Source organism: Peromyscus maniculatus, chromosome 12, assembly GCF_049852395.1.
Source record: "Peromyscus maniculatus bairdii isolate BWxNUB_F1_BW_parent chromosome 12, HU_Pman_BW_mat_3.1, whole genome shotgun sequence".
Taxonomy (NCBI): Eukaryota; Metazoa; Chordata; class Mammalia; order Rodentia; family Cricetidae; genus Peromyscus; species Peromyscus maniculatus.
The window spans coordinates 66,438,512-66,510,600 of NC_134863.1; positions in this window are offsets into that span (position 1 = coordinate 66,438,512).

Consider the following 72,089-nt stretch of genomic DNA (forward strand, 5'->3'; position numbering starts at 1 on the left):
GACTGTTATTACTGCTAGTCCTTGAAAGTGGCTAAGGAAGATATCTGATTCCAGAGAAAGCCTTTCCTGAGGCTGTTCTCCAGATACCTGGAATGTGTCTGTCCAGAGAGTGATCAGTCCACGCTGTTAGCCCTTCTTAGGGAAAAGTCAATTGGGAAAACTATGAAGGCACACATGATTTTCATAACAGAAGACAGCTGATACATAACAAGCCAAATAACACCAAAAGCTCCTTGGAATTTGGCTTCCTCTGGAGGAATTCCATGATCCCTCCAGGTAGTGACTTTGCCATAACCAGCTGAGCTCTTATGATATATTCCTGCAGCCTGCAACACACACACACACACACACACACACACACACACACACACACACACACACACACACCATACAAACACACCACAACAACAATAATTAATTAAGGAATAAATGATAAAATCCTGTTAGACTGCTTTAGGCTTATTCTCTAGTAATTAGCATGTTTACATTTACATGTGAACATGTGTCTAACATCATGTTAAACAAAGTTAGACTGATAGGCATGTAAAGGAAAGGACCTCAAAACATTCTGCAAATCTAGCACATGGCTCGTGGAGTTAGAAAGTCCTCCCTTAAATGACCAGAAGGTCTTAGGATCCTACAATAGTGTCATCTCTTCATCTCTCCATTTCCCACTGAAATCCACAGTAGGAGGAAGACTTGGACTTAAACATTAAATGCCAAGTGAGCAACAAAGTGTAAAGCACAGAGGAACAGAGGCTGGTGGCCCGCTTCTTTTATTGGTGGTTGCCAAGGAATGGGTTGCCAGGGATAACTGCGCTCTCCTGGAAGAACAAAGAGAAGACACAGGACTGAATGTGAAGTACAAATGGCTTCTGGTGTCTTTCTCTCCTCAAACAATTCAGAATGTGGAAAGGCATAGGCAGTGTTGCAAGATAAACCAGGAGAGAGCTCACACTCTTGAAGTCTAATAGAAAGTCTATATTGCTGACCAGTGGCCGCCTGGGGAACTTACCCAAATCATGCAGCCCTGAGCCTTGCCATTCTCTACCTTTTATGCACAAAAAAAAAAAAAAAAAAAAACAAGCAAACAAACAAACAAACACCTCCTGGATGACACAATTCAGTTAGCAGGAACAGTTAGTGAGAAGAGAAAGTACAGAAGCCAAAAAGCAAGGTCAGTACATGTAGGGATTGTGATAGCTAGTTTCATATCAGCTTGACCCAAGCTAGGGTCACTGGAGAAGACAGAGCCTCAACTGAGAAAATGCCTCCATAAGACTGGGCTGTACACAAGCCTGTAGGACATTTTCTCAATTAGTGATTGAGGTGGAGGGACCCAGCCCTTTGTAGATGGTAACATCCCTGGGTACGTGGTGCTGGGGTATGTAAGAAAGCAGGCTGAGCATGGGGAGCAAGCCAGTAAGAAGCACCCCTTCAGGGCCTCTGTACCAACTCCTGCCTCCAGGTTCCTCCCCTCTTGAGTTCCTGTCCTGATTTCCTTCAATGATAAACAGCAATATGGACTCACAAGCCAAATCAACACTTTCCTCCTCAAGTTGCTTTGGTAGTGGTGCTTCACCCCAGCAATGGTCACCCTAACTAAGACAGGGCCTTTCCTGGATCCTGGAACTATGGACTAGATCCTGGGTGGACTAGGTCTCTGTTCCTATTTTGGCAGGTGTTGGGCCTATGTGCTGGGTTCTCACATCAGAATTGTGCTTCTAACATGGTGTTAGCTGTGCCAAGGTCACACGTTCAATGAGGGTCATAGTTTCGGGAGAAAATGTGGCAGAAAGCAATACCCAAATACACATACACGTTAGAGCCACATTGTAAAGGCAGGGGAAAGACATGTCAGGAGCCAGGAACTTTCTGCTTGCTCTCATTCACCAACAACAGGCTAAGAGAGGAGAAAGCAAAGCATGGGATCAACCAGGCTTTAGAAGAGAGGAAACAAAGCCTGCAGCAGGCTAACCTTTCTGTCCCTGGCTTCTCCCTACCATGCTGAGCCTGCCTGCAGTCTGTGTAACCGGAAACCATCCTTAACCTTATTATCAAAGGAAAAATTACCTTTCAAGAAGAGCTGAAACAGATCTTTCCTAGGCTTCATCCTTTCATGGCTACTAACATCCACATGGACAAGTCTAACAGATAAAGGTTCTAGAAAGACTCGTCACTGTGGGGTCTCCACGGCTCTAAGAATTTTATCTCCTGGAGAGCTACCAGGTCCTTTCAGTGAACACTCCAGAAAATTCCCCTTGTTTATCTGCAGAGGAATAAAAAAAGAATCATTTTGAAACACATACAGCATCACGTTCTGTTTAACATAGTCGACCCTGGAGTACAACTGTTTAACTGCAGCCTAATTCATTGCAGTTTGACCAGAATCTAACTGGCCTATTAAAGGGAATACCTAACTAAGCCCTCCTATGTTCAACAGAGACAAGTAATACCCAAGGCTTAAACCATGTTGCAATACTCAAGTGAAGAGGAAGAAAACAGAAGAATTTGTGATGACTACAGTTAGAAGCCAAGGCTCAATAGTGACTCATCATAAGATGATAGAATTCTTTAATTTTCCACTTCATCCCTTTCACCTTATGTACCAACATCATATTTACAAAAGTTTATTTTTTTGTTCTCCATATAATGCACAATTTATAAAAGAGAGAAAAGATGCACAAGCTAGATTTGATGACAGACACGTGTAGTCCTAACACTTGGTACACTGAGACAAGAGGATCATGATTTCAAGTCAAACTTAGGGCATCAAGGGGAACTCTTACTCTAATAAATTATGTAGCAGGCATGTGCAAAACAAATCAAGAAACACAATTTGAAAAACTAAGTATTAAAGGTAGAGCTAGCAAAAATGTTAAAATTATCAGATAATTTTTTTACTTGTTAGACATAGTAGCTCCTTTTATTTCATATCATCCATATACATATGCAATAAATAAATAAGTACAATAATAAAGTAGTGTGTGTGTGTGTGTGTCTGTGTGTGTGTGTGTGTGTGTGTGTGTGTGTGTGTGTGTGTGTAATTGAAAGGCAGGGAAAGGAAAGATTATGAAAGCACATGAGATGTTCAAGTACACACCTTCAACCAGACCTAGTAATTACAGAGGTCACCTAGAAGAAGGCAGGTGGTAATAACTACTTTCCAGACAAACCTGTTTGCTTCTTAGAGGTCAGCTGGGATACAAGACATGTCAGGAAGCTTGGCAGGTAGAGGAATGGGAAGAAAACCTCATGATGTTTGCTCTTATTTTATCCTCTGGAAAGAATTTTCTCAAATATGAATGTGAATTTGTTTTCTTTTGCTGGAAGATTTTAAAATAGCCTCCAGTCTTTTCCATTCCTGTTCTACCTTGTATTGCTATCAGGCCATTATAAGTTTTGAATAGAATGAATGCCTGGCACCAATAGGCATACAAACATTTATTAAGTAAATGAAGTCATCTCCATCAGGAAGAACACTCCTATGGCTTCTGATTGTCTGTACTGCAGAAACTAAATTTCTTGACATAGTGTCCCAGACATCAAGACTTGACACAACCTCTTCCTCCCTAGGCTCTTCTCTGCTTTACCTCTTTAATTTCTGGATTTTGAGATGCTCTGTTAATTACTACATGGGCTACTTCCCCTTGCATTCTCCCTTTCTTCCTGTTATACCTTAGAAGATATTTTTTCTTCTTCAAACCTGTTCCTTAATGAACCCCTCCCAGATGGTCTACATGATTCCATCCTAAAATCCTCATGAAATTATCAAGCTTGTCCTGGTAACCATATGAAATATAAATAACTGTTCACATATTTATGCCTCTTAAGAGAGCTTCTTGTGCGGGTTGTCTGTGTCAAAGCATGGCACATGTTGAAATCAATGAAAGTAATAGAATTAGGCAACCATAGACTCAGAGCTCTGCCTGTCCAAAGTATAACCTTAGTAAAATTAATTACATCCTCAGACTTCACTCTTCCCCATTAAATGTTTAAAAGATCAAAAAAAAAATTTTTTTAAGTTTCTTTGGCTGACTATGCAACTGGCAGATACAATTTTTATTTCTGAACAAAGTGAAGTGAGACAGAAGCAAATTGATACAAGTAAATAAATGTATATATGTGTACAGCTGTGTGTATGAATGTGAATATGTATGGGTGTATATGTGTGCTTTCCAAGGGATTTTTAATACTTAACGGTTTCTTAGATTTTATTCTTAAAACTATCGTAATCATTCAAAACCTTTTACAAATGCTTTGCTGCAGTTATAGGCATTTGAAAGTACCTGATTCCATGAAAATAAGTGAGATTCAGTTATATGTGGGTGCTTAGGGTTTTTTTCAAGGTAGCATTTCTGAAGACTCTTCCTTTGGTGATGTGAAATAGGCAGTCAGTCCAGTTAGGTTGCTAACCTGGACTGTAACAGGAAGAGTTCCTACTCATGATTACACAGTGCCATCAAAGTAAATGTATAGGGAAGCTAATGACATGGGTACAAATTAACCAGCCAAAACCCAAACAGAAAACTCCACAGATGAGAAGCTAGAGCTGCAGATTGTGGTGCCAGCTAAATATGTCTATGGAGAAGAGGGCAAAGTGTGCGTGTGCCCAGGTTTTTTGCCTGTTCTACATTGACCAGCTACAGTTTTCTAATTTTAGTGGATTCTTTCATTTAAAAGTGAAACGGTGTGGGAGAGAAACCTAAGATAACTGAGCTTTCACATCAAACACTGGAAGCCAAGAATAAGACCACAAAACAGAGGATTCTAATTCTATCCACAAAGGTAGTGTATTTTTCAGCTTGAATTCAGTATGTACTGTTTCTTTGTCATATGATAATCTCAAGTGCTTTCTGAATGATAGATCTTTTAAATATAAATGAGGTCAATTATAAAACTTAGACTTATAAAAAAATCATTTAAAGGGTTGATCTTTTTTTTCTTTACTCTTAAGCATACGGGGGGGGGGGGAAGAAAGACTCAAACGGAAGTTCCCATTTAAAAAAAAAAAAAAAAAAGAAACACCTCCACAGTGTGGAGTTTGGTTGTTCTCAAAGGATAAAATTTCTGCCAACTGCATGACAAGCTGTTGTCAAGGCATAATGGGAGGCTTCTGTGGGAGTGTGCCGTGGGTTAATGCACAGAACTTCTGTCTCACTTAGGGCTTAGCTGCTCTCTGACGCAGGGAGAATCAACATTTCCAAGCCCCGACTCGGCTTGCTCAATAATTCAAAGGCTTGTTCATATGTGTCCAACACAAGCATGTGTTGTTAGCACCACAATAAAAATAGTTTGTTTACTTTTATGTGAGCGCCACGTGTAGCGTTATGTGTGCGGGTAGGCACGCGTGTGCCTCGACACGCAAGTGGACACAGGGGACAATTCCCAGCTGTCAGTGCTCACCTTCTACTCAGTTAGGGGAAGGGTGTCACCTGTCTCTCCCACTGCACTGCGCCATCATGCCAGCTAGGGCTTAGGAACTTCTGGGTGATTGTTCTGTGTCTGCCGCCATTCTTACCAATGGAGTGTTCCGATTACAGGTGCATGCCGCCGTCCCCCAACTTTCTAGGGCTTCCAAACTGAGATAAAAAGGTTTGGATATCAAGTGATTTTTGCCTACTGAGGGATCTTTCTGGTCACTAAAACTAGTATTTTACAAAAACAGTGGAATTATCTTCAGTGTCCTTTTACATTATTTCTGTGAATCTCTAAACATGAAAATGATTCAATGTCAAAATTACTAATCGAAGATAAAAGTGTGTATACACATTATGTAAGACATGAACTTACAAATATTAATAAATTGTAGAAAAATAGGAACCAAGGCATACAGAGTGCCATGACTAATGATTATAGTTCCTTTTCTCAGATTTTTGTTATTGAACCCGGTCAGCAACTGTCAAAGACAGCTTATTACTCTTATTTCACGATTAGAAACTGAAAATTAGAGGGAGTCTGATTCATCATGGATCGAATAATTAGTTAGCTGTGGAGATAGAAAGTGTAGGTTTTTTTAAGTTCTTCTTATCCTTCCATGTCTTTTTTTCTTCCTGTTTTTGTAGTGTTTAAGTGCCTCCCTCCAAAGAGTCATCATGTAAGCCCTTAAACTGAACAGACCATTTCTTGTACATGGGAGATGTCATATAAATAGCTTCCTCTTATAAGACACTCCTCTAAATCTATCTTATCATCAACATAGTTGGGAGAAAAACCATCACCGTTGTTTAAGGGAATTTCTAGAAACAAGCCAAAACAAATCCTTGAAAATAGAATCCCATGAACTTTGCATTCCCTGTCCTCTGGGAGAAGAAAGACTGAAGAGGCCTCCTCCTACACCCACATGCTCCCCACAGGCCAAGCCATCTTTGGGAAGCCACATTCTACATTCCTGGGATGTCTGAGTTCCTTGTGACAGACTGTCTTTATTCCCATCTAGAACCATCATTAAGGAAAACGGTGATTAAATTCATCTGGCTAGTGTTTACAAATTTGTTCTTTTACTATGGATCATCTATCCACTCTTGATTTTATAGAATAGCCTTTCAAATAACTTTATAATAACAGCCTATCACTGTCTTCTAACACACTTAGGACACTTTAAAATTTTTATTATAGATGATGATGAATTAACAACTGTTAACTTTATCATAGTCATATAGGATAATTAAAGATTTAAGAGTGACTTATTTAACCTTCAATCCTAGGGAAAAAGTATGTGTTGGGTATGCAATATTAGCACTGCTAAGGAGAAACACCCATGCAAGTTAGTTTGGCTCAGAGTGCTCTGTTGGTCTTGGCATTTGGGAAGTTAAGAAAGTCATGTGTTCTACTTGTCAGGGATAATAAACGAAAATCACAACCTAGCCATCACCTTGAGCATAGCGTTCCTAGTTTGTATAAAAAGGTACCTGGGAGTGGATTTAAGTCATGCATGATTTTAGAAGGAAAGGTATTAACTTCTAACAGAATGTTCTAATCCAATGATTCATTAGGGTCTAAGAATTGAAAGGCATCTATAAGGCCTAAAACAGATAGGAGATTTAACATAATAAGTGGAAAAAAGTTTGGTTCTCAACACTCATGGTGTACTTTAGGGGAAAAGCTATAGTCCTTTTTTATACCTGCCATTTTTTTTTAAGATTTATGTATTTATTGTGTATACAGTGTTCTGCCTGCACATATGCCTATAGGCCAGAAGAGGACACCAGATGTCATTATAGATGGTTGTGAGCCAACATGTGGTTGTTAGGAATTGAACACAGGACCTCTGGAAGAACAGCCAGTGCTCTGAACCTCTGGGCCATCTTTCCAGCCCCATACCTGCCATTCTTAAATAATTTCAATTAAAATAGTCAACAAGGCAAGGTGCTATATATAGTGATGTCATGATTTAAATATTGCATATTAGTCATCCTTTTTAAAGATTTATTTTATTTTTAGTCACGTATATATAACAGAGAGAGAGAGAGAGAGAGAGAGAGAGAGAGAGAGAGAGAGAGAGAACATGAGTACTGTAGAAACAGGTGCCTTCAGAGGCTAGAAGAGGACATATCCCCTACAGCTGGAGTCACAGACAGTTTGTTATCTGTCTAACATGGGTGTTGGGAACCAAACTCAGGTCTTTTGGAATAGCAATGTATGTTCTTACATATCTCTCCAGCCCAAAAATTTGTTTTGAGTATACATGTGTGCATGTGTGTGTTTGTGCATACATGTGCATGTGTGTACACATTTGCATACTGGTGACACCCACAAAAGTCATAAGAAGGGATCTGATTCCCTGGACCTAAAGGAAAAGATTTTTGAGAGCTATAATGAGTCTTTCTCTGTCCCTCCAGCCAGCTCCCAAACAATGACATGGAGACTTCTTATTAATTATGAAAGCTCAGCCCATAGCTTAGGCTTGTTCCTAGATAGCTTTTATAACTTAAATTAACCCATTTATATGGATCTATATTATAGCACATGGCATTACTTCTTTTTCATCTTGTACCGCCTGTTTCTTCTCAATGTCTCCTGTCATCTCTGCCCTTCTTGTTCCCAGAGTCCTCTCTGTCCTCAGAAGTCCCACTTAACCTCTTTCTAGTTATTGACCATTTAGCATTAATTACACCAATTACATCAATACATTTTCACACAGTGTACAAATATCCCACAACATTTCCCCCTTTTTGTCTAAAAAGGAAAGGTTTTAATTTTAACATAGTACAACTATATATAATAAGAAAATTTTTCAAGTAAAAAAATATATTCACAATGTCCAGTCCATTAGTATTTGGCAAATTCAGAGAAAATATTCCATTATCTATCCTATCTTGGTGAGTCCAAAGTTATGTACCTAATTTTTTTTATCCGAACTTGTATTACCAACTTATAACTATCTTTTTGGACCTCAAAACATTTTCTTAGATAAATAACTTAAGCTTTTATATCTCTCAACCTTATACACTTTATACCACTTTTGTGAGTTTATTTTCTGAATGTGGTAATAAGAAAAAACTGTAACTATAACTACCCAGTCTTCAACCCCATCAAAGACTTGAGAAGGATATAATAATAACTGAATAAACAGGAAGCACAGAGCAAGCAACTTTCAAAACTATAGAAATGACAATAATATCTGGATGCCTGGACAGTCACCCAAGTTTCCTCTGCAGTGTTGGAGCATCCATCATTGGCCTATAGGCCTAGAATATCTGACAGACTTTATGTGAAGCAGAATTTTTGGAGAACTGTTTCACTTTGTCTTAGAAAAATTCATCAGTCTCCTTTTTGTGTGTCCAGTTTGTTCAATATTGAGAGCATACTGTCAGCAGGCAAGGCAAGGGCAGTTTCTTGCCCAGGTGAAATTTGCCACAATAAAATAAAAGCAAATTCCATATGGAGGTTCTTTGATGCTCATCATCCTTTTTTGAAGTAAATTGGTGCTGCCAGGAGCAAACATATCTCACTGTCATGAAAAGTGTTATATTAGTAAAACATTAAATGCCATATTCTATAGGTCTCTGAAGTGTTTATTTACTTAAACCATGTCTCTGATTGACCTTGAAAACATACCTAACATGACTACAAGATTGATTGTTATAGATGACTAACTACTAACCTGTGTTTCTTTATCATCCTAAATAGCTTTCAAGGACTAAAACTTTATACTATTTTTAAATGAACTGCATGGTACAATATCTTAAACAAGAGTAGAAACAAATACACAGTATAATAAAAATAACTTTAAATTTGTATCAATATACAAAAATCTATACCAATGTAAAATATTTGAGACTAGTAGTTGTTCAAAGGTAGATTCAACAATCCTTCCTTTTATTCAATCATTTCTATGCTATATCCCCCCCGGCCACTTTTTCCCTTCAGAAAGAGATCCCTGAATCTAATCTCCTTTGTTCAGTTTTTTTCCTTGTCAGAATGGCTAAGATCAAAACCACAAATGACAGCTCATGCTGGAAGGATATGGAGCAAGGGGAACACTCCATCATTATGGGTGATAGTGCAAACTTGTACAGCCACTTTGGAAATCAATATGACAGTTTTTCAGAAAATTGGGAATCAATCTACCTCAAGATCCAACTATACCAATTTGGGCCATATACCCAAAAAATGATCAATCATTCCACAAGGATACTTTCTCAATTACCTCCATAGTAGTGTTACTCATAACAGCCAGAACCTGGAAACAACCTAGCTGCCCCTCAACCAAAGAATGGATAAAGAAAATATGATACATTTACAGGATGGAGTATTACTCAATTGTTAAAAATGATGAGATCAAAAAAAATTAAGGCAAATGTATGGAACTAGAAAAGATCATCCTGAGTGAGCTAACCCAGACTCAGAAAAACAAACATGGTAAGTTGTCTTAATTAGGGTTTCTATTGCTGTGATGAAACACCATGACCAAAAAGAAGGTTGGAGAGGAAAGCATTTATTTGGCTTATACTTCAGCATCGCCGTTCATCACTGAAGAAAATTAGGATGGGAACTCAAATAGGGCAGGGTCCTAGACCCAGGAGCTGATGCAGAGGCCATAGAGGGGAGCTGCTTATTGACTTGCTTCAACTGGCCTGCTTAGCCCACCTTTTTATAAAACCCAGGACCACCTGCCCAGGGATGGTACCATTGAGGGAGGGCCCTCCCTCAATGATCACTAAATGGGAGGCATTTCCTCAACTGAGGCTCCTTCTTCTCTGACGACTTTAGCTTGTGTCAAGTTGAGATACAAAACCAGCCAGTATATATGTGCTCACTCATAAGTGGATATTAGCTGTAAAATAAAGGATAACCACACTGCAGTCCACAAACCCTGAGAAGCTAAGTGACAAGGAGGGCCCAAAGAGGGATGCATGAATTTCCCTGGGAAGAAGAAATGGAAGAGATCTCCTGGGTAAACTAAAAGCAGGTGGGGATGGGAACATGAGGTATCAGATTGGGGATGGGATAGAGTGGGTGAGTAACGAAAGAGGTGACTTGACAGGGGGCGTTTTAGGGTCAGATATAAACCTGGTGCAAGGGAAACTCCCACAAAACTACAAGGATGTCCCCAGCCAAGACTTCTAGTAACGGTGGATAGGTAGCCTGAACTGGCCTTCTCCTATAATCAGATTGGCGACTACTCTGTCATCAGAGAGCCTTCATCCAGTAACTGTTGGAAACAGATGCAGAGATCCACAGCCAAACACTGGGCAGAAATCTGGGAATCCTGTAAAAGAGAGGGAGGAAGGATTGTACAAGCCCAGGGAGTGTGTGTGGGGGAGAGGGTTCAAGGTCATCAAAGTGGAACCCACAGAGACAGCTAATCTGGGCTCCTAGGAGCTCACAGACACTGAACCAACAGCTGAAAAACCAGCATGAGCTCAACCTAGGCCCTCTACAGACAGTTGTGTGGCTTGGTCTATTTGTGGGACTCCCAGCAGTGGGAGCAGGGACTGTCTCTAATGCTCTGGCAGGCTTTTGGGAACTTGTTACTCATACTTGCCTTGCCTGGCCTTAATATGAGGGGAGGGGCTTAGTCCTACCGCAACTTGATATGCCATGCTTTGTTGATAGCCCTGGGAGGCCTGCCTCTTTCTGAACAGAAACATAGGTGGAGTGAATTGGGGATGGGGACAGAAGAGAGGTAGGAAAAAGGAATGGGAGGACAGGAAGGAGGGGAAACTGTTGTCAGGATGTAAAATAAATGAATAAATTTAATTTAAAAATAAAATTATTGAGTTTATCTGGTTCTAAGATATTATTGAGTGAAAATTTTGGTGAACTTCAAAAAAATTATTTTCACATCATGGTGACCTTTAGAAAAGCAAAGATATTCCCATTTCTTGTACCTTAACTTTTTCCACTTTATTAGAAATCTAACATATACAAAATATGAATAAACGTTTACAATGCAATTTTTTCTGTGCCTGTAGGCTTTCAATTAACCCTTTAAGAACTGGTCGATATAAAGAAACATCCATGTGACATTCAGAGCCAGCATTGGGCTGCAGCTAATCATCTGTCAGCCGACTGGAGGCTGTCTATCAGTGAGCCAGCATGTCTGTTACCATGAGAGCAGACATCAATCAACTTCTAAATCAAGCAGCTATGTTGACTCTAGGAAGTAATCTTCATATTAATGTGTAATAAGCCATCCACAGGGGGTAATTTTGAACAGAAATTTGAACTCCTTGGCCTAACTGGGTTTATTACAGATTCTGCAGGGTGATTTAAATAAAATCAAGTATGCCTGTGACTTTGTCTTAGGGCTTTGAAGCTCATCTCTTCAGTTCCTGGTGCTTCTCTGCTTTGTTGCTTTTTTTTTTTTTTTTTTTTTTTTTGGCTAGAGATTTACATAAATTAGCCAATCTACAGATATAGACACCCCAAGTAATTGCTAGATCACTATGTACTAAACTTTATATTAACAAAGGCTATGTCCCAATACTTTTGAAAAATGTTCTCCTAAATATAGATAAATCTCCGGGGGATACATGCTCTAAGTTTTCTCAGACGTCTCATTTCTCTGGAGCATTATGGCATTTCTGTTTCACAATTTTTATCTTCCACTCCAATTTTAAGTTCTTTTTGCTGGTATCACTACACTTCCATCACAGTTTCCTACCTAGATATTCAAGGGCTATTTGCCCTTTATCCTATGCAGCATCCAATGGTTGTAAGAAAAGGGACCACAAGGTGAGATGAAGAGAGATGCATCAATACAGGGGATGCTTCATATGTGGGCATCATTAAACTCTAGCTTCTTTTGAAATGTGACTGCCAGGGTCAGACTTATTTCAGTAGAAGATGATTCTTTCAGCTGTGTGAAGGATGGTTAGAAAAGTAAGGAGAGCGAGAGTCAGGAGGCCAGAGAGACAGCTGGTCTAAGGACTCCAGAGCAGCAAGGTGGGGAGGAGTAGGTAGAATATACTTAAGACACTTCCAAGGCCTAGTCTCCTCAGTAAAATTACTAATTCTATGGCCTTGGACAATCCTTTATCCCTACTTTATCTATTAAGAGAGAATCGTAGGCCTTCTTCCAGATACCACTGTAAGAATAGCAGAAACTATTTCATAAGTGTAGAACCCCACAACCCCCAAGGTTTTAGGATTACTAAAATTTTTTTGTATTACTAGTATAAATATGAGTATTAATCATCACAGTCACACAATCCCAATAAGGCTTATATTTTATAAACATAACCAAGGCAGGAAAAGAAAATGCATCAGGATTTCTATTTAGAAGAATAAATTTCTAAGAACCATATATGAAACACTAGTTATACGGATATATTTCATAACACAAGACTTTAGGACTTGTCATAAATCATATATGATAATTAATAGCTCTCATTTGAAAATACTTTAAAAAATAAATCACCTTCAATTACTCATGCTTATGTTATTAGAAAATCACCAAATAAAATGTTTATTAAAAAAAATACATGCCTTCTTCTGGTTAACACAATGTTGATACATTTTGACTGGTTGGACTATTTCCATCTATTCTGAAGACTTAAGCTTTTTTTTATAAAGATGGAATTTCTTCTTAGTTATATAATAAACTAAAAGAGAATAAGAATACTTTCCCTTTATCAGGTTTTTCTCAACATTTAGACCCAAATGAAAGAAAAATTAGATTTAAATCCTTTAGATATAATAGTAAATATAAAGCTTTAAAATTTTAAAGGTATTGCATATGTACAGCCGCAAAACTAATTGAACCTTCATGTTAAACACAACCAAACCAAAAAGTGTGTAAAATTTCAAATTAATGATTAAATGTGAGTGATGGCATGGAGTTTGATGAGAGAAAGATATCGCTTTAGATTTGGTTCTATATTTGATCTGATTCTGTTCTTTTACAAAATCTCACTAGTATGAGAATTATTTGCTCATATTTGTATATTGTACAAAGCAAAGCAAGCCTAAAACTGCTAGTTGAGAAAATCACAATTTATTCAATGAGCAATCTCCCAATATCACTCTAAACTGAAAAAAAAAAAAAAAAAAAAAGATCAAACCTATTTTGTTTATGTAGAGTTCAGGTTAGTGTCTTTGCTTTGTTAAAATCAACCCTGATTTTTCTCCGAAATGTTTCTTTGTGTGCTAATGTTCATGTTGTTGAATTATTGTAGATCAGCATTGGGCATAAAGCAAACATTTGCCGTGTGAAAATGGTAAAAACAGGCCAGCCAGCTGGATGCTTCTCCATCTCAACCTTCATTGAACCTCCACTGTCTAGTCATTAAACATTCCTTTTACAACCACACTCTCACCCCTCAGCCCAGCATGGTCACTGGTGTGAGTGAAGGCGACATTAAAAGGCAGGCATGGAAATGATACAGATATGGCACACATTTGTGGCCCCTCAACATACTATGTGTAGACCTCCATCTGCCAATCACATTGTCTGAAGTAAATGTGTGTTTATGTGTGTGAGAGAAAGAATCTCAAATTATAGATACTGACTAAGGGACCTGTACAATTAAAATTCTGACAGAAACTGTAGACAAACAGGATGATTGAGACTGATTTCCTTGTGAAAGCATACACAGTTAATTAACCTAGACTTCACTGCAAGAAATAATCCGCAATTTAGAGAAACTGGCATGCTGATCTCATGTGAACACAGAAGCCTCTGTTGGTCTAAGGCAAGAAAGAAGCTGCGGCAAGGTTAACGTTTAATGTGGAGGTTAGAAGTGTGTACACACATGTATTTCGGTAGCTGTCATTGCTTCCCCCCCCCCTCCAGAAATAGGTTATTGAGGAGAAAGCTACAGCAAAAGGAAAACTAAAAAACAAAACAAAAAATACCTCACTTTCAACAAAAAAGAATAATCTTATTATTTTATTCCAAGCATAATCTTGCAGTGCACACAGACACAGGGAGACATGTTACCTGTAGTTACCCCGACGTCTTTGAGAAAACTCTGTTTTTCCAGTAAAATGATAGTAGTCATGCAAACTGATCATTTATTGTTGATCAGTTCAGTCCCAATGGGTTTTGGGAAGTATCTGCTGTGAGCATGAACTGTCTTAAGGGCAGCCTCTGATAGTGTCCATACAAGATCATATTTTAGCACAATGATTCGGAATCATGGTTTATCCCCCACAATTAAATAACTCAGTCAGGTGGAAGTAGATGACATTTACTTTTCTGTGAACTTTTTTCAGAAGAATTTAACATTTGTTATTTTTAAGATATCATGGCTTAGGTTCCTATTGAAGGGAGCACATCTCCATATGTCTGCCTGACTCCGTAAGATAACTCTCAGGTAACAGATCTTTCTAAAAATCAAGCTTAGAAGACATCAATTATTTCTGTGAAAGTGGGATTCTCAAAGACAAGTTGGATACGACTTCTTCACCTAACTTGAAAACACTTATATGGGATGTTGGTCTCTTAAGGGCCAGGAATTAAAACAATCATGAAGATAATAAAGAATTTTTATCAAGAGAAGGACATAGTCCAGTTAATGAAACTTACTTCTTAGAGACTGGCTGAAGACACAGCATGTCATCTTGCTGTCATGTTGATGGCTTTCATGGTGTCACTGCTGCCTAAGCCCACACTGGTCTTCATTTGTGTAGAGAGTTATGGCTACCATAGAGAGAAGGCAATACTACTGGAAACATTCACTACGTTCCACGTGAATAAGTCTGAATTCCTTTAAAATATACTTATTTGAGTGCTTCGTGTGCATGTGAGTGCAGGCACATTCCTGTTTGTGAATGAAGGCGCACAAATAACAAGGCTTCCGTGCAGAAGTCAGAGGGCAGTCACGGGTGTGAGTCCTCATCTCCCACTTTGTTCGAGCCAGGGTCTCTGTAATTTTTTTGTTATTTGGTTTTTGCTTTTGTGTTTTGTGGATTCTCCTGTCCAGGCTTTCATCTCTCCACTGAAGCACTGGGATTACAGATGTTTGTTCCACATGTAGGGCTTTAATGTAGGTTCTGGAGATCCAAACACATGTAGTTCTCAAACTCATGTGGAAGCATTTTTAGCTTGTGAGTCATCTTTCAAACCCCTATTTTAATATTTGCAATAAATCCATTTTTTTGCAACATGTGCTGGTATCAGTAAGTACATCACCAAAGACACTAGTGACAATCACTACACCCACGCTGGTTTTCCAGGTACAGGATGTCTTACGTAAATTCAACATTGTAAAGTTGTTTAAAAGTCATTGAGCCTCATTTTATACTCCTTATAGAATTCACTCTTTTACAGAGTCACGTATGTCTCCATGGATTTAGTATGTTCACAAATTTGGTGCAGCCATCTCGCAAATTAATTTTAGGACATTTCCATCACCCCAAAATGAATGTTTTTTTTTTTGTTATTGTTGTTGTTGTTGTTTTAGTTCTTTCTTATTGTTTTGCTTGAGGAATTATTTCTGAATAAACACTGAGATAGTTCATTAGTTTGGCTATAACTTTGTTAAATATAAGAGGGAGAAAATGTAGATAATGGGCATCAAGGATTAAGAAATGAATTTGCTTGTCTTTAGAAATATAAATACTTATGGGGAAGTATTTTTTTAATCTTAATTTTCAGTAAAGTGAGTTCTGGAAGGTAATAGATACCTAACACATCAAACGTCATTAAAAATAATTTTCAAGGTGAATTTCTACCTGAGATTGCAAAAGCTTTGCTTATAGGTCCCCGCTGATGTTGACCATTCTAAGACTAAAACAAAGTTATTTAGATTTAATCCTAGCCTTTGTCTCTGTCAATTCATAAGACAATTTGTCACAGTGATGGGGTTCTTTTATTTACCTGTGCATATTAGAATATACTCTTTGTAATCTTACACAAACTGTGAAAGGCAAAGTAAACGCTGTGTTACAGTATCTCTGGTTTTGAAACATTCATATTCCCAATTCCTAGTAGTTTTTCATAGTCTGTATGACTCATTTCTTTGTAATTTGTATTACATGAGATGGAGAAAGGTTAAATTATAACACAATGTGGGGGTTAGTTATATTCTGTGTCATGGCCATTACTGCACAGGGTAGGATGCCTGTGACTTTTTTGTACTTACTGAATCAACAATGCCAATTCTTTTTAAATATGTAGTCATGTAATTTGCTAGGCCAGGTCTTCAGTGATTTTTAAAATGTTTTTCCTTCACATAACATTCTAAATTTTTACTCCTGAACTTAAATTCCTGAGTCAATCCTGTCTACTACAACCAGCTCTCTGAGCTTAATAGGCTGAGAACTCAAATGTTAGTAAATGTGCTAAGTGATTTTTTTTTTCATAAAAGCATCTTCTCCCTTTCTGAGAGAGCAAATAGGAAACAGCATAAAAATGCAGCGCAAAAAGACCTGAAGAATGGATCATTCAGAATACGGCGCTATCGCGTTTCAGCTCAAAAATCCTTAGCTGGGTGTGGTGGCCCAAGCCTAGGCCCGGGCATGCTGAACGGGAAGGTGGGGGGCTCCAGGATCGGCTGGGCTGCAAGCCATACCCTGCCTCAGTCCAGACAGACACAAATGATCGGCAAGGAAGCATCATTAATGCGCGGGCCCGGTGTCCGCGGTTCTCATCAGCCTGTCCCGGGCACTCGCTTCCACACAGAACACACACAAGCATCTTGCTAAATGACGGAATCTGATGCCACATTCAACTTGATGTTACTTCACAGAACAGTAGGCGTGCGAGCACAAGAAACTAGGAAAAAAAATATTTCATAAAACTATTATAATAAAGACCAGTAGTTATCGAGTCGAGAACTTTCTAGACATTTGGGTGAAAGCTACAACTTGAGTATTTTTGATGGAAAATACAAATGCAGACTGATGATGATGATGATCATGGTGACGACGATGATGATGATTTCCACTAAACTAAAAGAAAACAGACTAGGGTGTATGCAAAGGCCTATGAGACACTCTAAAACACCAGGCAAACATTTCTGAGATGTTTAATAGAGGGTGAGCCCAGCCTTCCTTCTGCCTCTGGACTCACAGACTGTTTTCAGGGAACACCGTGCCGGCAAACCTGTTGACTCTTGTAATCTGGGGCACAGCTTTCCTCTGCCTGGAGGAGCTAAATGGCCTGGATCCTCTGGCATCCAGCGGGACTGGAATTCTTTCTCACCTTTGCGCTCACATAGAAATGTTATCTTAATCTCAACTGACAAGTGCATTCTTAACCAACCCTCAGAGGTAGAGGGCCAGAGGAATGCTTCAGGGAGAACCACAGAGAACAAAAGGGCAGGATCTGCACAGCAATTGCATTTAGAAACTGGGGCTTGTTGCCTACAATTTAGACACTAGATGGAAAAGACAAATTGTCCCCTTCTATTTTTCCCGGGAAGATTATAATGGATCATAATAGTGGCTTTTCACACCAAGTGCTGTTTTTCCATTTCCGCTCGCGCACTTGCGTGCGCGACACACACACACACACACACACACACACACACACACACACACACACCAAGTCTGATGCTGAAAAGAAGGAAGATTACTCATTTCTCAGTCACACTGGTGGAAAATGTAAATCACACTGTTGGGGACAATTCATTTATTCCTCCACACAGAACTTACTGAACGTCTGTCGGGTGCCCGGTTTTGTTTTTAGGCAAAATACCGGGGTTTGGGGGGGAGGGAGATAATTGTCAGAAAGAGCCTACTAGAAGGAGTCTCAAAGTGTCCTGAAAAATTGAACTCTGAGAGCATCCCGCTAAGGGATAAGCAAGGACTTTAAGAGAGTGTTTGTAGATAGATAATACAGAGGAATTATTACAGAGGGAACTTTATAATACTCTGAAGCAATGCAGTAAAATGCCAGTGTAACCTGATCTGCTTTTCTTGTAATCTCAGCATCCTAAACTCACATGAGTGCCTGAAGGAAAAGAACATCTGAGCAGTTCATGAAGGGCAGGAATCAGATTTCAATTATTTCTGGTCGTGTATTCATCATTAAACACACTATTGGTCTTCATGGCGTTCAGACACTATCCTGAAAGTTACTGTAAGGGAAATAGAGTTTTTCCAGGTGTTTTGGAGGCAAGCAGGCTCAAAACCCAAATCCTTGTTTGGTTTAAGTTTCAGTCATCAAAATTATGGGGGAATATTTTTTATGTTATTCTCTAAGAACATGTTTTTCTTCTTCTTTCTTTCTTCTTCCATTTTCTTTTTCTGTTTTACAGTGTCAGACCTCTAAAGAAGAGATGCTGTCATAAATAGTAGAGATCACAGTGTTATATCTGTCCCCCAGGTCTCAGGACATTGCAAAGGAAATATAAAGTCACTTAGGCATTTCTGAAATGCCCAAAGACATGTGGAAATAAGGACTAACAGTCAGGGGTTATTTGTGCTTACCATTGGAGGAAACCCAAGGCATGGGAGCAGAGAGGGAGGAAGACATGTTTTCAACATCATTACTACTGTATTTTTTCTTATAAAATACTGATCTTAAAAATAATAATTCAGGCCAGGCAGTGACAAGGCATGCTTTTAATCCCAGTACTCAAGAGGCAGAGGCAAGTATATCTCTGTGAGTTTAAGGCCAGCCTGGTCTACAGAGCGAGTTCCAGGAAAGGCTCCAAAGCTGCACAGAGAAATCCTGTCTTGAAAACAAAAACAACAACAATAATAATAATAATTCATAGGAATGTTTTTCAACCCTTGTAATAGAGTCTGCAGTCTTGTGCATTCTAGATAAGACCACTACCACTGAACTATATCATATATCATATATAAATATATGAGTAATATATTTAAGTCTTTTAAACCTCATTTTCTATTACAGTCTTTAGGAGTATTCCACTGGTGTGAGGATTCCAGGTCATACAGTGAGAGGAACAGAATGATCAATGAAAACCAACTAGATGGCTGAGGAGTTTAAGACTCTTGCCATTAAGACCTGAGTTCCATCCCAAGATCCCACATGGTGGAAGGGAAGAACCACGCTCTAAAAGTTGTCCACATGAATGTCCACATAACCATGCCCAACAATATACACACATACACATAAGTAAGTAAATAAATAAATAATGTGTGACCCAAAATAATTTTTTAAATGACTGGTGAGAAGTCTAAATGTAGGGAGAAAGTAAATGCTGTGTTCTTTAATACAAAGATGAGGACACATGGTTGCCCCAGCTTGGGGTGGGGAGGGATAATTAGAAGAGGATGCTGCAGCTTGCCCAGCTTCCCCCCTTCCATGTGCTCAGCTCAGGGCTTACAGAGTGGGAATCTGCTTGCTGCAAATGCAGAACACTGAACTCCGTAAGTTTTGTGGTAGTGGATCTCTGGGAATCAGCAGCTCAGAGAGGAAACTCATTCTTGAAATAGAGTGCAATGTTTCCTGGGAAATGGAAAGAAGCCAAGGTAACCATGTCATACTCAGCAGGTCCTTCTGCCAAATGCTGAGAACTGAGATGTAGGCGTTAGCTAACGATTTCTTCCCACACAACCATGCCACTCTCTGTCAGGTTAACAATGAAAACACGTTCTCAGTAGAGGACTGGATACCATTTACTAACAAACAAGTATAGTCGAACCAACTACTGTTGGAAACAAAGTTGTTTAAGGCACTCTGATATTAGTCATTCCTGAAATGAAGATGCCTGGGCTCCATGAGGTTGGAATCTAATGAGATGCTCCAAAGCCATGAGATGCTGTCACAGGACTAGTCTTGTCTTCATCCCTACACAGCATCGGTACCTATTCATGCTTATGTCCTATCATGCAACTCAAGCACAACAGATTTAGTGATTACATAATTCTCATGTGGGCTCTCGGATGGATATTTGAAGTTTTATGAATACTTGCTTAGGATCCTTCCAATGTCCAGTACTCACTTAGAAGAATGAATGGAGGACACTAAGATGCCAGCGATTGCTCTGTCGTGTGATCAGCACGATCGTCATCTTCATTTTGTTAATATATGTCGCATTCAGTTACTTCTCTCCAGGTCCAATTTATTGCCACTTTAAAACATACCAGTGGGTGACAAAATATGGTGATATTTTATTTGTGCTGAAATGTGATTTTATTTGTATGTTAATAAATAAAATTGCCTGGAGATCAGAGGTCAAAGTGAGCCATAAGCAGAATCAGGCAGTGGTAGCACATGCCCTTAATCCGATCACATGGCAAGGGCAAGCAGAGTCTCTGTGTGGTCAAGGACACAGCCAAGCATGGTGACAAGAGCCTTTAATCCCAGTACCAACCATAGAGACCTGGAGGTCTGTATAGACAGGCAGTGACAAGGAAGTCATGTGCCTGGGCTTAGAGTCAATGAGAAGGCAGAACATGAAAGCAATAAAAGCACAGGTGAGGCAGGAAGAGGTCTCTCACTCTGGGGAAGCAACTTCTGGTGGTAAACTAAAGTTAGTCATGGCTATTGCTCTGATCTCTTTGGCTATTTCCTCTGTATTTAGCTCTGTGTTTCTTATTTAATAAGACTGTTTAGAATTTCATCTACAATAAAAATCAACTCAGCAGTTCTACATAACATTTTTAAATGAAGTAGACCAGGAGAGACTACAAAATATCAAAGTGTACCAAGTTAGTCATCCAGTATTAGGTAGGTATATATCCGTTGAGTTATAATGTAAAATATATTTTCTGCTCTGGGCCATACTCTAAGATTCAAACATGACTCTAAGATAGAACCAGATGATATTTAAACCTTTTGCACAATCTGAAACAGAATGTGCGTTAGCATTTGTAATTAGTATTTGCAGGCCACAGAGTACAAGTGTTCTCAGCTGGTGCTTAGAAGAGAACTGTAATTATTGATTATCTTTCCTGGAAGTCTTTATGTTTCACTTTTCCCTTATCTCCTGATACTGGTTTTATAAATCAGAAAGTACTTACTGCTATGGCATGTATTCCTGTGCCCTGCATGTTAGTTTTTTTTTTTTTTTTTATCATTTCCAGTACACATTACCATAAATTTGGCAGTATTTTAGACCAAAAATTATTGTTGTATTGTCTTTAAGGTCTCTAGAGTAGATGTCTGGCATAAGCTTGTTGGCCTAAAATCAACATTTCTGGAGATCTGCTTTCTCCACTTTTCAGCTTTTAGGGGCCCCTGGCGTCTACCAGCTCAAGGTTATTTATCTCCATACTTACCACTGTAGGATTCTACTCTCTACTTTAGTGGTCAGCCTCTCTGATTCCAGGACCCCCATCTCTCGCTTAAAGTAACTGTATGATTAAATTGGGCCTGTGAAGATATCCAGCATAATCTCCCAATCTGAAAGTCCTATTGAATTTTATCTGAGAGTTTCTTTGGACTACTTAATAGTAGCAGGTTACAAGGGGAAAGCTTGACCATCTTTGGGGGAAAAAAAATCTCTCTGCCTACTGTACCCATCAATTCTATTGTGTATGAACTGGCTTACCCAGAGAGAATGTTCACAGCATTTGGATAATCTTTTTTTGTTACTTCCCTTTTAGAGGTAGTTATCCAGTTAATATCCCATAAACCTATTTTCTGATTTCATGTGATTTTGTCTACATAGACCAGTAAAGTCATACCTCACCACCTGTAATTTTTACAACCTTGCTTTGGAGAATTTGGTGAAATTTGTATAACATCTCTAATTCTCACATTAAAATTTTAGAATGGTCTAATTTCAATATCTATGCTGTTTGTATATCACATGCTAGGTAAGGACTCGGATGAGTTAGCATTAAAGGAGAGGCGTGGAGGAAGAAGAGCAGCTGGGAAGCACCGAGTTCCCAGTCCTCACGTCTAGATATAAGTTTGCTAAAGGCATTTGGGAAAGAGCATGTCAAAGTCACTGTGAAGAAAAGTCATCCATAAGAAGGGCTCAGTGTTACACAATGTTCTACACGATCGAGTCTGTTTTAGTATAAAAGCCATCACTTCTAACACTCTTGATTCACTGACTGGCATTTTTACTGTTTCTGTTCACCTTTCTATTTTCTATGGGACTTTCATGCTGCCAATCATATTTTTGTAGATGATGGAATTTATCAGCAACATAGGTCCTTGGAATTATGGTCTATTACTTAAAAATTTTTATGGTCTCCTTAAAAAGAAAGTGTACTCTGCATAATAAAATTAAAAATCAAGGATTTATCATGGAAGTACCATGTCTTATGACTTCAAATATGTTAAATTTCTCTTGCTAGCTGACTTCTTTACCCTTCTCTAGTCTAGTTCTCATTTTAATGGTTTTAATGTAAAATAACTGGTTGTATTTGATATATTGCATACCTTAAATTTAACCTCAACACCTTAAATGGGCTTTTAAATTTACTTCTTTTGAATCATTTCATTTATGTGTTCATATTTTCTCTTCAAAACATAATTCATTTTTCATTAGCAATGTGACAGGATTTGGTTGTTAACTTGTCTATTTATTTCAGTTTGAATATATGTTTTTACTGGTAGCAATCACTATTTATTGAGGCAAGATTCAGAAGCATTCACTACAACAGTCACAGGCAAGAACACAAGAGCCCATGAAATTGTCTGCCAATTAAGAATGGAAAATATTGTTTTGCAGTAACCTGCGTGTTATTCTTTCAAACACTGTTACAGGTAAAAGCCTCTTTTTTATCCTTTAAAATGTAATGTATCTTAGTCTAATAAAACTTATAAAAATTCTTCACTGTCTAATTTACAAATAACCAAAAGTTGCTGATTACATTTATAGACCCAAGGCCAAGGTGTCTGCAGAGCCTGGGTTTTAGGAGAAACTTCCTTCCTGCAAGGGGCTATTTTCTTGTAGACTCCTCTATTGTGCAGCTATTTCTTTCACATTGAAACACACTCTTGGAGGGAAGGAGGAGGTTTGTAAAACTCAGAAAACTCATGAAGCATAAGGATTCAAGGAGCTCAGAAACTGATCAGATTTACATGGCCCTCCACCTAGGTTATAACAGCAGCCAACAATTGCTGTGGAGAAAAATTGCTTTTCAGTGGAGCTGACTGTGTGCAGAGTGGGTAGCTTCAGGGAGACCTTTTGCAAGTTGTCACTCATGATAGAGTTGGTTTTTTTTTTTTCACATGCATGTTAATGATACACAATGAAGTGATGGGTATAAATATGAATATTGCATATTTAATTTATTTTTATCACATTCACCCTCCATTCTCAGCTCTCTGACTTCTACTCCCATTAATCTCTCCCTCCTCCTCCCAACTCGTCCCTTCCTTGTATTTTCATGAGCTTTTTCTGATGACGCAGAATTTCGTTAGATTTACTTATTTATTTAAATGAGATTGGGTGCGGAGCTATTTACTGGATCGTGTGCAACTGACCAATAGTTATACCACTGAGGAACATGTCTTGCTCTCCTCCTGCAACCATTAAGTGCCAACATCCCCTCAGGGATAGTGGAGCCTCCCTGAACCCCTCCTTCAGTCTTGATAGAACGTTGATAAATCCAATCTTGTACCAAGCTTACGAAGGTAATCACAGCTACTGTGGGTTCAGGAGTTACTGTGGGTTCAGGAGCGTCACAGCTACGCAATCTCCGGAAGACAGTGTTTTACCGACTCTATCCCTTTTGGTCCTTCTTATATTCTTTCCACCTTCTCTTCTGCAATACCAGCTGGTAGGGAGAGAAACACAAAGTATCAACAGTCTTATTCAGCGGTGAACCCTTTGTAACACCCTACCAACCTTCCAGGCAAGATGTAGCCACTGTGTCATAATGGTATGACTGTTATGGGGTGACCAACTGCTTTCTGATTGGATGAGAACAAGAGACAGAAAGTGGCTGTGTAGGACAGACCCCCAAACGGCAGGTCTCAGTCACTGTTTTATTGCTTTGAAGAGACACCGTGACAAGGCAACTATTATAAGAGAAAGCATTTATTGGGTGCTGGCTTACAGTTTCAGAGGTTTAGTCCATTATCATCATCATGGGGAACATGGTGGTATTCGGGAAGATGCTAGAGCGGCAGCTCAGAGCTACATCCTGATCTATAGGCAGAGAGACTCGGCTTGGTATGAACTTTTGAAACCTCAGAGCCCACCCTCAGTGACTCCAACAAAGTCACACCTCTTAATCCTCCTCATCCACATAATGCCATTCCCTGATGACTAAAGACTCAAATATATGTGCCTATGCAGGCTATTCTTATTCAAGCCATCCCTCAGCAGTTCTGAGAATGTCCTGCTGGAGGGCAAAGGAGAATTCTGGTTTCTGTTTTTGCTATCTCCTAAATTAGCACTTCTGCCTAAGGGCTATACCTGACTATGTGACAGAAAGTGAGAGGAGGCACCCGGGACACATGACTCAGCCAACTGGACTGACCAATTTACCTCCTGACACCTACCTCAGGTTATTCTCAGCCAGTCATTCATTCAGAAACCCCCAGACTCACAGCTCAGGAATATCTGACTCCTCCTGCTATGAAGGAGCTTTGCCTTCTCCTCTCTCTTAGCACCCTGTAAAAAAAAAAATCTTTCTAAACTCACCTTTTGTCACCCATGCATTTCATTATTTGAGTTTGGGAGATAAGAATCTGAAAGCCTTTGTCAGGGAAGACTTTGATATCCATTATGTTTCCTAGACTCTAGCTCACAGAGCTTAGGTCATCCAAGAGCCAAGAAATGCTCTGTTGGTCTGAAAAACACCCTACATTCCTGTATTAATAAAGAAGGAATCGAGAAAGCTTTTACTATCCTTTTGTTAAATAAATGTGTTGTGCTCATTAAATGTCCTTCTAAATATTTGTTTACAGATTAGTGCTACTTTAAGCTTTGGTCAGAAAAGTTTGCTTTTCCTTAGCCAGCAGTTACTGCAGAGACATAGACCTGGACAGAGTGCTAAGTATAAGTGACGTCTGAACGCTCAACCCTAAGGAGGAGATCTTTATCAACCTCACTTCCATCCCCATGTGCCGGGGATATTCTGGCACAAGAATTTTTAATAATACAGCTGCTTCTGAGTCTCCATGCTCCTATAAGTAACCTTCGCTTATTCTCCTGCAAGTGACCCCAATGAACTTACAGTTTCCTCAAGCTAGATTGGGTTGCGATCATTTATTCAGCCTATTATTGGTAACCCATCCATAGTAAGTAGACATTTGTCCAAAGCTCCTTAAGAAAAGTCATGCAACAGTATTTCACATCAGTTAAAATATTTTCAGAGCACACACGTACCTTTTGAAAGCAAATGTTGAAGTAGCAGGTAGTAATTTTGAAGGTTTATTATTGATCAAAACATTTAAAAGTTGTAAATGTCTCCATTAGACTTATCTGTAAAAGGCTGAGTCCCTAGAAGGAAGCACTATTTCGGAGGAAGTTCTCAAGACTTTAAGATATGAGAATATACTACCCAAAAAAAAGTAGATCACTGTGTACATGTACATATTTCTGGCCTCTTCCTGTCTTTCTTCTTCTTAACCATAACATGGAGAAGAAATTCCTCTACTGCTACCCTCAGCCACCATGCTGTTCTTCAGGAGCACCTAGTACCAAACACCCATGGACTCACTCGCTGACCCCAGAAGTCAAACTAAGTCCTTCCTCCTTTAAGTTCTTCATGTCGGGTGCTTTGGTTACTGCAAGGAAATATAATGATCCATTTTCACCCACTTAACATGTACTGAAAGAAGAAGGGAAAAGATAAATGACAAAAGGCAGAGGATGAGAGGCAGAGGAGAGGGCTTAGAGTGGTGTAGCACTTCCTGTAGCAGTCACACCCATGCATGCCACTTGCTGAGTCCAATGTACAATGAGAATGAAGTTCATTAGTCCAGAAGACTTCACTGCCTCTTTTGACTAATATCTAGCATACGAATATCTAGTTAAGTTAGCCGGGCCCAAGTACAGACCTGACTACCCATTCTCTGGCTTAGCTTGATGCAGGTGTTCTATGCTTGCCCCCATGTCTGTGTTATCAGAGCCAAGATTCCCTTCTGTCCCAACCCCCATCTACAGCAGAGACTCGGGGCTGTACTGAGTCACTTTCCCAAGGTCATGCCCAGTGCCAAGGTTGCTTCTTCCTCCACCCTAGGACTTCCTTCCTTTTGGCTTTGTTCAAGGCCATCAGCACAGTAGGAAATGGAAAAACGTGGATCTGAATGACCATTACCTGAATACTTGTTTTCTCTGTTCATGTTCAAGGCTATTAGCACAAGTAAAAGTGGCCTGGGACAGATGCAAACTGTTCTCAAATTAAGGTTCCATGCTAGACCTGATGGGAAGACCTTATTTATTTTGGATGCCAGAGGGAAACTTCAGCAGGGAAATGACTAGAGTGGGTCAGATGCGGGAAGATGGCCTGAACCAAGGCCGTGGGCACAACAGAATTAGGAATGAGAGCTAGTGCAGATTTGAGAAAGATTTGCCTGAAGCCTTGTTCATTATTAAACAAGAAGCTGTTGGGAAGGAAGCAGGTAAAAGTGAGGCATCCATTCCAGAAAACAACAGTGAGTGGCCACATTCCAGAAGTTAAAACCCCGAATAGAATATATTTACAAGCATACTAAAAACCAAGTACAAGTGAAAGCTAAAATAATTGGAGCAAAATTGTTCACTGAGAAGCGAGCCCTGCTATTCCCCTCAGGCAGTCACAGAGAGAACAGTACTGCTTGTAACTCAAGGAAACTATGAGAAATCAATGACTAATCTTGCTCATGACTCGTGGTAATTATCAGCGTGAAGCATGGGTTGGGGTAACTTTTAATATTTATTATACATGGATCAGTCCTGTCCGTCCAACATTTTCAACTACTGACGTGTTTCCATCTTGTCACATAGCTAACAAAGTAAACAGTATATTATAAAACATGGATATGGTTCATTTTTGGGGGTTAATAATTTATTCTTTTAATCATACTTAAAAGGACTTTCTGAGAAATCGTAAAAGAGACTTTTTAATTAAATATGATAAAAACGTTGAAAAGGATATGTCCTGCTTTCGTCAATGACTAATACTTTTCTGAGTTCTAAAACAGCAACAACAAAAATGAATTCTGGCTTTTAAGAACAGTCCAGCTACATTATCTTCGTCAAGGAGACCAAGACAGTGTTTGAAACACAGTAGACAGAAACCAAGTAAACATCTGTAAGACCCAGAGCTCATGATTTAGAAATACACCTTCAATGAAGACAATACATTTTGCTTTTCTGCCATCATAGCTTTATTACATTTATTTATTTATTGTGTGCATGTGTGTATGTGTATATTTGTGTGTGTGTGTGTGCGCACACGTGCCCGTGTTTGTACATGTGTGTGCCAGCAACAGCATGAATATACAGTCTGAGACCTCCTTGTTTCATGTGATAGAACTGAGGAACAGCTTTTCTGTCAGGTACATTTATTTACCCACAGAACCATCTTTCTGGCCCAGATAAATGTATTTTTATAATAATTTGATACATTTTATAACAGAGGGAAAATACATTTTAAAGGAGGCAGAGGCAGGTAGATCTCTATGAGTCTGAGGCCAGTCGGGTGTACAGAGTTCTAGGAGAGCCAAGGCTATACAGAGCAACTCTGCCTCGAAAAATCAAAATAATCTATCTATCTATCTATCTATCTATCTATCTATCTATCTATCTATCTATCTATCTATTGGCATGGCACTGATAATTCTACAAGTAAATTTTTCTATAGGAAAAAATGATCCAAATGTCATTCACGTAGAATTCAAAATAAGTGTTGGTTTTTTTGTGTTTTTCCCCCCAAAACAGGATTTCTCTGTGTAGCAACACTAGTTGTCCTAGAACTCACTTTGTTGACCGGGCTGTCCTTGAACTCATGGAGATCCATCTGCCTCTGCCTCTCAAGTGCTAGGATTAAAGTCACCCACCACCACCACCACCCAGCCTGGGGTTATTTTTCTTTTTTACTCCTGTATATATAAAGGTTAATGAGTTCTGTAAAACAGATTAAAGAATAAATATTTTCTGATGAAAATTTGTTCCTTACATGTTTGGACTGAGCCCCGTGACAAATCTTTCAAAAGTTCTCTCATTACACTGTACACTTATTGATAGCTGTTTTTCGCCCTTAGAAGAGTAGCTCATAGAAGACCCAAACAGCCATTTTTAGCGGCTCTCTTTAGTTCTTTACATGGTACATGATCATGACAGATACTCAGTATATTATGAATTGATTTGTAATTGTAAAATGACCATTTCCAGGATATTTAACTTAATTAAAAATCATCAACTCTATGAAGTATCATCTAATACTCTCATCTTTATAAATGCCTGTTTGGAATTTATGTGTTTGAGACTCTGATTCATTTGTCTTAAGTGCTATGAGAGTCTATAAACCAAAGAATACCCCCTAAAGAACCTTTTCTCTGCGAAGTACATTACAAATCAATGGCTTTCCTATATAATGGAGATATTATCTCAACCACATAATGCTATGGGAAGTCCTGGATTTTAACAGTGCCACAACAAAGCATAGAGAAGTGTGGATCTTTTCTTTTTCTTAGGCATGCATATTCTACTTGGTGGGTTGCTAAGATACACCAAACTTAAAAGTACAGAAATGTAATTTGACTCTTTAAAAATAGGCAAGGCAGCTTTCTTGCATCTGACAGAATTAGTCCCCAGGGATGCATACAGTTGCAGCACAATCATTTATATTAGTTACTTTCTGTTCTTAATCAAATAGTATTTTGTAAAGGTTTTAATATTACATTTTGATACTGAAATAAGCAAATTTACTTGCAAAGCTTAAATGCTCACCTCTGGATTTTGACCCCCTCACCCTTCACTTAGGTCATCTGTAGAGAGAAGCCCAGATGAGCTCCCGTGAAAACCACAGTGGCTGATTTGTGGTCTCTTCCATTCCTTTCCAGCCCAACCCCCAGCACCAGACCAAGTAACATGACACCCCCAAGCTAAAATCAATTTTATTTTCAATTGAAGTTGTGATGAAATTGTGTGAGACCTACCATACAGAACCCTCAAGTTACAAAAATGTCTTTGACAATTGTTTCTACTCTAGTTGACCAAAATAACAGGCATAGATGTATGTTAAAGGTTAAAATATTCCTCTTGTGGAAGCTGACCTCAGAACCTATTACCTGTTTGGTAATTTTCAATGTTTCAATGCTGTATAGAATTTCTATACATCATGAGGCTGGCCATCAGTCTCACATTTTTCCTTGGTGAGAACCAATAGATAGTTGTTTGCTTGCTTTTAGGGATTCCTGGTCTTGTGGGGTGCCCCAAAGCAGCTTGACCACACAGTTGCTATGACAAGCCTGGAGGAGGCCCAGCCACAGCTTCTGGCAGACCCTGCCCAGCGGGGCCTGCATCTAAGGGCAAATACCTGAGGCCCAGACACAGCTTCTGGCAGGCAACACCTGGACCCAGGAAGATCCCTGAGCTGACCCCACCCAGCGGGCCTTCATCTAAGAGGAAATACCTGACATTCCAAACGTTCCTTATACCCCTAGACAAACGTCAGCCAATCAGGGTCCTGAACCCTGGAAATCCCCTCACCTCAACCTCTGTTATGTTAAAAACCCCACCCCACCTGAGCTCAGGGCTCTCTGCTCTCACCACTACCTTGGACAGACAGAGATACCAAGCCCAGGAGCTTGAAGATAATAAAAGCTCTTTGCTTTTACATACGGGATTCAGTCTCCATGGTGGTCTTTTTGGGTTCCCTTCAATCTGGGCATAACAATCTATGTAGAAGGCATGAAAAGATATAATTAGGAAAAATTATCTCTATAAATTAGAAATAAATGTCTATAGATAGATGATAGATAATCCATGATAGATAGATGACTGATAGATAGATTAGTAAATGATAGATTGGTTGACTTCTTTAAGATCACTTTTTACCTGAAAATGATGTATCAACCTCTTCTAACTCTCTCCTACTCCCTAAATCTGTTCCTATTTTTGTTCTCACAATGTTGCATACTCTCTTTCATTCCTCTTACATCACTACTTAATCCTTCATAGGTTTTTATTTCTCTTTCACAGAGCCTTTCGTTTTATCAATTGCAGAATTCCACTTTTTCCTCTTTCTTCTTCGCTACCCTACTCAGTCTATGCAAATTTATTCATCACCTCAATTACCACCTTCAAAACATTTCTCATGCCTTTATGAATTCAAATCTCTGAAGGTATTTTCAAAGGTGACATTCAGAAAGCACGTCATTTTCTAGTGCTCCCGATCTGCCCTCTGCTTCTGCTTCATAGCTGCAATTCTGACAGCAACAGAAGCTGAGAGAAGTGGAATCTTAGGAGAGTAAAGTCTCCACGCTCCACATGAAGGAATAGATCCTACTCTAGACTATGATAATGTGAAAGGCACAGGCTGTGAGCACTGAGTGCTTTGCAACCGCAAGGATGCTGCAAAAAAAATAGCATGTCTTCAGACATTGCAGGAGTTTTGCAGCAGCCTGAGTGAGCCCCATCATTTGGTACAAGCAAGAAGCTTTTAGTATTGAGGAACTAGGTTTATCTGACTCTGCAATGAATAAAAAGGATGACACATAATAAGAATGAGTACAAATGATAATGGTAGAGACTGTGAACTTCGTGGAGTGGGGGCTACTTTCTCAAGACTAAGGAAAACTTCTGGTTTTATTCACTTTCCTTCTTTTCTTACATTTATTCAAACTGTCTCTCTGTCTAAGTCTCTCTGTCTCTCTATGCCTTCTCCATCTCTGTGTCTTTGTCTCTGTGTGTGTGTATGTATGTATGTGTGTGTGTGTGTGTGTGTGTGTGTGTGTGTGTGCCAGCCAAGAGGCAGAAGTTGGTTCTCTCCTGAGATTCTTACTCAGGTCTTTAGGATTGGCTACAGTGTCTTTATGTACTGAGTCAGCTTGCTGGCCCTTCTTTGTTGAGGTGGGTCTTAGCTTCTCAGGCAGGCTATCCTTAATCTCCTTGACCAAAGTGATCCTCTTTCCTCAGCTTCCCGAGTAGCTAGAATGGGAGACATAACCACTCTGTCCAACTGTGAGATTTAATTTAGAATGGTTATTACCTTTGTTCCCTTTCTTAAACCAACTAGATTTTTTTTTTATAAGATGTATCTTTATTTCTGGCTCTAGTCTTTTGCCATGTACAAATATTCACTGCCCCTAGCTATTCTTCTATATGCATATCACACTAAATGTAGGCTAAATGATATTATTACTCACTAAACTGATACATCTCTTGATATTTCCTTTTTTTTTTTTTTTTTTTTTTTTTTTTTGGTTTTTCGAGACAGGGTTTCTCTGTATAGTTTTGCGCCTATCCTGGAACTCGCTTTGTAGACCAGGCTGGCCTTGAACACACAAAGATCTGCCTGCCTCTGCCTCCCTCGAGTGCTGGGATTAAAAGCATGTGCCACCACCGCCCGGCTAATATTTCCTTTCTTTCTCCTTTCTCTCTCTCTCCCTCCCTCCCTCCCTCCCTCCCTCCTTTCCTTCCTTCTTTCCTCTCTCTCTTGACTTTTTGAGACAGGATCTCTTCTAAGCCAGGGTCTCAGTATGGCCTTGAACTCCCTGTTTACAAGGCTGATTTGAACTCTTTCCCCTCCTGCCCCCACCGTCCTTCTGTCTGCCTTTGGTTTTTGACAAAAGGTCTCTGGCTGGCCTGGAACTTGCTAAATGTGCTCATCTAGGCTGGCTGGACATAGAACCCTAGGGATCTCTCTGAGTCTTCCACCTCAGCACTGGTATTACAAGTGTGCATCACCATTCTTGGCTCTGTCATGTAGGTTATAGGGAGGGACTTCAGGACCTCATGGTTACATGCTAGCACTTTGCCAACTAAGTTATCTTTCTAGATTTAGCTTTTGAAATATCATCATCATCATCATCATCATCCTCATCATCATTGTCCTTCTCATCATCCTGTGTATCGGATGTGGGCTCGGACATGTGAATGGAAATCAGAGGGCAATATATGTGGGTTCACATTCCCTGGAGGACTCAGGTCACCAGGTTTACCCATCAAGTTTTTTTCTGCCTGACCTTCTTCATAGCAGTATTTTTTTTCTTTTAATATTTATTGATAGTGAGTGGCTTCAGAAAGGAGAAACAAGGGAGAAATAGTCTTAGCTGTTTTAAATCTTCAAGGGCCGTTCCCGCCCCCCCCCCCCCAGGATTATTACTATACAAATATTCAAGAGGCTATAGCAAGAATGGCATTTATTCACAACTCTTGTGCTTTACTGCATTCCGAGTACTGCTGGAAGCACATAGCCCTTCAAGACATATTTTAATGCAATCTTTCCAGGTATCTGGAAATCGACAATTTTGTACATTGTAGATGCCGCTGTCTTGGTTTTTCTTCAATCATCAATCAATCTTTTTCATTTTACTCTGGGCAAAATAACTATTGTCAAAATTAATTTCACAATTTTAAATGTGGATCTTCTGGAATGTAACAGAAATAAAACATGACGTTTTTGGAGCAGAAATCTCAGGACACACTCGTACAGACCTTCTTGGATTGATAATGTCCTAGGTTTCCATTACAGGTTTTTAGAGACATCAACTGACTGTTTTGACACATTCATAGAATATATATAACGTAGTTTTGTTCCGACTGAATTAGAAAGCTCAAACATCTAGCCAAGGACAATTATACATGGATTCTTGGGTGTATCACTTATTTTCTTCTTCTAAGTTGTCCAGAATTTTCTCACCAGTGGTCAGTTTTTTTAGTTAGCTGTCCTCAGTGACATTTTCTGGCCAGAAGCCGCTGTGGGATGCTGGTCACACAGCTGCTACTCCATTTTGAGAACTTCATTTCCTCTGTGAGGTAGTTTGCTGTTATTTGCCTGTGTGGTATGAGCTTTGCTAATCATCCTAGTGGAGGCAAACTGCTCTTTCCCCTCATTATTATATCCTGCTCTTGGGTCATGTGAAAGCATGGACTCTTTGCCATAGTTCCCTTAGAAAGCCTGGTGATCCATCTTCCATTTGACTTACACATTTTCATAGCATTTTATCTCCTGAAGACTTAAGCAGTATTCTAGAGAACAAATCACAAAACAAACGGAGTATTATTACCTCAGCATGTACTAGTTATGGATATAAATATGGGGATTATTACTGTTTTTTTTAAGCCTAAAGCAGTGGTTCTCAAACTGTAGATTGTAACCCCTTTGGGGTCAAATTACCCTTTTACCAGGGTGGCATATCAGATATCCCAAATGTCAGATATTTACATTATGGTTCATGACAGTAGCAAAATTACAGCTAGAAAATAGCAATGAAAATAATGTTATGCTTGAGGGTCACCACAACATGAGGAACTGTATTAAAGGGTCGCAGCATTAGGAAGGTTGAGAATCACTGTTCTAAAGGAAGGCATTGGGTAAAGTCACTCTCCAATAATCTATACATGAATAGCCTACAGTTTAGGATCAACTACATTGATGTATATGTCTTTACATCTGAGACAAAGTTGTTTTCCCCTACTCTTTATGATGCAGTGATTAGTCACATATGATTATTCTTTATGACATTTGAGTAGAGCAGAGGACATGTTGAGAAAGTTCTTCCTCTGTGTGATCACACTGCTAAAAAGTACACTCATGCAATTCATGCTTGTAAGTAAATTGGTTGTAACAACTCTAGGTTTGGTCCTGGGTTTTGGCACCAACAATCTAAGTAAATTGTTGCAACAACTCTGGGGAGAGGTGTCCTGACTACCCGGGGAGGATTCTCTCTATGCCAGTGAATGAAGATCTTCACACCCAAAACTCTTTTGAGAAAAAGATTTATTTGGGAAGGAGGAGTCCAACAGAAAAGATACCTCTATCAGTGTGTAGAGAACAGCCTTTTTTTAACTGACCAGGCAGGGTGGTTTACACAGGATGTCTTGGGGGTGGAGTCAACCAGGGGTTGACTTGGGGCCCAGGGTTCTACTGTCCTGCTCTGTGATTGGTTGGCTTCACAAGTCAGTTGGCTATGGGCAGAGATGGCTCTGATCTGACTGAGACAAACTGTTTCTTTCTGCCCTGATCTGAGCCATCTTTCCCTAGTTCTGGGCTCCAGGGTCAGGGTGGGTTTCTTTAGCCATCCCCTTTTCCCTACAGTGCAGCCCTTGCAAACATCCAAAAAGGTGAATATTATTGCTAACCGACTTTGTAGGTGTATAAATGCAAGCAAAAGGAGCCTAAATAACTTTCCCACACAGCGTCAACTTGGAGATCCAGAATGAAAACAAAGTTTTGCAACTGAACCTGCACCCTGCACTCTTAACTGGTGTTAGGTGGCTCCTCATAATAAACCCTATACAGTCAATAACATCTAACCCCAAACAAAGCTGAGAAAATGTTAGAGTATGTCGTGAAGTAAACAGACTATATGCACCAAGCTGTTTTTACATCTTCATACATGTTTTATCTCTTCTCCTACATTAAATTGATGCAATTAATGAAGAACTGGGACCGAAAAACCTTTTAATGAAATAGTCAATAGCAGGCATACGTATGTCCTAGCATTCCTAATATATAAGGGAAAATGAGGTTATCTTGCTAATGCATCTTTGCCTGATTTTACCTGATATTTTCAGACTTGGGATAGAGTGCTACTTGATTCTTCTGTTGGCTGGAGATCAGAGATATTAATTAGAGTCTATGCATGTAAAAACCTGTTTTCCATATACAACTTGAAGAGTGCTAGAACACAGGAAACATGGGTTTTCATGCCATGCTGATCATTGGTGTAGTCCGTACGCATCGTATATGGGAGGACTGCTGCTTGCTTCTCTCCTTCAGAAAGCTATCTCTGGGGAGGAGGCTTTAAGGTCAGTTCCTAGCTCAGAGGCCAACTGCATACATGATGTCTTCAACAACAGGGACTTACTTCTACCTCTGTAGGGCAACAAAGGGTGCTAACAATAGCTTCTACATTTTCTGAGTCTCTTGAACAGCTCTGACCAACGCTCAAAAGAAAGCGTATCATTCCTAGTTTGGGGGGCTTTGCTTTGTGTTTTTGGCTCTGGGAAGAGGAGCATGGTCAGCCCACGTGGGAAATTTTTATTTGGATTGTATAGGTATATTTATATACCAACTTATGTGTATTTTAAGTATTTTTAGATCGGGAATAGGATGATTTATTTTTATGTAGGATGATGTATAACTTTTTAAGACATGCTTATTATTTTTTGACCCTCTTCCCTTCTTGACTGCTCAACAAGAAGGGAAACATCACTAGTACTAGAAACCTTGCCAGTCACCCAGGGCTAATATAGCCATGGGTCTTAGAGGAAAACCTATAACAGCCTCTTTACTAAACCAGTATAACCCTTAGCTACGTTCTCAATATCTGTCCTTATACCCACAGATTAGTGTAGTCCTCACCCTTCATCAAAGAATTTTCTCTTGTAACAGAGATTATTACAGAAACACACACACACACACACACACACACACACACACACACACACACACACGCACAAATGTACAAACACAGCTAACGACTTACCTACACCAGTTTGAACTTTAAATGCATTGCTACTGAAGGCTGACAATTCATGTTCTGTCCCAGGTCTCAAGAGGGGTGTGAGCAAGAAGTGTGAACACCACACAGGCTCGCTCAGACTTAATGCTTGTTTACACCCTGTTTAGAATGCAGACTTCCCAGAGTTCCAAAGAGCTTTCCATTTGAACAGCTTGGGAATTGCATTTCTCCTGGAAATCTCTGGTCTTCTCTGTGTAGAATCTGCCCAAAGGGAGAGTGAAACTGTATGCTTTTTATACAGAGAATGGTAGGATCAGTTAACCCACTTAAAAGCATAATTAACTGGCAGGGGGAAATGCCATGATCACAGAGGTGGTTTTTCCTATGTGACATTTAACCATTACACTTTGGGATTTCCCCAAAGGCAGGAAACTCCACCCATAATTTGTGGTGATGGAGGAGTGCATTTATGACCTCCTCTGGCAATTTTGTTTCAAGAGTTAGATTTGAGGCCTTTGTATGGAATTATGTCCCCTTATTTGTACCAGAAAAGATATGTGGATGGTTTTTACACTTCCTATAAGGCTACTGAGCTGGGGTTACAACTCAGTGTAACAGTGTTTGCCTAACATGTGAAAGGCCTTGGGTTCCATTCCCAGCACATCTAGACAAAAGACATAAATAAAAGGAAAAAAAATGTCTTATGGGAATTATTTGGTTATTTCCAAAATGTTTTCAAGATCTTGCTCAAAATACAATTCAGTAGTATTTACAAAGATTGACAGACTTATAAAGTTCACAGACCCTTACTCCTGATCAGGAATGAAAAATAAGCTCTTCCTCAATATCTTCACAAAAATTCATTATTCATGCCCACACTGATCCTTTCCCTTAGGTATAAGCTCTTTGTGAGATACGTAGGTACATCCTAAATTGTCATCCATGACAGATGTGATGACCATAATTTCAATATACTCTCCGCTACTGTCTCTCCATCCCTCCCAGTTCCCACTCCCCAGATGCTTCTCAGCAGTTTCCTTCAGCACTCAGACAACAGCACTTCATTTTGTTCCTAAGTACTGGCACACATTTACCATTTCTGATGATATCATAAGCTCCAAAAAGAAAAGATCGTGTTGTATAACCAGCTATATTTACCAAGGAAGTGGATTCGAGAAGAGGTAAAACAGGGTCCCAGCTGTCAGGAAATCAGGGAATCTAGCCTTTTAGTTTTTCACAGAGCTCCTTCCAGATCTGTAAAATTTTAGAGGTTTTTTTTTGGGGGGGGGAGTTTTTTCTGTGTTTTGATGTGGGGTGTGTGTGTGTGTGTGTGTGTGTGTGTGTGTGTGTGTGTGTGTGTGTGTGTGATTCATTTGTGTGCTCATGCCTGCCCATTCAGAGGCCCGAGGAAGTCTGGCCTTAATCCCTTGAGACAAAGTCTCTCACTGAATCTGGAGCTTGCTGGTTTTCTCAGCTAGGCTGGCATCCAGCAAATCCCAGCCATCCTCCTGTCTCTGATTCAACCACCCCCAGCAAGGCTGTGATGACGCTGGTGCTGGGGCACTCAACGCCAGTGTGCTGGCATGGCTCGTGTCTTACCCACTGAGCCACGGCCTTCCTCTAGAGTTGGGGCTTTGTTTGTTTGTTTGTTTTAAAGATTGGTTGTTTTGCTCATGAAAATCTCCAGTAAGAAATGTAGAGAAGAAAATTTGTCTCATTGCAGTTCATATGACCATGACAATTACAAAAATATATAAATTATAATATCAGAAGGAGATGAGATAACAAATTAACACATTTACTTGTACCTTAATATATATTTTAAACAAAGGAGGCCTGTAATGGGTTGCGATATTGTTCTTTCTGTTTTCTTAATTTATTCCCTAGTTAAAAAATTAATTAAAGGAATACATTTAATGTTTAAGCTTCATTACTCAGATTTAGGAAAATATTTCATGAAAACTAAAGTAGGCACTCACCAAAGAGATATATATTACATCTGCATTTCTTATTTTTCCACTGGTGTAAGTTTTAAATACCAGTAAAACCACAAAATAGTCACATACGGTGCTAGAATTGAGGTAAATCAAGTTCGGCTGTATTTTTGTAGTGGGCTGGCAATATGTGTTTTCACCTACTGTTTAAATAAGTGACGTGTGTGTGTGTGTGTGTGTGTGTGTGTGTGTGTGTGTGTGTGTGTTACTAGCAAAGAGACAAAACTTCACCAAAGCAAAGTCAAAAGGAATGAGATGCTTGCCCCGCCCCCCAGGGTATGTGTGTGAGTAGAAGTAATTCTATGCAAAACTTTCCAGAGTAACGTCTGTATATTATATAGTATGCAATATTCACTAAAAGATAGTAATTAAAAAATGTCAATTTGAAGCTTGTATCCACATTATTAAAAACATACTAATTGGTCATAGCAACTGTTCAGAATATAAACCAGAAAAAAAAAAAAAAAAAAAAAAAAAAAAAAAACACCGAAATCAAACCTTTTCTGTCAGGAGTGCTTGACCTTGGCATTGTTCAGAGGTGCTGGTGTGAGGGAGAATAAAATGCAGACTGTCTTCAGGAAGTTTTCTTGCTGTCTAGTGCTCTCCCTGCAATGCCCCGCACCCTCGCCTTGTCCTGTCTCCCGCAGCTGAGGCTGGTATGGTAGTTCATAATGGAGATCATGAGACCCAGACGCATGTCTCAACGGTTCTGTTTGGTGTTGATACCTAGCAGAATGGTCCTTTCCCACATACACAGAAGCTGCTTTCTTCTCTACTTTACATCAAATTCAGAGCTTTTGTTTGCATTAAGGTGATAGATTTATACTGTTTTGCCAATGATACTAGGGACTTTCTTTTTAGGATTCTGCATATCAAAATAACAAAATACAAGTCTCTTCTTCTCCCTTCTCGTTTGCTCTCTCGGCAGCATGAGGAAGAGAGGAGGAAAGCCCCGACCCCAGGAACAATAGTTCCTCCAAGTGCTCAGCCAAAATGTGGCCTCTCCCATCAGCTCCATGGGCTGTGGGCATCTGGACTTTGGGAAGCCTTTGTGGTACCTATAAGCCTAAGTAGCTTTCTCCTGTATGGTTGCTTAAAGGACAGAATTAGACAATTCAAGTCGAGAGGAGGTCTTCCTCTCTCGGAGAGACTGACAAAGGCGTCAAGTTTTCCAGGTACCCATTATTAAAATCATAATAATTAGAGAAATCTCACAGAAGTCACCTGTGATCACACCCACCCCTTTCTGCCACACTTAGAACATTTTCTGCCATCACCACATCAGACGATGAGGCGCCCCCATTCGTTGCTATCTTATTTTTTTTAATTTGTTATTTAATCTCTCATTTATTTTCTCTTCATTGCACACTAGCATATTTTCAGATAGTTTGGAAGACACACACTAGGTTTGCAATTCTAGTTTGCAGTGTAGTAGGATAAAAATACCAACCATTTGCAAGTAAAGTGTTACTAGTTCCAGATTTTAAAACCTGACATGTAAGACATTTAAGTGTTGGAGACTCAGCTCAAGTGAAAGACACAATATATTTATTAATAGTAATTCTTTAGAAAGCAGACCATAAGCCACCTGTGTGGTCTCATAGATCAATGTCAGTAGCTCTCAGCATAAACGTGGTGAGTAAGGCCCTGGACTGATTGTGGAAAGAGACTGAAAACATCTGTGAGCTGAAGAGAATCTTCCTACTCTTTCTCCAACTAGCTTCAAGTCAGGAAAAAATTAATTAGGAACTGGAAAATTTCCCACAAGGATATTGCTTATGACTTAACAATGATACAAGTGATTCCAATGCATTGGAAAATCAACAACATTTCAATGTTTAGTGTAGCAGTACTTTCTCTAGTTTTATATAATGCAGGCTTTGTCCTTAATTAAAAATATACTGTTATTAATTGAAACTGTTAATCATTTATATTGGAATAGCTATAGGTACTGATTCCATTGCTAGTGAATTTAGCTTATGCCTTAGAGTACTATTATAAATGTTTTGTTTTGCCGGGCGGTGGTGGCGCACGCCTTTAATCCCAGCACTCGGGAGGCAGAGCCAGGCGGATCTCTGTGAGTTCGAGGCCAGCCTGGGCTACCAAGTGAGCTCCAGGAAAGGCGCAAAGCTACGCAGAGAAACCCTGTCTCGAAAAACCAAAAAAAAAAAAAATAAAAAAATAAAAAAAAATAAATGTTTTGTTTTTACAGATCTGTGCAGAAAATGTATTCCATTCATAACCCTTAGGCTTTACCTGGTGAATTCAAATGGTTCTTAAGGAAAAAATGTTAATAAATGTCAATATTCCAGTCTTCCTCTTCTTCTCAGTCAAGACTGCAGATGCTGCAATTCCTGTGTGTATGTTGTACCTGCTTCCTCTGCAAAATAAGAAAATATTTAAAATCTGTTTCCAGCTCATCTTCAAATTCCACTGAACTCGTTCAACTTCTGCTTGAGTGGGAAACATGCCAGGTCCAAATACAATGATCTGCTGCATTTCTCCTCTGCATTATAATTTTTCTCTGCTTTAGTGAACTGTGTTCTATAAATTTCAGCACATTTCACACACAGATCATCTAGGCAGATTTAGACAGTCCTTCTCATTCACACATCCCTGCACACAAAATTTCATCAAATGTTTTGCTATCTTTTTTTATTTTGCAAATGAAAATATGTTCTGAAATATTCTTGCTGAAAGAAACAAGAAGGGATTCCATGGGATGTTTTTGATGTCACCTTGAAGAAATTGTCACACACCATCTGCTAGTTTATTGAGCATACAGAATGTCAATGCTGATGAATTCTCCTTGAATAAGTGACACAAATTGACAGCCACCAACCATGTCCTAATGATCAGATTCATGCCAAGATGCCTTGAAATACACCTGGCTTAAATTACACATGTGCCTTTCATATTTATGTAGTGACTAATGGCCTTAGCCATCTATTTTGGTTTGTACTACTAGGTGTGGCTTTCCATGCAGCTCACAAACAAGAAGGCTGTTTTTTCTGTCTTCATGGTCCTTGTGTCCCCTAAGGATTCTTCCTCTGTGGAGGATATGCCGGCTAACAAGGCATCATTTTAGTCACACATCAAAGATAATTTAGCAGAGACAGGAGGATTCTTGGGCCTTGTAGGCCAGTGAGTCTAGGCAAGTCAATAAGGTCAGAGTTCAGTGAGAGATTGTCTCAAAAGATAAGCTGCAGGGTCTGGAGAGAGATGACTCAGCAGGTAAGAGCCCTGGCTGCTCTTCCAGAAGACCTGGATTTGGTTCCTAACACTCACATGGAAGATTACAACCCTTTGTAGTTCCAGTTTCAGAATATCTGCTAGAGCCCGCTGGCCTCTATGGCAACCTAGCACACATGTGGGGCACATTCATCCATTCATCAATCCATCCATCCATCCATCCATCTATCCATCCATCCATCCATCTATTCATCCATCCACCCATCCATCCATCCAAGCAAATACTTAATACAGATAAAATAAAAATAAATAAATCTTTTCAAAAGATAAAGAGTGAAGTTATAGAGGAAAACATCGGATATCAGCCTCTGGCCTACACATACACACACACACACACACACACACACACACACACACATACACAAACACATATGCATACACACACACGCAAACACACATACACACACTCACTCATACATACACAAACACGCACAAATAATAAAAATAAATCTATTTAAAAATTCATATTTATAAACCCCAACCACCTGATGATTAACTAAACTAAAGGTTTTGATAAGATTCTCCCTCAGTATCACTTATCTTAACTGACTTATTCTTACTTCCTCAATATATTTTTGTATAGTTTTTCAAACATTTCTTGCTTTATTTACTATTTTGTCGTTTTGACACAGCATTGTCCGAAAGGAATTTCACCTTTTCTGTTAATTGCTACTTTAACAAGTTCATGAGTACCATGTAAATTTTGCAGCACATTTGAAGAAAAGGTACTACTTAAAGGAAAAAAGAAAATGACACTTTAGTCATATCAAGCCATCCACTTAGAACAAAATAGTATTAGAACAGGACACGTGGAGGCTGCACCCACAGCCTCTTATTTAAGTTTCCAGTAAGTAATGTAGTCTAAAATAGAACATATAGAGTTGAGATCTCACCAACGTGAGAACAAGGGTGTGATTATAAGCTTGTAGTTTTAAATAGAAAAAAAAAGTATTCCAAAGACAAGTTTAAGAAAGGACAGTAATCTATATTTTTCATCTAACAGGATAAGAAAACAATTTCAAATTGTTCTTTTTTTTTTCTACATATTTTTACCTGAGCATGGTGGTTAGTTTTGATTGACAACTTGATGAAATCCAGAATCATCTGGACCACACCTGTAGAGGTTTTCTGGACTGTGTAGACTGAAGAGGAAGGATGGCCTCCCCAAATGTGATGGTACCCTGGACCCCAGCTCCAAGAAGAGCAAAAGGTGGGCTGAGGAGCATGCATTCGTCTTCTGTTTTCCTCTGCAGGAGGACATTAGTCCACCACATGCTCCTCATGTCTTCGCTTCCCTGCCATCATGGATTGTCACCTGGGACTGTGACCTAAAATAATCCCTTTGCCACCAAGTTGTTTGGGTCAGGGTATCCTGTCACAGAAACTGGAAGAGAAACTCAGACACTGAATAATTTGTAACATATTTGGTAGGGCTGAGAGGAATGGGATTCAGTTTGTCTTTAGTGCCTCCAAACCATTGAAGTTTCATCCCTCCAAGACCTTAAAAATCTGAGCAAGTGATCAATTGTGTTTCACCGAGAAATTATTGATCATGTTTGGCTAGTGACTGAGATTTTTTTATGTTAATTGCCTGAATTTTGGTTTCTCTTTCTGGATGAGATCATGTAATGAGGCAAATAAAACTTGTAAATTTTTATGATAATTAAAATCCCTTTGTACAGCAAGCTGTTTCTAATTTTTTATTTAATGGTAAAATATATTCAAAGATTTATCACCAACAAAGATTTCTTTGCCTATGTTTCAACTTCTTTCCTTCTTCCATTCATTTATTTTATTTTTGAAGCAGAATTGGAGTTTATTAAACATGTTTCTAACAGATTGCACAGAGGGTAACAGAAAGAGAGATGATTAAGACTAAAATGTACCCATGAGTGGGGCATGTGTTTCTCAAATTTAATTTAATTGTTTAGTATCCAAAAAAACCACATAATCGTATAAAGGTCTGAAGGGTACTTAGAAATTATTGTTGAATTGGTAAGCTCATAGAGTTCCAGACATTCTAATTTATGAGTAATAGTTAAGCTCAAAGTCTGCAGAATATTTTCAGTAGCCTTTTTCTTATAGCTTCAAGGAGTAGTTTGAAATAAAATTTGAATTCTAAATACTAAATTTTATTTTAGATGAAAGTCTAGTAATATATATTTGAAACTCAGAAGTTTATATTGAATATTTAGATATAATAACATATGTATAAATAGTTCTGGGTCAGATAAAAATTTTAAAGTATAGCAGCTTGCCATGAATTATGCCTGAAGGTATAATTAAGAAATTATTTATTTTTTGAGTGTCCTGGAAATTAGCAATGTTACTTGTCAAGTGACCTTGCAGACATTACCTCTGGGAGACAGCCCATCATTCTATATATTATATCATTGGTACCCTTGTACTGTACTGAGCTCCAATTTCAGGAGTTAATTATCTTGGAGACATCTATAAATCCTGTACATGTATATGATTCTGAATAACTGCAGATAATTTATAGCCTCCTACGTCAAATGTTGAGGAAAGCACTTGAGAATAGACTGTGAATTAATCAGAGATGAAATTTCATGTGGATTAGCTGCTACTGTTTTAGAATCTCGGGCCTATGGAATATGAGCCTACTAGATCAGTCATTAACTATTCTCCCTCAACAGGTTTCAGAGCTGTCTGTCCACCCTTTTCCGTAGTTTCTGGTTGTTGCGCCCAGTATCCTATCTCTCTTGGTGCCTCCATCTCTTTCCCAACAGCTTCATGGCCCTGACCCCCTAGAATATGTTTTATTCTGCTCCCTTTCATAGGCAAGTCTATGCTCTTCTAGGCTCAGCATTTCCTCTGAGTTCTCCATTCAGAAATGGACATTAGCCCAGACATTCTCAGTAAATGAACATCCATTGCTATTAGTGACAGCTTTGAAAACCTAGATGTGTGGGCAAGGTATTTCTATGGTTACCATTCTACTCTCAGCCATCCATTATTATTCATGTAGCTTATTCATTGTGCTTAACTGTTCATTGTACTTAAATATCCTCTATCTTTTTTTAACCTACCACACTCCTCCACAGCCCACATCCTAAATGTATGAACCATTTGTATTTGTATGCTCTTCTTGTATATTGAGAATGCAAGTAGATTTGATTATCTGATCAACAAGTTATCATAATGTTAATCAGTGATAAAAAAAATAAAACCATGCAATGATCAACCCAGACAATATGGGAATTCGTTTATTCACTGTTTTCATGAAACCTACCCTTGCTTTGGATTATGGAGCTTTTCAAATTGAGAAGGAAAACTGCTCCAAAGTGGCCGTTTCTAAGAGATGTCAGTTATCAAAAGAATGGAACTCAGGGATGTAAACGTGAATTTAAGTGAGCTCCTGGGCACGGATCAGTTTATGCTAGAGTGTTCAATCTTAGTGATAGGTAAATCGTACCATATACCCTCCAGAGAGCTCACCGCATTTGTGTTCCCTAATCACAGTTTCCACCGTATTCATTGAGCATGCTTTGTCTTCAAAACCTGCAGCGGCATGGTTGGGGGTTGATAGGGAGGGGCAGTCTGGGGTAAAGATGCTGGAGTGGGACAGGATTACGTGGAAGGGCAGGTGGAAATACTGAAGTGCTTACTGTCACTGGTGAAGTCAACAGGAATAGCAAGAGTTCTGTTTGGAGGCAAGAAGCTGGTGAGTCATCTCAAAGGCACCCATGACCGAACCCTTTCCAACCTGGGAATTAGGAACTGTTTATACAACAGGCAGAATTGCCCAACTGCAGTCTGGCAGGAGTTACTTTACCTGTTTAAGAGATAAATGTCAAAATGTTTGGCGATACCTCCTACTATTTCTGATGACAGGGAACTATTTCAGTTAGCAGTTAAAGGACCGGGTGGGGGGAAGGGTTGGGTTGAGGGAAAATGCTTCATATCACCTCCTCACAACAGAAAAACATATCAGCTAGCATGAACCTGAAGTTGCAGGATTAGTCACTTATCAACACTGTGAAACATTCATTAAGGAAATTAGCATCCGGCATACATACATGCCCCAAATGCTACGAAGAATGTTAATCTAGGGATGGTATAGAAATAGTTACCAAATGTGCGTTGTGACTAATAATCAGCAAGAGAGGACATGTTGGGAAACGTGGGGGCCTAGAAAGTCCAGAGGTATCGATCAGGGAATATGATAACCAAAAGCTTAACATATATTAACAACTTGTGCACACAAAAACATTTTTGCACTATTGTAGTTTCAGCCTTGTTCTTAAGTAATTCAGCTGTTGATAACTCTACTACTCATGGTTCCTAGCAGCCTGATGTTTTCCCTCACAACTGAAGGGACCTTGCTCATTCACAATGGCACATAATTTTGCATATATATGTATATGTATTTATGTATATATTTCTCTTAGTGCTTTAACTTTGGCTCATGGTTCATCTGAAACTTTCACTCTTATGAAAATGTTAAAACAAATTCTGTTGCTTTATACAAAAGTTATGTTTGGCTGCTATAATTACAAAGGATATTTGTGTGTGAAATCACGGAACATTTTATCTAATGTTTAGTCAATATACAGATAATATCATTGCTAATAAGAGCACAAAATTTCATGTTAGGCGTCTACCCTAAGGTACCAATAAAGGACCTGTAGAAAGTCAAAATAACCTTTAATTTCTAAAGAATATTAATGTTAAAACTTTACAATCTTTGATTACCTGATATGTATGCTTTTGTCTATAATTACAGAGTTTACATATGTTTTTCACATGTTTAATAATGTACTTTATGTAATTACTTTAGTATACTGTTAAATATAGTCATCATGGCAAAAATATATGTATTAATTTATCAAACTAATAGCATCATATGGTAGGTCGATACTCAAATAAGTTTATTTTAATGCTTAATGAATCTTTTAAATTAAGATTATAGTTTTGTATATTGCTATACTAAATATTTCTGATGATTTTAAACTTGAGCAAGGATCTAAAATTGTTTCTGTGAGATTTATACCACCAAAGGCACTTTTACAGTTAATTAAATAAATACATATATAATGCTGAGTGGCTTTGAAAGATGAAATCTAACTAAATTAGTAAAAAAGAAGTCAAATGACTGAAACATGAGGACAAGCCCTTCTGACCTCTAAGTTGGAAATGGCATCTACACAGTGCTCTGAGGGAGCAGAGAATGAGTAGGAAGAAGCTCAGGTTGCCTTAGTGGTCATTCGGGAGGAGAGAGCTCCAGACGTAGTCCACTGCCTATGAGAGCTACTGTATTTTGCTAGAAAAGGGAAACACAAACAAAAATGGTTTAAAACACTCATGCTGTATTGACCCACATAACTATGAACAAAAGCAAACTGAGCCCTGTTCATGCAGCATTTGAGCCCCCTTTACAAGTACAGTTAAAGACCCAGGGCAGAGATCTACTGCCTTGTGGGGTGTTTACCCACCACCCCCACAGCTTCCCAGAGTTTTCTTGAGTGCGAGCAGCAGGAAATATTAGATAGAAGGATTTATAGCGGAGAATCTTGTGGGAGATAAACAGATAGAAAATAAAGGATAGCCTCGAGAGGGCCTGGAACCTATTCCAACGGGCCCGGACTGTCTCTGGCCCAGGGTTTTTATAGAGACGCCAAGGGGTGGAGCAAAAGACCTCCTCCCCCAGCACAGCCAAGTGCAGGCCATCTCAGACACTTGCACTCAGGCCCGTGGTCCTAATCATCCTCTATTCGGACCTGCTGGGTAAAGCCACGAGGAACCCCAGAATGGGCTCCCACACTGCCTTTTCAGCCTGAGTTCTGTAACACAAGTTTCCTTCTGGCGACAGCAAGAAGCTGAAAGCAGATCCCTGGAGCCCATGCTTCTGAGAGCACCTTCACACTCAGGCGAATGTGTTTATCTCAGCATTCACAGGAAATGTCTCGAAAATAACCCTCCCATGACCGTCATTTTTAAAACAATACTTTTATTAATTTTTGAGCACTTTAAGACATTTGGATCATATTCACTCCTTCCTTCCCCAACTTCTCACAGATCTGTCCCACCTCTCTACCCATTATGTTTTAGCCACTGACTGATGTTAAATGTCCACTTCCTTGTCAATACACTGTATGCACAGAAATGGAACAACCTGATTGGAGCAGAGCACCTGGAAGCTTTAGGTAGCTTCCAGGGAATGACATAGATCCACCAGCATCAACTGTTAGAGTCTGACACTGCTGGGAAGAGGTGGGAGTGGTTTGAAAGCAAGGCTCCCTTTCAGAGCAGAGAAATACAAGCGTATTAGGAAGAAAACAGGCAGGTTAGATGACGACCATCACTGTCACAGTGAGAAGCTATCGTCCACCATGTCCTTCCTATTCCAATGTTACTACAAAAGCATTTTAGGGTGGACACATAGGAAACAAAATTAACAGAGGACATTGACCATACAATTCAACAATCTCATGTAGACCATCTGCTGCTAAGGTAAACTAGATGACTGTTGCTTTGAGTTACAGATAACTTGCCAGGGTTTTATATATAGGTTTTAAACATTAAATATGGTTATGATGAGCACATTGCATCTACAATGGCAGGTGAGTAAATATAAAGGAAAGCTAATATTTAATTAATAATTAGTCTTCTTGACTAATGTGTTGCACTGATCATAGCAGCTAATGTAAATGAGCACTATTTCCTCAGAACCATTGTTATATCAACAAAAATAAGATACACATTTGGTAATTATTTCTATACCATCCAAAGATTAACATTCTTCAAAGCATTTGGGGCATGTATGTATGCTGAATGCTAATTTCTTTAATAAACGTTTCACAGTGTTGATAAGTGACTAATGCTACAACTTTAGGTCATGCTAGCTGATTTGTTTTTCTTTTCTTTTTTTCCCCCTACATTGCTGATATAAAAAGACAGCTAAGGACTTCAACTGGATAAAAGTTCTAGGAAACAACTTTTAATTGGAATGCATTTGGAATTAAAATTTTAGAAGAAATACGATTTGGTGGTAAACATTTTGAGAATAGCACATTTTAAATATAGTAAAGAACACAACATCTATCTTGTTGAGTTAAACTTCCTCTGGGGAAACTTGAATAAATATGTATTTACCCCAGATAGGGCACCAAGAGCAGAATAAAATATGATTCCACCGAAGTTCAGTGAGTTTATTGGGCTTATGTAACAAAGATGAGCAAAAGTACATGCAAAATAAATAAGCAAACCACAGGAAAAATCCTGCATATTACACGAAACTTCTGCAAGTCAGATGAACTGATCTAAATTTCTATGATTGGAGAGAGATTGGGATGTTACAGGTCCAGGCCTGATTATGATTGATCTTTGAGCCATCTTGAGAGCCCTTAAAACTCAATCCTTGCCCATTATTGTGTTTGATGTCACATCCTTGTGATGCAAACAGACAGCTAGCTTCCACTAACTAAAAGACTATGAATGCCATCACATAGCCCCTGAGACCTATGGCTGAGATTTCTCTTGTCTACAATCTACCTAACACATTTTTCCACCGATGTATTAGAAAAGTGTCTTCATTCATGATTTTCATTGTCCTGTTACCATACTGCCTTCAAGAAACTGCTATCATATTGGAACGTGGGACCTGGGATTACCTTAATCTGTGCTTCTAGGCCATGATCACTCATATTTGTCTCCAGAATAGACTGTCTTTTATTCTCTATAAAGTTGAGAGTTGTGTTTTTCTGTTCACATTTCTGGCAGCCTAATGTGGGGCCCAGAAATAACAATCATTGCACTGGAAAAATTAAACAGTTAAGAACCAGGTATATACATAGGTCCTTTGTGTCCAAACAGTTCACCAGTCCTGATAAATTGGTAGTGTAGGATGCAGGGCACACAGCCATGTAGGACTGCTGGTGATAATTCACTCCCAGAAGCTTGCATAGTATCTTCCAGTAACACAGAGGCCAGCCAATGGGGAACCAGCATACAGTACAAACTCAGCCTGATTCCTCCACGTTCTGCAGCCGAAGTATGTGGTAGTATCTTCAGTAATAAGAGCTTACCACGTAGTCCTGGCATGCCACCAACAGCAGTGGCATATACTTTACCATTTGTGGGCCTCTCTGGCCTCTCTGACGTCTCTGTCCCACAATTCAAAGGACCAGCCTACTTGAGGCACTGGAGTTTTCACACTCTGTGGCTTAGGAAATGTCTCTTCTTCGCCATTTAAGATACAAAAACAAAACAAAAACAAAAAAAAACCAACAAAAACCTCTTTCTTCTATTGTAACTGCTCTTTCAGATGTTTCTCCAACATGTAAAATTCTTAGAGGCTATTGCTCAAATACTCATACAATGCAATCTTCTTTATAGAGAATTGGCATTATCCATCGCAAGCAAGTGCCAGTTGCTCTCAGGCATCAGCTTCTAAGGAGAAACTAAAGCAGAACATTAATAAGTTTCAATGTACCATGAAAAGATTCCACCATTTATATCAAGCGTTTCCCAAAAGAGAAAAATATTAAGGGCCAGTCATAGCTTAGTGGGAAAATGTACTTGCTGTCCAGTCTGATGTCCTACGTTCAGCCTCCAAGAACCACTCAGTGGAATGAGAAAGCCAACTAGTACAAGTCCTCTGACTTCCTCATGTGTGTCAGGGCACAGATGTGCCCCCACAGAAAAATAAGTAAATAAATTAACAAACAAATAAGTGAATAAATGAAATGTGTATTTACCTAAAGAGCAATTTTGAGTAGATGATGTAGTTGGGAGTCGCTACCTTAATTAGCTCTCCAGCATCCGCAGACAATTTCCATTGGCAGTCTCCACACCCTATGGTACTCTCATGGGGCAATCACACATCCAGCCACCCCTGCTCAAGCTGCTTAGTCCAGCCCAGGGCCGAGGTTGACAAGGACAAAGACAATGTAATCATGTGCACACAACATCTATGACTACCTGCACACATTAAAAAATAAGTAAATACAACAAGAAAGTAGAAGGGGGACATGCTGGGGAGAAGAAGGGGGCTGTAGGAATAGGAGGGTATATATTAAAGTAACAAGTTGGATGTGTTCACAATGCACTGCATACAAGGTGTGCTGGGATTTGAACTCATGTCTTCAGATGAGTGCTCTTATTGGGCCAGCTCTCCAGTCCCACCCTCCCCTCCTTTTTGTTTTTGCTTTTTACTGATAATTGTGTGTGTGTGTGTGTGTGTGTGTGTGTGTGTGTGTGTGTGTATGTGTGTGTGTGATAAGCAATGCATATGAGAAGAAGGGAGGGAGAGGGGGAGGGAGAGAGAGGGGGAGGGAGAGGGGGAGGGAGAGATAAAGGGATGGAGGAAGGAAGAGAAAGTTCTTTGAAAATTTAAATCCTTGAATTAAGTTTTCCTCAGAGTTTAAAAAAAAGGCTGCTATCTTCAATGTAGTTCAAAAGTACTAGAAATCCAAAAGAACAAACCTTTTTTTTGTCCTTCTTGTCGTATACTGCAACAGTAAGCCTAGAAGGAGACTAGGAAAAAGCAACATCAAGATTAACAGGCTTTTTTGTTGTTTTGTCCTATTCTGTTTTATTTCTTTTTTTTTTTATCTTACTTTTTTTAGTATCATTATTTAAATACATGTCTGCTCTCTAATGAGAGAAAGAAAGGGTATGGATTTGGTTGGAAGGGAAGAGGGGGAGGATCAGGGAAGATTTGGGGGAGGGAAAAATGTAATCAGAATATAGTGCATAAAAGCTCCCTATTTTAATACTAGAAAAGAATTAACACCAATCAAATTATAAAATTATAGCTATCACATCAAAAAAGATTAACACATGAAAGAAATCAGTTGGCAAACTGACTGGGACCCTTCTCCACTGCCCTACTTATAACAAATAGAGCATGTACAAGAAAGACCCTCAGTAGTCCACCATCCCATGCAGAAGCATGAGTCTCTTGGGCCAGCCCTTTTTTCTTAATAAACTATCTGTATTTCTCTTTGAAACTTTGTGTACCTTGTGCAATCCTTTTTGTTCCAGGACACAAAAACCTGGAAGCATAGAAGGTGCCCTCCAAACTCAGACCTATGCCTAAAACAGTAGAACCAGGACAATGGTGCTTTCTCATGGGTTTTTACTACAAATCTGACATTTTGCTGTGCCTTTGGAGAAGAGCTTGTAACCAGAATGCTTATGACAAGGCTGTTTGTTTTACCTTCTCAATATGTACAAAATGTTCAACTCAGATGTCCACTTTGGAAATACAACTCATGAATATGCTGGTTGTCAACTACATTTGAGTCCAAATATAAAAGGGATGTATTTACTAAGCTATTGTGCTTAGCAATGTTGCAGAATGACAAATTAAGTTAAATTTAGACCTTGTTTATTTATCCTGTCTGTATATTTAGCTGATAAATGTCTCACACATGGTAGCTGCTTTAATGTCTTCACATGATATTTTGGAAATATCATTATATTTTCTATGTCTGAATAAAGATTTTCTTCCCCTTTGTAGTATCCATTGATGCTTTCATCTGTCCTGAAGTCCATCATTCTACTTCAAAAACTCTCATATATGCAAAGAGGAATGCTTAAACCTTTGTTACAGGCCCCTCTGAAAAGTCCAAAATGAAGAAGTAAGACCTATTGTGGTTCCTGTTTTTAGTAAGTGATGCTGTGTTACATTTGCTCATGATTGCTTTTGTTTTCTTCTCATAGATGATAATTCAGTAAAACAACCAAGCTTCCAGCAAGCACACACTGATATCCTTTCTTGAGTACAGGAATCATTTTTTTTTCTTCTGCATAGATCTGCAGTTAGACACAGGTACTGATGTAAGACTATGTACTGTATATGCTGGATAGACTCATTACAGAAACCAAATCTTTTAGTGCTTATGTGCTTTCAGTATGATTAAGAAGATAAATTGGTTTCTCAACAAGACGTACCTAACAGCCAGGAATGGTGGTGTGCACCTGTAATTCCAGCACTCCTGGGATAAGATGATTCCAAAGGTTCAAGGTCAGCATGAGCTACACCATGGATTTCAGGAGAGTCTGGGCTGTACCAAAAATGCATCTAATGATCCAAAATTATAAACTAACATACAAACTATGTATCAAGTATCTCACTGAAGGAAAATAGCACATCTTAAAAAGAAAACTCTGAGATACATAATGTATACTCAAGAGATTGACAGTTCCAAGTGTGCAATATCCATTCAGATGAAGGAAAGGGCTTTGATTACCAAAACAGTTACTGAATCCAGATATTTTCCCAGCGATTAATTGAAATCCTTGAGGGTCTCTTTTGAAATATCGCCTCTATGCTTTAGCCCAGATTTGGGAAATTAAACTTTCAAGCAGTTTCATTACCAACAAGTAAATGACAGCTTCCAAGGATTATTTTTAACCAAGTTATGGAAAGAGAAAATAGAAAATACAGCACAAGATTATTCTTTTGAAGTCTTGTGGTTGTTGATGAGTTATGGGGCTAAGCCTTTTCATCTTCCCCATCCTACTTCATATTAATCTACTATGCAATATTTGGAGGTCAGTCCTTTGAGGAACGATTTGATCCTGGGTGTTAAGATCCCATGAATAGTATGAATGACCTTTTAAAAGAGGCTTCAGGAGCTTTAAGACAGTTCAATGGTAAAGTGTGCACTTGACATGTATGAGGTCTTGAGTTTGATCCCCAATACCATCCAAAAGCACTTCAACTTTTTCCAGGTGCAGGCCGAGTATGAGGTAGCACTCTATAAATCAAGAAGGGGCCTTGAGCATACACCAACACACTCACGTCAGCATTATGAAAAATAAGTTTCTACTGATAGCAAACCACCGAGCTTATATTATACTGTCATGATATCCTAAGACAGAAAGTGTCTTCCTTCTAATAGTTGCTATAACAATGTAACAATAAGTTAAGTAGTTTAAAACAACAGAAATGTGTTCTCTAGTACATCTTCAGAGAACACCTGAGACAAAGACATTGATGAAAACATGGTCCTCCTGAAATTCTCTGAAGAGAATTCCCGGTCACTTTCAAGACCTGGTAGGCCCAGGCATTTGTTGGGACATGCCAACACTACTCCCAGGCATTTGTTGGGACATGCCAACACTACTCCAATGTCTACCTCTGTCGTCACCTGTCATCTCTGTTTGTCTCTTCTCCTTATCAGGACACATAATGGATCAAAAATCTCATAAAACACCATTCATGCCATCTGCTGTGATCTTTATTGAGACCTACAAATCTAGCACTCGCCCCCCCCCATTAGTTCTGATCCAATGGAGAAAGAAGTGCTTTTCATGTTTTTTAGCCATTTGCACCTCTTCTTTTGAGAAGTGCTTGTTTGGTCCATTTGTACATGTGTTGCTGGACTTTTCAGTTCTTGGCATGTTCCAGATACTAATCCTCTTTCAGATTCATGGTTGGCAAAGGTTTTCTATTGTCCTTCTGGCTGCCTTTTCAGCCTCTCAATTATCTTTATGGTGCAGATTTTTAAGTTGATGTAATCCCACTTTTCAACCTTGCTATTCATTCTTGGACCATTAGAGTCCTAGTCAGGAAAGCGTTGACTATGCCTAGACCTTTAGGTGATATTCCTATTTTCTCCAGGAATTTCAAAGCTCTGGTATTATTTTAAGGCCTTTGATACATTTTCATATATGTACAGAGTTCACATAGAGTATATTTTCATATATGAGTGACAGATCTGGATTCATTATTCTCCGTGTGGAATCCAGTTTTTCCAGCACCATTTGTTGAAGAGGCTGTCATTTCTCCGATGTATGTTTATTGGCACCTTTGTTGAGAAGCAGATGGTACACAGGTTTATTTCTGGGTCCTCTATTCTATTTTGGGCTACATGTCTGAAGGGTGTTTTTGCCAGCATCATACTGTTTTTGTTATTATGAGTGTATGGCGTACTGAAATCAGATATTGTGATGCCTAAAGTTCATTTATAAATATTTGTATTTCAAATGTTTGTATTCATAAGCTCTAGTGTATCTAGAAGATAGCTGAATTACTTTATTTTACACTAATGTATAGTTGCCTCCAATACTTTGTGTAAATAAAGCTTTTAGATTATTATGAATCAGGATCAGGAAATAGCTCAGTGGTAAGGTGTTTGCCAGCTAGGCATGAGGTCGTGAGTTTGATCCCTAGCACAAACGTATTCCCTAAACCTCTTTCTCTACTGCGGAAGTTAGAAGTAGTAGCAGATGAGACTACCAGGATGGGCATTTGCCCAGAAAGGGACGTTCATGAATGGTTTCAAGCACTTACATTTCATTTATTTATTGCGGTTTCTTTGTAATAGGCTCGCATTATGTATCCTAGGCTGCCTTAGAATGCATGATGTAGCCCAAGCAGGCCTTGAATCTTGGGAATCCTTTTGGCCTCAGCCAAGTGCTGGGATTACAGGTGTGGTCTCTGAAACTTAACTTTCTATTTACACTTCAGAAGTCAGAATAATATAAAATCATAAAAACTGAAAGAAAATGTTTTATAACTTTAAAGTATATCTTTTGTACTAGACCATACTATCTGATAGCTTTTGTGAATTCTGGAGTTAATTCTGAAAATCTTAAAAGTCATCTTTTTGTCTTGAAAGGGCTAATTTGTTCAAGGTCAATAAGTGAGGTAAAGTACACTATCATTCATTCCATTTTGATACATTATACTCGTTAATGGTTAGGAATGTTTAAAACATTACATGGCTCATGCTTCTCAAAATATCTATAAAACTCATAAAGTTAGATTTTTCTGTTTCTATTTTGGGGAGGTCATGGCAGCTTACCACAGAGCCTGTTCTGTGAGCATGGATTAGACTTAACTTACTTTAAATAAAGATGATATGATAACAGCGATAGACTGTTACCCCCCAAATTAAAACTTTAAGTTATATTTGTATTAAGTATTTGAGATACTCACAGTTCCTCCTCCAGTTCCTTCCAGATCCATCCCACCTCCCTTCTCACCCAAATTCATGTCGGTTTGATTTTAGTCCATGCATTCCAATTTGTGTTGCTCAGATACTCTTGGGTGTGGGGAATACTCTGGGTGCGGTTGTCCAGTCAGGGGTCACACCCTTTAAGAAAACTGATTCTACCTTTCCCAGCAACTCTCAAATGCCCAGAGGAACCATTTTCTTTCAAGCCACCAGACTGTGTTAATTAATATCTATTACAAGAAGAAGCGTCACTGGTAAAGGGTAAGAGATTCACCAATCTGTGAGTATAGTAATATGGCATTAGCAGTTGTTTTTAATACAATGTGTGCTTAGCAAAATAATAGCAGTAGATTCTCCCCTAGGACCTATGACCTATCTAGCTAAAGATTCTTGTCCTCAATGATGGTGCCACTTGTGGGTTTCATCTCGTGAAAGAGGCCTTAAATACAATCATGAAGGGTTTGGTCACTCCTATAACATCCATTCCACGATTACACCAGGGGTCATGTATTTCCAGTTTAATATCCAATGTTTTCAATAATTTCTTATTTTAAAAAGTAAAATAAGCAGGGTGGTGGTGGCACACACCTTTAATCCCAGCACTTGGGAGGCAGAGGCAGGCAGATCTTTGTGAGTTCGAGGCCAACCTGGTCTGCAGAACAGGCTCCAGAACACCAGGACAGGTTCTAAAGCTATACAGAGAAATCCTGTCTCAATTTAAAAAAAAAAGGTAAAGCATTTTTGTTTTATATATTTTTAAATTTTAAAGATGGGTAGCTGATACTCTTTTAAAACCTGTGTCTATGGTTCCAGATAGAAATGTAATTTCTTACATATAAAATATTCCAGGAAAGATTATGTTTCTGGAGAAAATGCAACTTGAAAATTACAACTCTTTATACATCATTTACTCTTCCTGGATTTTCTTGGAGGTTATTTTATAGTCTGATGAAGTCAATCTCATTTTATACTATAGTAATATAAAATCTTACCTATGCACGTCAACTCTCATTTATGAAATCATGGTGATTAACAACCTCAGTTCTTTTCTCCACCTAAGTAATCAACGCTGACCAGGAAGGGGTTAACTATGTCTTCCATGTGATTTTCACCTCCTGATACATTAATTTCTCTAATGTAAGAAAGTGTGATTGTCTACAACTATTTTGACAACTGGTTGGAGGGTGCATGAACTGACAAGTATTATATGATAGCCCATATATTCCAAGAGTCTTTTCAGAATACAAAGATACTTAAGATATTACCTTTAATTATACTTTTATTTTACAGTTGTTAGTTAATAGGCAATTTCATGGCAATGTGCAATTGCCATTTCTTCTATAAGAGTAAGTGCTTGGAAGCATTATCATTGTTGCATTTTCCTTGTAATCAGAAAGTTCTGACAATTTTTCCCTGTTACTGTTTACCTGCCACAGAGGCAAGATGATTAACTGAGACCAAAGCACTGGACTCTCTGTGCATTGAACCTAGGTATGGAACAAAATTATTACTTTAGCCAGAATCGTTTCCTGCTTTCTGAGCATGGCCAATGGAGAATAGCAGTCGCCTCATGGAATACTTTCTTGTACGAGTTGATTGCTCATCTAGAGTTTCAGGATTTATACTTAGGGCTGCATTTGGAACGGAAACCTTCTCAACATCCAGGACTACTGCTGAGATTTGCTTCGATTCACACAAGTGGCACCTCTTCCTTGAACTAAGGCAAGTTATATACTAGCTAATGTCCTTTCTTCTCTTTTTGCTCAGTGATGGTTTATTTTTCGCATAGCAGCAGGAGGAATTTCTTGAACCTTACATCACTGCTATTCTAATATTCCTTGGGTTTTGAGTTGAACTCAAGGATAAAACTTATATGATCTGCTACAGCCTTTCTCAACAGCTTTGGTCTCAAAGGGTCTTTCTGTGCTATGGTATACCAGCATCAATTCTGCCTTAAATCCTTGGTCTCATGCTCATACCCTTTTCTATGTTCCACTCTCTTTCCCATTATTCAGGACTAATCCTAAACATCTGTTTCCTAAGTAAGTATCAGTACATCTCTGCCTTCATATTTGGTAGAAACTCTTACTTTTTGGTGAAATACTGAACTTTCATAAAGTGCTTCTTGAGTGTAGACTACAGAATTTCAATTTAATAATGATATGTAAGTCATAAGTTTTTAGTTTAGTTAATGCTTGTTCTTATTTTTTTTTTAACTTAAAAAATTGTCAAAATTGTATTTTGTAAGTTTAGGGAGAACACCCTTGTGTTTAAGGTCAAATGCATCTAAAGTATTATTACTCTCATACTATTAAGCTTACAGATAAATATAAATACTGATCATTGTTGAATTGTGGACAACTCTTATCTAAGAGAGGAGGTGGAAGTATGTTACACCTTGTTTCATGGCAACGGAATTGAATTTACTCATAACATTGATTGAAACATTGAGCAGGCAGAGCACACAGGTCTTCCTGGAAATGACATAAGTCAAATTCTAACCATGCCCTGATTGCATGCTCTCCACTGATCACAGGTCCTGACACAAATAAAAACAGCACATAACTCTCTCAGGCCACCTGTTCGATGCAAAGTCAACATGAGCAATTCATTAATGGGCTAAATTTCCCAAAGGGAGGATCCGGCTCTACTCCCAACACCTGTTACATGTTACATATTGATGAATGAAAAACAAATGACAGAACACAGTTGAGAATTGACCAGCCTACATATTACCTGCCAGAAATAAATAAAAAGATTTGCTATGAAGTTTTATTTTTCTATGAGAAAACACACCTCTGTTCTCATGTCAGCTGTCAAAACCAGCCCATCCTAAAATAAATTTCACATTCATGTTTTTCATCAATATTTATCAAAACACCATTTCCTGTGCTCAGCAATTTAGATATAGCTGTGAGAAAAAAAAACACTTTTTTCCTGGAACATATGTTCAACAAGGTAGAAAAATGTCATCAGAAAATGACTCATATGTGTCAATTACAAACTCTGACAACAGCACTTAAAGGAACTATGATAGAGTATGACAAGCGAATGAGATTTAATCTTAGGAGATAAAGAAGACATTGATGAGAACATGACTTTTGAGGTGGGAATAGGAAAATGATTACAAATGAAATAAAGTGAGTAGTTTGCTCCATAGAGATTTCTATTTGTAGGAAGAAAGAAGCTTGGATGATGTTCTTGGCTAAGATTCAGATTGGTACCCTGAAAAAAACTAAAGGATGGGTAATGTGGCAGGAAATGCAGGAACAAATGACAGATCCGCACAGGTAGGAGCCGTGTAGGAGAGCGTGGGATAGAAGACCATGAATACGTGTGGAAGGGTTGTTTATATTTCTAAAGACCAAAGAACGGGACCAAATTTAGCATACTTGTCGCTGCTGCATGTTGGATGTAAAGGCTGGCTAAATGCAAGCCCTCTGCCCGGGTTTGCCTACATCAAGGGTGGAGCTAGCAAATGGCTTCTGACCTCTTGGTCCTACCACTTCTCGGTACGTAGGTGGATTTTATTAGACTGGATTGCAGGAGGAGGTCTGGGTAGTCTAGCAATAGCTGCTTCATGATGAAAAGGCTAAGACTTTGGTAGTGCTCACTTCACAAGGCTAGATGTCTCAACAGTCCCAATCGGGAGCCCTGGAGGATTCCTGGAGAACTAGCAATCTTCAGTTTACGTTGGAATCCCATGGAAGTTGGCTCTAACATCAGTGAAGAAATACTGCAGCGACAGGATTGATGAACTTGCCAGGAAGAGTAAGGATAAGCACGTTTCCTTCTTCTATGTCCTTTTATCTGTGCCGCTACCAGGCATGGCTCAGATTTACACTGGGTCTTCCCGGGTCACATAATGTGAGGAGCAGCTTCTACACATTTTCAAAGTTCGTTATTTTACCTGTGACAGTCCCTCTGGGGAGCACTCTATGTCCAGAATGGAGAGAAAAATATAAAAGCAGGCTAGGGGAGATATTAGCAGTGATGGCGCATGGCAAAGGTGAATGGCTGTGTTTTTATGAGGCAAACACAGTGAATTGCTTTGTAGTAGGGACTGATTATCAATTGTGTTTTTTAATCACAGTCTTACAATGTTTCATTTTAGAGTGATTCATGTTCTACACATTTTTGTATTTCGCCCCCATAAGCTTTAATATTCGGTAAAAAAAATTTTTTGCAGGATGACATTTAGGAAGGAAGAGGGTGAGTGGTGCTTGTTGAGCCTGGATGAAAACCAAGTTCAGAAAGAAAGAAAAAAAAAAACAAAAAAGAGCTATAAGACAAATATGACTAAAAGGTATGGGGCCAAGCCAGGAGCTGAATGTCATAGCAAGAAAAGACGCTGAGATGAACTCCATCCTCATTTCCCACGCTTCACAGTTCAAATGAGGTTTATTAGTTAACTTTCTCATTGATGTGGGGGAAAAAAACTAACGAAAGTGACTTGAGGCAGGAGGGGTTTATTTTGGGTCACAGTTTGAATGTGTGGTTCATGGTGGGGAGGTCATAAGGGCAGGAGTATGAGACCGCTGATTCCATAGCATCTATAATCACGAAGCAGAAAGAGGTGAGTGCTGGTGTTCCACTCAGTTTCTCATTTTTGTTCCATCTAGTCACAGCCCACGGAATGGTGCTATCCACTTTCAGGGCAGATCTTTCCTCCTGGGTTCAGTCTTTCTAGACACACCCTTGTAGACACACCCAAGTGGGTTTCCCGGGTGAATCTTGGTCCCAAATTGGCAATCAAGATTAACCAGCACTGAAGCTTTGCCCACGCTAATCCATCTTGGCTGAAAAGTGATTCTGTAAACGTTTTATTTATCAGATCAACATGGGACTGTTTGCATGGACTGGCCTTTCTGATGCAAGAACAAGGAAGATATACTCCAATGTTCGAAGTGCTTGCAATTCATAGGTGGGATGACCAGCAAATGTCACACCTTCATGGCATGAGGTGTGACCGAGCAATAGGAGAGCATGCAGGGAATCTTGAAAAGCAGGTGGCACAGGCTTCCGAAGGCTCCAGAAGTGGTTCTTCGGCTTCATAAGGAAAGTTGGACAATAGTCCTTGACTACGAGGTGAAGGCAGGCATTTCACAATAGAAAATAACAGTGTTTTCGAATGTGCAGCCCTGATGTAGATACTGGGGACCCCCCCCCCAGAACTTTGTCACTCAGTAATACTGTCTCAATTTAGCTATTCCCTCCATTTAGTTTGGGGTCTTTCTCCTGCATGCATGGTCCTGCTTTCCGCTGGAGTTGGTGATCTTTTCCTCTCTCTTATTTCCTATTATATATTTATGCAAGCTCTCTAATATTACTGCTTCCATCATGTTCATATACCCATTTTAATGTTGCTTCCTCTCTGTTTCCTTGAAAAAAAAATCTAAACAAGCCCTTTCTACTTTCTAGCACTATGTATATAGGTTGCTTTTCTGTTACTATGAGAAAATAACATGACCAAGGCAATATATAGTGGGGAAAGTTTATTCTGGCTTATGGTTCCAAGGGAATAAGCAAGGCATCAGGCCAGCATGGTGTCCTGAGCAGGATCGTGAAGCTTTGCATCTTCTAATGTAAATACAAAGAAGACAGAGAATTGTATTTACATTAGAGAGACAGAGAGAGAACTGGAAGTCGGTCAAGGTTATATAACCTCGAAGGCCACTCATAGTGAAGTAACCCTCCAGAGAGGCTGTACTACCTCCTCCAAACAGCAAGAGCAGTTGGGACCAAGTGTTCAAGCACCCAGCCTCTGGAAGCCATTTCTCCTTGAAACCATGGTAGTCTGTGTCTTTCTCTCAACTCTTTGTTTTCAAATCATGCAACTGAAAAGTGACCCTAATAGTCTTATCAGTTAAAAACCTGGAGTCAGATATAGAAGGTGAAAGCTGAAAGGTCAGAAAAGCAGAGCAGCCAGCCACCAGAGACTTCTTACCTCTACAAAATCTCAGACCGAATGTGGGTGAGATCCTGTCTCCACTCACCTTATATTCCTTTGTCCACCTCCCCAGTGCTGGGATCAAAGGCATGAGCCTCCCAGGTGCTGGGCTTAAAGGTGTGCACCCCCACCGCCCAGCTCTGTTTCTCTTTTAGACTGGTTCAGTCTTTTATAGCCCAGGGTGGCCTTGAACTCCTGATCTTCCTGTTTCTTCCTCCCAAGTGCTAGGATTAAAGGTGTGTGCCACCACTGTCTGGCCTCTATGGTTAACTAATGGCTAACTCTGCCCTCTGATCTCCAAGCAAGTTTTGTGTGTGTCCAGACACAAACAAAATATCATACAACACGCAACTGTAAACCTATCTACAGCTATTTTTACCAAGGAGCCAGTCAACTTCTTTTTTGAAACCAAATGGACATTTCCAGACTTCTGTGGTACAGCTGTTAGTTCCTTCTTAGAAATGCCCTTTAAGCTCTCTTCAGGATATCAAACTGCAAGCTTCTCCTTCGGAAGTCCACATCTCTTCTTTAGCCTCCTCCTTTTCTTCCGTCCCCAAATTAGCATCAGTTTTTATAATATTCACATGTAGACTTTTGTCACATCTAAACGCTGTGCCTTCCAAAAGTTCATGATTTGAAACCTAATAGTCAGCCCAACTGGATTAAAGAGTGGCGACCCAGAGAGACAATTCATTTAGAAATCTTTGTCCTCATGAGTGAACATAAAGCCCTTATAAAAGAGAACCCAGGGAGCTTGCTCACTCCTCTGCCATATGAAGATGTGGCAAGAAGATAGCATGTATGAAGAATATTTATCCCACTCACTGAATATGCTGGCATCTTAAATATTTACTTGTAACTACCATGGCTATGTGAAATATGGGTTTGTTGTTTATAAATTACCCAATGTATGTTATTTTGTTACAACAGCTTGGATGGACAAAGAGGTTTGTTTTTCTTTTTTTTTTTTTTTAATTCAAGAAGTTATTGAATGAAATGGGTAGCATTTTTAAGACACACTTTAAGCCTGGGAATGAAGAGCAGTATATTTAGCATACATGGAATCCTGGGCCAAAAACACACTAAAAAATAAAACTTCATCTAATAGAATTCAACTTATACTAGATAGGAATATTGCTCTAAAGGGCTCCCATTGTCATACAAAAATAAACTCTGTGGAGACTGGAAACAGATTTTTAAGGAATGTAGTGTGAGAAATGTCATGGCTGTGTTTGTCCTTACCCACAGTTCCTCTTAAGACATGTCCTTTGCTGCTGTCTTGTGAAAAACAGAAACATCCAGTTGAACTTGAGAAATGTTGTAAATAACAGTGTGGGACCAGGACAGTGCAACAGAAAATGGGGAGGCAAGAATGCAATTATGGCTGTGAAATTCACTTTGAAGCACCCAACAAAATTAATCAAAAGCAACGGGCTGTTTAAAACAACCTCTTTTTATGCTTCTCTTTGCAGTTGGTGGCAATTTTTCAGAAGAAAAGAAATGCTACCAACGTCAAATAAACTGCTACTTCTATTTCCTCTCAAATGACCGAAAATAATTGTTTTTATAAATTAAAAAAAAATTCTTCTGAAAAGTCTGGAGTGCTTTCCTGTTGTTGAGAAATATTTTGCTCTTTACATGGCTCTACAAACAGCCCTCTGCCCACACAGAGAGTGGCTTTGAAATTATACTTCATCTTCCTAAGAAAAATAATTACTTACATAGAGTGAGCCAAATATTTTATCTCCAGATTGAATAGGTTATATGGTCATGGCCCCTGGCAGTCCAGAGTTATTTGTATGGAGAAGGAGGGCATTGTGATTGAATGAGTCCCGTGGGAATCAATATGCCGAAATTCTCTCTGCTGATCAGTGTTTCCCTGGTTGCTTTTGAAACTTAATTTTGTAGTCAAATCCTTATGTGTGGAGAGAAATTAGTCAAGAGAGAGTTCTGAGGACACAGCTCAGTGGGTAAGAGCACTTCCTGTACAAGCATGAAAACGTAGGCTCAAGTCCCTAGGACCCAGGGGTGCTTGTGTGTGCATCTGTAACACCAGCAACGTGGAGAGCAGAGACAGAGGGATGACTGGGGCTTGCTGGCTGCTATCCAAGCTTGGGGGTCAATTAGAAACCATCTCAAAAGAATAAGGAGAAGAGTGATAGAACAAAACACTGATATCCTTCTTGTGCATCTATGTAACACACACACACACACACACACACACACACAGAATAGTCAAAAGTACACATCACCATTTGCATTTTGACTTAAAATTTATAGAAATGAGGAACCATTCGAAAGACGAAGCAATGTACCTAATTAATACATTCTAACAAAATGTGTGTAAGTTACATTTGGAATAACAAAGTCATCATGTTTTAATGCAGTATGTGGTGACACACACCTTTAATCCCAGAACTCAAGAAGTAGAAGCAGGTGGATCTCTGTGAGTTTACGGCCAGCCTGGTCTAAAAAGCCAGTTCTAAGACTAGCCAGGGTTACATAGAAACATCCTGTACCAAAAAAAGTCATTGTGTCTTAAGTGTTACAAATAAACAATTTTTTTTAATTATTGGCTAACATTTCTGTCTTTAAATTGTTATATATAAATGTCAAAAGACATTTTTTGACCAATAGAAAAAATGATTTTATTTATTTTTTAGGTGTCCTGGAATTTCCAACACACCCCAGTCCCCTACAAATTTCTAAGCACACTGTTCAACAGTCTCCTAAAAGAATGTAAGTATGAAAATGACAAATTTTACATAACACCACTAACATATTTAGACAGTATAATTTAAAAACTATATTTAAGCTTGATTTCTGCTACAGAAACTCCTTTACCTTTCCACTACCAATATTTAAACATGTTAGTGCTCCTGAGATGTTCCTGTTACATGCTCTCACTTTGCAGTTAAATGGCCACATCGTGTCCTTTAACGGAAGGAAGACATCAGAACTGATGTCTTCTGGACCTTAAAAGAACATAATAGCATACAGCTGACCATCCAGTATTGGAAGCAATTGGTGCGGTCTTCCCAGGGGCAGACCGTTTCCCAGCTCTCAGCATTCATTGGTTGCCTGATGTTCTTTGTGCAGAGTTGAGGCCTCCGGGCTTCCCACCATCCACGTTATCATGTTTATTGTTTTGTCTCTTTTCAGCTCATGTTAAGGCTGGCAGGTTGGAGGCAGTCTCACAGCAAACTCCCTTATCCTCTGGTTCTCATAACTTTTCCACCCCCTCTTCCACAATGATCCTTGAGCCTTAGTTGCAAAGGTTCTACTTTACGTGCATGAGTTGGGATTGGGCTCCACTCTGCACTTTGATTGGTTGTAATATTCTGTGCCTGTCTGTGTCTGTTGCAAAAAGAAGTTTGGTCAGCCCTGAAAACATACAAACAAATAACATTATACATGGTTTGCAACTTGTGCTCACCTATTTAGGAATATGTACTATTCATGTATGGTTGTGTGTATGAATGTAAATCAAAAGATATTTTCTGATTGAAGTATTTTTATTTTCTGCCTCAAACTAGCATTTACTTATATTTATTTGCTTACACTGGAGCCAACTTTTAGCTGAAAGCTTAATTATAGAGCCAACTTTAAAATGATAAATTGTATGTAAAGATGGGCTTTGAACATCTCTCACATTCTCATCAGATGAATCATGATATTTCTAATCTGTATTTGGATAGATGGTCTTTAGACTCTAAAGTTTAGGACCATAGTAAAAGAAAATGTTTATATTTAAACATGAGAATTGTATTTCAATGCAGAAGTTGCTTATTGCATGAAAGGCCCATGGGAATTACTGAGAAAACCACAGAGGATATATTTTTGTTTGCTTTTTTGCCTATATGTTACAGTTTAACTTCCATGTACATGTCATGGAACTTTGGAGCATGCCTATACCCACCAAAATAAGATAAGTGAAAATTTTGTAATTTAATTTTTCAAAAGCAAATAATTAAATCACTCTAGAACTTAAAAGATACCAAGTGAATATTTTCTATTAAGACTTTTTCATATCCTACTTGAAAAGTAGCTATCAATTCTTCATTGTCCTCAAAAAGTGAATGCTGCCTAAAAAGGTTCTTCAAACTCAAAGGAAGCAGTAAGGTTTCATTAATAAATGTATTAAATCATTTCACCAATTATAATAAATCTCCCACCATAATGCAAGACGTTAATAATATTACAACTTTTGAAGGAGGTGGGAGAAAGGAAGGTATGGAAGCCTTTTCTTATCATGTATTCTGAAAACCTAAAAACTGTTCTAGAAAAAAAATATGTTAGAGTAAACAAATAAAATAATAAAACAAAAAATGTGTGTATATGTGTTTGTGTATGTGCATGTGTGTATCTATGTGCTACACTTTATTACTTTTTCATTTTTATAGAAGACAGTTCCTAGAGCTGTAATTCTGCAATTCTTCATTTTATAGGATGTTAACATATTCTAATTAACACAATCTAATAAGGTACATCTGCCGTGAGTATTCTTGTTGCATTTTTCAGAAGTTTCCTGAGAAAACTCTCCTAATATGCCCTTAGTGGTATTTGGCTACTGGCTGCTGGCATCTCTTCTGACTTTTGTGTGAGTTTTGGCAGTTAACTTGCATAGATGTGTTAGGAGAAAAGTAATCATCAGCCTTACCCAGCAATGAACCCTGCAAGCTACAATAATGTCTGTCCTGGCAGGATGAAACCACTGGTACAATAGTGGCATGAACCCTATGGGAGTAACCAACCATTTTCTGATTGGATTTGAGACCCACTCCATAGGAATGAAACCCATACCTGCCACCATTACCATGACCAACAACCTCTGTTTAGACAGGCCATAGACCATAGGGGAGAATCTACTACTTATTATTCTGCTAAATGGATATCCTAATAAACTGACTCCTAGTGGTTTATCATGATAGCCACAGGTTAATGAATTTCTCAGCCCTCATCAGAGACACTTTTACTTGCTGTAGATAGCGATTAACACAGAGATCCACCACAAGGCAGGGTGCAGAGGACAAGAGATTAGAGAATGTTCAGCCCCAAATGAGACATCTTTATCATATCCCTCCTCCAAATGCTCAAGGATCATTGTAAAAGAAGGTACAGAAATATTGTAAAAGCAAGAGTTAGGGAATGACTATGAAGAACAACAACAACAAAAAAAAACCCATTTCCTCCAGACACAGCAGGGCAGCTACACATATCAATTCATAGGGTTTGTGATGGTATTGGAACATTTGTACAAGTTCAAACCAGACAAAATTTCAGCAGTCAATAGTTCCTGGAGTAGAGGTGGAGCTACGTGCCAGTCTCCTGACTCCATACTGGGAGAGTCAATTTTCTTTAAGAAGGTATTCCTGTAATGCTGACCACACTCCGTGGAAGGCCACATGTATAAGACTATATGAGCAACACAAGATAGACTTGAAAGACTAAAATAAGACAAACAGAAAAAGAAGACATACATTTAGAAGTATAGGGAATAGGGATTGTGGCTCTGACAGGAGTCGGGAGAATGAATATGATCAAAACAAAGTTCTCCAAGAACCATTTTTAAGTTACACACACACAGACACACACATGGTTTGACACTCTGAAATGGTACTATTGATAGGTGGCTGAAGGCCGATAAGAAATTCCTGGATGTTGCAATGTTTGGTGACATTTTATAGACTTTATATCTCATACTTTCTCCAGGTTCCATCTCTTAGGTTCCCCGTGCTCCAAAAGAGGAGATATCATTAGGGGACGGGAGTGACATGGTCATACCTTCAGGGATGACGGAAACAAGTCAGTGCCCAAGAAGGAGATGGAAGGCTGTGACTGGAAGAGTCAGTATCACTGGAGAATTACCAATGAGGGTCACAGTCAAAAAGTCCACCAATAGCATTCTGAATGAGAATACACACACACACACACACACACACACACACACACACACACACACACCGCCATAGGCTCATATGTTTGAATATTTGGTCTTCAGTTGGTGGATCTGTTTGAGAAAGATTAGGAGGGGTGGCTTTGTTGAAGGAGATGTGTCACTGGGGGTGGGTTTTGAGGTTTCCGAAGACTTGTGGCATCCGCAATGTTCTCTTTGCCTTCTGCTTGTGAATCAAGAGGCAAGAGGAGAGCTCTCAGCTCCTCTCTAGTTGAGTGTCTCCATCCCTTTGCCTCACCATCAAAGACTCGAACCCTCTGAAACAATAGGCCCAGTTATCCTCTTTCTTATGTAAGTTGCCTTGGTTGTGGCATTATGTCACAGCAGTAGAAACAGAACTAAAACACCACTTAAACAAGAAGTTTAATGAGAGCATTACAGAATTTTCCCCTGCCGACCATACCACATCAATCACCATTCCAAGTACTATACTGGATTATAACTATAAGAGTTGAAAGGAGCCAACTGTCTAACAAAGTATGCTTAGGGTAGGGAAAACAGAAACAAGTTATTCAAGAAATTTGAAAATTCTGGTACTCATAGCCACAGCAAACAATACAACCAGATTAACCTAAATTCCCATACTCCAAGTCTATTTTAAATCAATTCCTACCCTTTATATATATCATGTCCATTTTTCAACAACAAAAACCTACAAAGCCTGCTAAAAGTTAAGAAAAGACAGTCTGAAGAGACAAAGAAGCATTAGGACCGGGATCAGATATGGCAATTACTTTGATACTATCAGATCAAAATTTTAATTGGGAATAATGTGCTGAAGGTTGTGATGGAAAAAAATCAGGTAATCAAGGATAAGCTAGTCATATAAGCAGAGTGATGGGAAATCTAAGAAGGCATCAAAAGGAAATGTCAAGAATGGCATCAACATTAAAAGAAATAATGGATGAAGAAATTGAACTTAATAGATCCAACATCTATGGAAAGACTCAACGAGCTTGAAGGTAGATCAATAGTCATAATTTAATTAAAGAATCAATGGCTAGAAGAGACGTTAAAGGTGCCTACTTATTTCCTTTTTGAAAAATAGCATTGACTCTCTCATTCATTCTCTCTCTTTCCCTCCCTATGGAAATGTTGCTGACCAAAATCACTGCATCCTAGTCTTAAGGCCATACAACATACAAATCCTAAATAATTATTTAATTAGGGTAATTAGTAAGATGAGCTTAGAAGATTGCTCAATGGGAAGAGTTCTACACAAGCTTGAGAACTCGAATCTGGATCCCCAGTGAACATGTAAAGCCAGATGTGACACTGCTCACCTATAAGCCAGTGCTGAGGACCAGAGACAAGCAAATCCTTGGGGTTTTCTGACCAGCCAGTCTAGCCAAAATGTTGAGGCCCAGCTTCAGTGAGAAAAATATTCAAAAATATGTCAAAAAAACAAGTAGAGAAGTGATTGAGAAATATATCTAATGTCAACTTCTGGTCTCCATATGCCCACATGGAAAAATGCACCCACATATACAAGTGCACATATGCACGCGCGCGCACACACACACACACACACACACACACACACACACAGGGGGAGAGAGACAGACAGACAGGCAGACAGACAGAGACGGGGAGACACACACACACAAAGAGAAATTGTGTAATTCCCCCAGTATCCACATAGACTTGGAAAATAACTTTTTAAATATTTTGTAGTGTTTTACTTTAACGAATGCTCCATATTCTTTCTGTTGTGTGCTTTTCCCAGATCTGTGACTGCTTCAGTCTTTTCTGGGGTTGGGATCAGTTGTCAAGCATTGGAATGAAGAGCTCTAGCTACAGCCTTTCCTCCTTGGACTCTAGGATTTTGTGTCACTCCTGGCAGTGTCTATTTCAGCTCAGCTGTTCGTGTTTGAACATTTAGGTAACTTGCTTCCAAATATTCATGGCACTGAGCTATTGAAGGTCAAATTACTGCTAAGTGGCTCTTTTGTAGTAGTATGCTATTGGAACAAGAGGTCATCAGTTTCTACTTATTGACATTTCAGCTACTTGGTATTTAGGCACCTAATCACATATTTTTCCATGCTTATCACTACCATATCATGAATGTGAAATTTTATACTGCTGTAGACATGAATAAGAAGTGGTACCTGCCAATCTAGTGTCATCAAACTGTACCTGTCATATTGGGGTCACCTTGAAAACCGTATCAAATTCCAGTGAAGCCATCTGAGTCAGGGCCAAGACCCCTACATCTTTAAAGGTTTTCTCAGCTAATCTTAACTGAAAGCAAGGCTAGAACCACTGAACTATATACCAAGAACAATATCCCACAAATAACTTTTGAAGAGATAGACAAGAATGTCACACACACACACACACACACACACACACACACACACACACACACTAATGAGAGTTCAGAGGACAGAGAGATCATATCATATCCAATAAAAACAAGCAATGATGTTCTGTGAGCTGAAAGGGTTGGAAAATATTTGGAGAGGAAAACCTGACTGAACAGACATGCATTCCTAGCCGGACAACAAAGACTATGATGAAAGAAAGGCAAACATACATTCTTGCCAAAGACCTTTGTGGACATTGTAAACAGAGACCCAGAAGTGGACACAATTAGAGCTGACAGGTAAGAAGATGAGAAAGAGATCAAGGTCCAAGTGAAAAGACCTTAAACACCTGGATTTCAGGATATTGTTAGTATGAAGTATATCTGATACAGATTTTATTTTATTTAAATATTCAGAAACACAAGGGCTGTTGTTCCTCAATTTAAAAAGTGAGCATTTTTAATATATTGAAAATATTTTGCAGCTCCTTCTTTGATTGCCACTGTTTGTCCTTTAGCAGAAGTGATCTTCATCATAAATGTGGGTCTGTTATTCTTGGGCATTTATTCATCCTCAATCATATAGACATAGTTCAAATGGCTATAGATGTTTATCTTCCTAAACAAAATGTATTTTCCATGTTAAAGGTGTGTTGTCACCTATTGAATGAAGCAAATACTTATGGCATAGTGGAGAATGGGCATCAGGAAGTTGATCTTAGAGAAAAATGTGTCAGCTAGAACTATTTGAAACTGGCCAAATAGAGAGAAGAAGAAGAAATATCAAAGAACAGGAGGGAAATCATAGTGTCTTAAGACTCAAAAGGATGCAAGATGAGTCAAGACAAGGCACAGACTTTGGTCCAGAGATTAGAAGAACTATGTGGTGTTGACAAAGACAGTGAGTCATGGAGGAATGACTGATTTCCAGGAGTGGAGCTCTTTGTGGAATGTGGTGTCCTGGAGGCCACTGGCTCACAGTTGAGGCGACCTGCTCCATAGCCTCGGCTTTGCCTCTGTCGTTCCTAATTCTCTCTTTGCTTCTTCAGCAGCCTCTAGCTTGGGTTAGCTTTTGCAAAGCATGCTCCTCTCTGAATGTTTTCATTCCCTTTCGGAGTAGAAGCACACAAACACTCTAGCTTTCAAACACCTGTGAGAGCTGTGTCTTAAGCTCTCAAGGTAACTCTGTTATTGTCTATGATTCTCTGCCTCTCCAGCCAACATGTCCAAAATTAGACCTACCAGATGCGTTCATTCTCTTTTGCTTGTCATCTTTGTTACTTATTCCTTCAGCTTTACTTTCTATGAAAATGGTCTTCTGTCTTTTTTTACCTACTATAGAAATACAGGAACATTACTCAGCCTCCTCCCTAAACTTCAGCCGTGAGTAATGAGAACAACGTACCAAGCAAGCCTCCACTATTGTACATTCGTTGTCTCCCTTCCATTTTATTTCTTTCTGCCCCAGTATAATAATTTCTGAATTCTTTACTTCTCCATCCATAGTCTTTGGAACTCTATTTGATACTTCTTATCTATATGTTCTAAGTGATTCTAAAACAAACAAATGAACAAAAAACAAAACTAAAAAACAAAAACAAAAACAAACAAACAAACAAAAAACCCCAAACCTCTATCTGATGTTCTTTGCCTGTGGATAAAACAAAACAAAACAAAAGCTCTTAGGACTCTTCATTATCTTCTGCAGAAACATTCTTTGTTGCTTTTAGCTTTTATTAGGATTCTACAGAGTTGTCTCAAAGTCAACTAACGATAAGTTAGAAGTTAAAATTGCAGGTGGATCCTTTGGGCAGACATCAGAGTGAGCTGATAAGCCAAAGATCTCTTCTTTTACTCCTATTTCTGAGTTAATTTAATTCAGCAAATATTTACTGTGCAATCACCATGTGCAATCAGACATTCCTTTCCATGCTATTACCTTCCAATTCTACTAATTCTTCTAAGCTGTGCATGCTCGCCATACCATCATTGACATTCTACACGCGGGAGACTGCTCTAGAGATACTGTGTTATTTAAGACACATGATGTGATCAAATGCAGAACTAGAGCTTGCGCTCATGTCATTTGACTCCCCAGGTTTTCCCAATCCAAGTGGATTGGATGGGCTTGCGGGAGTGTAAGCCTCATCACCCTGTGAGACACAGGGGGCATCTGCCTCCACTCTGCACCTACTTGGGCAAAATCCAGTTCCTTCTTTCAAGTTAACTGGTGATTTGAGGGTTGATAATGCATTTGAAAAGCTTTGCTTACAAGTCTGGGTTGTGGTCCATTGTATTGGCTTATGTCTTGACTGAACACACACACCAATGATTCTTTTTATGGACCTGTCAGAAATGGAAATAACTAACACTAAACCTTACTTGTTCACTTTTTACTAAAGAGATGGAATTAAAAGGAACCTCAAAGGTGTGTTCTGAAGGTCCCAATAGGTGAGCTGAAATCCCCTGCCAATTTTTCTCCCTGTGTGATTGCTTCATCACTTGTCTTGCATCTAATGTCTGATATTCTAAGCACAGAATCAGATAAGAAAGGAGAACTTTCCTGATTAGGGGAAATGTGAACCTGTATCTCTAATCACCTTTATTATGAACAGTTACTGGTGAAGATGAGTATGATAGCTCCTGAAGAACTAGGAAGTTTATTTTCAAAATATCCCTCGGTCACCTGATGGTTGTCTAAACAACTCACATGTGGAACTAGCATCTATACAGGCGGAATGAGCAAGGAAGCTAACTGATGTTGCCTTGGAGTCCAAGTAGCAGTGAGCACCCCAGTCAGGTACCACAACCTCAAGAGTGATTTGAATTACCTTGTGTCTACTCAGTTCATGGGGGATG